The sequence below is a fragment of the Nicotiana sylvestris genome, chromosome 7, assembly GCF_000393655.2.
Source record: "Nicotiana sylvestris chromosome 7, ASM39365v2, whole genome shotgun sequence".
NCBI lineage: Eukaryota > Viridiplantae > Streptophyta > Magnoliopsida > Solanales > Solanaceae > Nicotiana > Nicotiana sylvestris.
The window spans coordinates 18652764-18724852 of NC_091063.1; the positions used below are offsets into that span (position 1 = coordinate 18652764).

At 40.2% G+C, this 72089-nt stretch overlaps 1 protein-coding gene across 1 annotated transcript; it reads right to left on the bottom strand.

Annotated features, from left to right (window-relative positions):
• Positions 1–20000: 20000 nt before the first annotated feature.
• On the bottom strand, positions 20001–22710 carry LOC138872801 (uncharacterized). The gene is made up of 5 exons (XM_070151218.1): positions 22594–22710; positions 22081–22434; positions 21884–21985; positions 20207–20310; positions 20001–20025 (listed from the first exon to the last, which is right to left on the bottom strand). The coding sequence occupies exons 1-5, from the start codon at positions 22708–22710 to the stop codon at positions 20001–20003; spliced, it is 702 nt and encodes a 233-aa protein (XP_070007319.1).
• Positions 22711–72089: the final 49379 nt, after the last annotated feature.

Below are 72089 nucleotides of genomic sequence, written 5' to 3' on the forward strand. Positions count from 1 at the left end.
AAGAAGGACAGTATAACGACCCGACTGGTAATTTTGCCTTTTAGAACCCCGTTCCCTTAAATAAAACTTTTCACACTTGCTTTAACTAATTTACGACTTGCGGGGATGGTTGGTTCAAGATTTGGAAGAGTTTGGAGTGAAATACGCCCATTTGATTCCTTAGGAATTTCTTAAAGGGCTAAGTTTGACTTTGGTCAATATTTTGAGCAAACGGATCCGGATTCGTGATTTGACGGTCCCGGTGGGTCCGTAGGAAAATATGGGACCTGGGCGTATGCCCGGAATCGAATTCCAAGGTCCCTAGCCCGAGTAATGAATTTTTATTAGAAATTGTTAATATGTAGTTTTAGGGATTTAAAGAAACTAAGAAATGATTGATCCCATGGGTATCGGGCTCGCATATTGGTCCCGGAGCCCGGTGCAGGTCCGATATAACATTTAAGACTGGCCCACAAACTTTGATGTCAATCCAAGTAGTTTAAGGGCGTTTCGGCTCGTTAGAGGAAAATTAAGAACTTGAAGTTCATAAGTTTGATTCATTTGGTTTTAGGGGGTGATTCTTGGATTTAGTGTTGTATCGGGCGTTCCGAAGGTTCGAGTAGGTCCATCTCGTGATTTCAGACTTGTCAGTATGTTCAGGCAGGGCCTAAGGGCCCCAAGCATCAATCAGATGAGGCTCGAGTGAAGTTGGAATTTTTGAGAAGTGCTAAAGCATCTGCTTCTGTCATAACCGCACCTGCGGTTGGTTGACCGCAGGTGTAAGACCACAGAAGCGCTCCTCCTATTGTAGAAGCGGCCAACGCAGGCCAGGCCAGGAACCACAGAAGCGGCTCCCAAGCCGCAGAAGCGGTCCCAGATCGCTTGGCCCATTTTCGCAGATGCGGTCTCTTCCTCGCAGAAGCGGGACCACAGATGGGGTCCCCTGACCGCAGATGCAGAAATCACTGAAGCACTGAACTTCATTTAATACGGGTTCTAAGTCATTTTTTACCACTTTTCACTCCTCCATTGGCGATTTTGGGAGCTTTTGAGAGAAGACTTCCACCTAGTATCTTGAGGTAAGTTTATCCCACTTATTCTTAGTTTAATACGTGTGTCTTAGGTAGATTAAACACTAGAATTTAGGTAAAATTAAGGGGTTAGAGCAAAACCTAGGGTTTTAACAAAAGTTAGATTTAACCACGAAATTTGTTATGAAATGAATTAGAAATCATATATTATTGATCCTTAGGTTATAGAGAACAACTTCCTTCGAAAAATTTCGGAATCCGGGCACGTGGGCCCGGGGTCGGATTTTAGGAAACTTGGGTTGAGAATGGGGAATTGCTTAAATAGCTAGAGTATGATCTTGTGAACTTATATTGACTAGTTCCTACCTCATTTAACTAGTTTTGGATCGTTCGGCTCCAAATTGAGAGTTTGGGCTCTTTCTTGGAATTTGGAAGTATACTTGGAGCGAGGTGAGTCTCCTTTCTAACCTTGTAAAAGGGAATTGTCCCCATGGGTGTAATAATCGAATTAATTGCTACTATATGCTGGGGCTACGTACGCACTAGGTAACGAGAGTCCATGCGTAGCTATTATTATGCTAAGTCCGGGTAGTCTAGGACCCAGAAGCATGCTCTATGTGATATTCTTGTAATTTCATGTTAAATTCAGATTCGTATAAATTATGTTGATTAAGGTAAATGAGACTAGTAAGAGGATCCTTATCTTCCTTGGTCTTTTAAAAGAGAATTTGAATATTCCTGTGAATAACTACTTCTCAGATATATATTATTGTCTGCTTGTTGTTGAGTTTATTTATATTTGACCGCGTCACACGTGTGATTCGCGAGCGGGATAATAGTTGCATCTATGGTTCATGCTGTTCGACCCTCGGCAGTGCACAATTTACTTTTACGTTGGATTGGGACGTACGTCCCTCAGGGTTACTTGCACATGTTTTACTTAGTACTTTTCTGTAGACTGAACTTCGTATATGCCTTGAAACGTAAATGGATACCCATGATATTATCTGGGAAAAGAACTGTTATTCTTTGCCATAAGATGTTAATTAATTGTGCTATCCATGCTTAGTATAAGTTCTTTCTCATATTATTTGACCCTAGTAAATATCAAGTCGACCTCTCGTCTCTACGTCTTCGAGATTAGACGGGATACTTACTAGGTACATATTATTTATGTACTCATACTACACTTCTATACTTAATTGTACAGGATCTGAGGTAGGTGTCTCTGGCTATCAGTCTGGTGCGCATCCCTGAGCAGATTTTGAGACTTCTACAGTGAGCTGCTTCCCTTCCCATGCCGTTCAGCAGCCTGAAGGAGTCTCACTTATGTATTTTTGTTGTCTATTCTATTTCGGACAGTAGGATAGTGTGATTCTTTTGTATATTCTACTAGTTGACCACAACTTGTGACACCAGGACTTGGCACACACATTAGTAGTCTATTATTTTGAGGATTGTATAATTATTTTTAATACATTATTGGTTATTGCCTGTTCTAATCTTAACTTAAGGAATTATTGAAAATATTTGGTAAAAGTAAAATGAGAACTTATTTGGTAGTTTCCGCATTGGCTTGCCCGACAATGGTGTTAGGTGCCATCATGACCAATTATGGAAATGGGTCGTGACATACAGCTAATAATGCAAGTTGACAACCAACACACAATCCAAGAAAGTTTTTTGTTACCTTCTTCAACGATATGCAATAACGAAGATGAAGTAAACATGGAGCTTATACCGGTAACATCAGATAGAATTGAAGAAATTGCTGAAACTTCTAGTGCTTCTCAGAAATCAAGAACAAGAGTAAGGAGAAAGCTGAAAGAATCTCCACCATGTAAAATACTTAGGCACGATGCATTGCCTGAGGAAGTAAGAGTCGGATCAATTTTTGAGAACAAACAAAACATGACTAAATTTTTCTGCAGCTTGGAGATAAACCAGAAAGTTGAATTCACTGCTGTTAGATCATGTTCAAAAAGATACGAGCTGAAATGCATCGTGAAAAAATGTGCTTGGAATGTACGTGCTACCAGAATAAAAAACTTCACACTATTCAGGGTGATAAAATATGATAACAACCATGAATGCTCGGTTGATGCAAGAAAATTAGATCAGAAGCATGCTATATCAAATTTTATAAGTGAACAGATAATAGAACATGTTCGAGACAAAAAGATAGATGTTACACCAGCCTTTGTAGAAATCGAAATGAAAAAGAAATTTGGGATTGACATTGGTTATCACAAAGCATGGCGCGCTATTCAAAAAGCTGTTGCTTGCATAAGGGGAACACCTGAAGAGAACTACCAGATTCTTCCTTCATACCTACACATGATGGTGCACAAAAACTTAGGAATGTACACAAGCATAAAAAGAAATGGGCAGAATAGGTAAGCAAAACAATACTAACCATCAGCCAGAAGTTTCAAATGTTCCTATTTGAAAAACTTAACACCTTATGATTTATTTTTTTGTGTTTCACTGTACAGATTTGCTTACATGTTCTTTGCTCCTGCGGCATCAGTAGCTGGTTGGTCCTACTGTAGACCCGTTATTACAGTAGATGCAACGTTTTAAAGTCAAAATATCGTGGTGTTCTATTTGTTTCTATATCAAAGGATGCAAACAATAAAATCTTTCCTCTATGTTTTGGTGTAGCAGATTCAGAAAACAATGAGGCATACATTTGGTTCTTTGGGGAAATGAGAAAAGAAATTCAAGTCTGTCGTGAACTAGTTTTCTTATCAGATTGAAACCAATCGATCACAAATGGGATTAGAAAAGTTTTTTCTGAAGCTCACCATGGTATCTGCCTCTATCACTTTGAGAAAAATTTAAAGAAAAGACATGCAAAAGCCACGATAATAAATCTTTTTCAAAGTGCTGCAAGGTCATACAAATGTGAAGATTTTAATTAGTTAATGTCCCAACTCAAAAGTGTTGACAAGAAAACATACAATTACATAATGGAAGAGCCTCCATAGAGATGGGCTCGATCGTGGTTCCCACGGCGACGTTATGATATGCTAACAACATACATGCTAGAATCATGAATTCCGTTTTACTAGAAGGGAGAGTAATGCCTATTTTAAGAACGTTTCCAAGAAAAGTTGGGAGAGTGGTTTTACGAACGGAGAAAAAAGGCAAATGAAACTTTTCACAGAGTATCAATATGGGCAGAAGAAGATATGACTAAGAAGATGGACTTGGCTTGCAAAATGTTTGTGAGTATATTTATTAACTTTAGCTTTTTATATCTGTTGCAGTGATTTACTGCTTATATTTAAAAAACTTCATACCTTTTCTTTTTGAAGCAACAATACACTAATATAGTTTATCTTAATTTTTTATTCCTTGTTAGGTATTCAACCTTGATTCAATGTTGTTTAGAATAAATAGCGAAGGAATTGAATTCATTGTGGACTTAAAGAAGAGAACTTATGACTGCCTGGAATTCCAACTTGATTAATTGCCCTGTCCACATGCAATTGCTGCTATTAATAAGAGATATTTGCAGAAATCTGACTACTGCTCAAATTGGTATTCAAAGGAAACATGGTTGAAAACATATGAAGGACATGTGATTACCGTGGGAGATCAAAAATCATGGGATATACCACAAAATGTACAATCTGAGATCACAAAACTTCCCGATGTAGAGATTTTACAAGTAAGAAGACAAAAAAAGAGGCATATTCCTACGACTGAATCAGTACCATTGAAGTCTACCAAATGCGGTTGGTGTAAAAAAGTTGGGCATAACAGAACAACTTGCTTGTCTTCTCCAGCACCTCATCCGTATTCCAAAAAATACACTAAAAAATACTCCAACCTTCAATAATCCTTGGTTTGAATTTAAACTTTCATTATTGTATGACATATTTGAAATGTGATTTTTTTCATAGGAATAAAAAAACTCTTGGACTATTTTATATACTGCTAAAGTACAAGTCACTCATTTTTGTTGCGTAGGCTTACATGTTTGGTTGCATTTTAAAAAAGTACGCAATGACTTCAGCGATAAAAAACTTCAGGTTACAGTATGTGAAATACATATCCTTAACAAACACACACACAGACATACATACACACACACACACATACATACGCGTACAACACATAAAAGAAACGCATGTACAAACAAAAGCTTCAGCATCTATATGCTGAAGTTATTCAAAATGAACCTAATAACTTCAGCATATTCTCTAATGAATATGCTTAAGTAAACAAAAAAGCACAGCAATAAAAACATAAAAAAAAGATTACAAACACTAAGCATCATCACCATCATCATCATCACAGTACTCCTCAATTTCTCTAAATATCTCATCATCATCAGTATCGGAGATAACTATACGGTACTCAAGCAAAAGACCACAGAGTCCAACGAGATCATTCTTCAACTTGTTGAATTCATCACACAATTGACTTTGTTCAACTATTACTCTATCCATAAGAGAAAGAAGAGTCTTCAGGTTGTTTTGTAGCTCGGAATAATCGTCCCCGATGGGAAACTTAAAACTATCAAACTGCTGCACAACCTTGTCAAACGAGGTTGAATAACCTCCACAACTACGTTCTTGGTTAAGCCTGTTCTGGAATGATTCATTGGCAAAACACTGTGGTCTGATTCTCTCCCAATCAGCCTTTATTCGATCCCGCAAAAGCATAAGAGTAGACATCGATTTGTTATTGTACCACTCACACTTCAAAGTCTCCCACTTCTGCATAATTTCATCCATATTAGGCTTCCTACTTCCTCTTGCACCAGACATTCTTTCTTTAACAAAAGCTAAAACACTAAGGATGAATATAAATTTAAAGAAATATGATGGAAGTCTATGAATGACTATGAAATTTGCAAGTGAAGAGATTGTTAATATAGACAAAGAGTTCACCTAATCAATTTAATATCTATAAATATATAAGTAACTTTTAAGGCGTTTTTATTGTTTTATGTTCAGAGAAATTGAATGAAACAAGATAAGTAGGTGGTAAAACAAGTATGTGGTAAATGCAAAAAGAAATGTAACTTCAGCCCTAATAAGCCCACAGTTTTTCTATAGTAAAAAAATATCTTCAGCCTGAAAAGTAACTTTTTGGATCATTTACTATATGGTCAAACAAATTTAAATGAAAGATGAAGTAGGTGACAAAAGACAAAAAGTGGCTAGTAAATGCAAAAAAGAAAAGTATCAAGTTGAAAAAATACCAAAACATACTGAAGTTTTTGCCGTAAAGCTTTTTTAAAAACTTCAGCCCAATGTGCTGAAGTTATTTAGTTCATTTATAAAAACTTTAGCATAACATAAGCTGAAGTTTTTCGTCGTAAATTCAAAAGTTTTGTCATAAAGCTTTTTCAAAAACTTCAGCCCAATATGCTGAAGTTATTTAGTTTATTTCTAAAAACTTTAGCACTTGGTAAGCTGAAGTTTTTGTCCCAGATTCAATAGTTTTTGTCGTAAAGCCTTTTCAAAAACTTCAGCCCAATGTGCTGAAGTTTTTTAGTACATTTCTAAAAACTTCAGCACTTTATAAGCTGAAGTTTTTGTCCTGGATTCAATAGTTTTTCTCGTAAAACTTTTTCAAATAACTTACGCAGAAACTATTGAAGTTATTTAGTGTATTTCTAAAAACTTCAGCACATTATGAGCTAAAGTTTTTGTCCTACAATCGACACTTTTGTTATGACTTTTAACCAAAACTTCAGCTTAAAAAGCAGAAGTTATTTACTTAAAATATACTTAAAATTCATGAAGAAAGACACAAACATATTTGAATCAATCCAAGTCAACTAAAAACTAATTAATGCGAATAGAACAAAAATTTAAAAGACATCACATAATTCACACAAAAAATTCACAGATTATCTTCATATTCTCCATAGTCATGTCCTAGTTGCTCTTCTTGGGTTTCTTAACCATATTCCATAAGTCCAAAGATTTGTAGCCAATTCCCTGTTGAATACCAATGCATGCCTTTGGTTATAGAACTCTCTATGATTTTTTTAGGAACTCCCGTCTTCTTTCATAACAACTTTACTACTATGATTTCATGCTTACAGATGAGACCTAGACACTAGCAAATCTCAGTGTCAAACTTAAGAGATATGCCCATGCTGTAGAGCTCCTAACATAATAACTTTGCACCATATACACATCAACCTTCACTATGTCTTCAACTGATTCATAGAAGCGGCAATACGAGCCCATTACTTTACCACCTTGTACGGACCTCTGAATTACATTTGCCATATTCTTGCACTTCCCACATATGTGCATCTGGAAGGACTCACTAAGTGTGAAAAGGCGTTCATGCAAATTCGTTGTAGCATCATGAGCTATAAGACAGTCACGCTCCATTTCACCAAATTTAATTCCACCAAAACGTTTTCTGTCAGATACAGGTTGACGAAGTTTACTACTATGATTTTTTTAACGACTCCCATCTTCTTTCATAAGAAAAAAACAAGAAAATATTGGCAAAGACATGCTTACTGGTGTGCAATTGGGAATTCGTGGGAAGCAAAGATAATGAAGGAGAAATCAAAAATACTTCATATGTGACGGAGAGTGACCACATAAAAAACTCGAGCTCCAGAAAATTTGCTCTTTTTCCTAAATGTTAGATTTATCAACTAGTATAAAGAGAAAATTGTCCTGGAGCTCGAATTTTTGATCTGTCCACTCGCCTTCACATATGAAGTATTTCGACTTTTCCTTCATTATCTTTGCTTCCCATGAACTCCCTTATACACCCAATAAGCATGTCTTTGCCAACATTTTCATGTTTTTCTTTGAATATAAATTTAAGGAAATATGATAGAAGTCTATGGATGACTATGAAATTTTCAAGTGAAGAGATTGTTAATATAGCCAAAGAGTGCACCTTATCAATTTAATATCTATAAATGTAAAAGATATTAAATTTAATATCTATAAATGTTGAAGAGATTGTTAAATGCTTTTTTGTTCAGAGAAATTGAATATAACAAGATAAGTAGGTGGTAAAACAAGTAAGTGGTAAATGCTAGTAGTTGATAAATGCAATAAATAAATAGTAAAAAATAAGGCCACAGTTTTTCTATAGTAAAAAAATAACTACATTTACTATATGTCCAGAGAAATTTAAATGAAAGATGAAGTAGGTGATATAGGTGATAAATGACAAAAAACTTCAGCCCAATGTGCTGAAGTTTTTTAGTGTATTTCTAAAAATTTCAGCACTTGATAAGCTGAAGTTTTTGTCCTGGATTCAATAGTGTTTTTCGTAGAGCTTTTTCAAAAAGCTTCAGTTCAAACTGCTGAAGGTTTTTAGTATATTTCTAAAAACTTCAGCACTTGATAAAGCTGATGTTTTTGTCCTACAATCGAGACTTTTGTTATGACTTTTAACCAAAACTTCAGCTTAAAAAGCAGAAGTCATTTACTTCATGTTTAAGTTTTTTCAACAAAAATGTACTTAAAATTCATGATAAAAGACACAAACATATTTGTCTGAACAAAAATCAACTAAAAAATAACTAATGTATATTCACAAAGTCCAAATTTTTGTGCACCCAATCCTCTAATAAAAAAATTCATACACAGTCTCTTCAAAATCTCCATAATTATGCCCTTGTTGTTCTTCTGGAGTTTCATAGTCGCTATCTTGTTTCCACTTTCCATGAACCCAAAAATTGGCAGCCAATTCTCTCATGTATGTCAATGTCTGATTTTGATCGAACTTAAAGACATCTTCTTTCTTCAACCTCATATCCATGAACTTAAGAGCAAATACGCCACAATCAACACTACAAAAAGAACATGAAAAAGAAATTGAAGAATAGTTAATACAAGGGCAAAAAATAATAAACATAAGATGCATGGTAAAACATATGTGAAACACGTACTTGTTATCCTGCAGAGGTGTCTGCATCCACTTAATTAGAAAATTTTTCCATAGGACTTTTCCCATAAAATTTATTGTGTGCCCCAAATTCCAAGCATTTGAGATAGTATGGGATCAACTGGGCATAATTTCTGAAATGTTCAAGCGCACGATCATATGTTACACTGCCCATGGAATCATACACATATAGTTTTATCATTAAAGTCCAGAATTCCAAAAAAGCAGTGCGTAGATCTCTGGCCCAACCTTGGCTTAAGTCGAAATGGAAAGAATACTTTTCTGGAAGATGCCCATGAGATAACATAGGAAAGGTCGACGCCTATTACGTAGTTGGCAACCTTTTCATTCGTTGATTCTTCCTCAAACCAACTAAAGTCCGTAAGTGGCTGAATAATCGCTTCTTCTTCTTCTGCCTGTTGTTTGGATATCGTCTTTCTCTTTGATTTGCTCTTTTTTTGATCCCCTATTCTCTTTTCCTTCCTTTTTCTAATTTTCTCCATATGTTCTTCTGAAGTATGAATATCAGCCAGCTTAGTCATATACTAATCAAAAATTAAATCTGTTACTGCACATCTTGATTTTGAATAACCTGGAAGGTGATAGCAATATTTTTTGTGCAAGTAATATATGCCCACACCCATATGCTGCAAATGAACAATAACAAAAGATAACATGTGAAATAAAAACTTCAGCATGCATAACTATGAAGTTTAGAAAAAGCGCATTACAAAACTACAAACAGCATTACAAAAACTTAAGTATATTCAGTTTGAAGTGTTAGAAAATAATCAAAAAAAAAAACTTCTGCATGTTTGATTTAAAAGTTTTGAAAAAAACTAGAGAATGCATGTCAAAAACTTCAGCACGGTTAGGCTGAAGTTTTAGCATATAAGCTAAAAAACTTCAGTAGTTTACTATGAATAAAGCTGAAGTTTTCCAAATTATAGTACAAAAACTTTACTATAAAAAATAAGATGAAGTTTTGGGAAATACAGTTGAAAACAATTCAAAAAATAAACTTAATAACTTACTTCATCCGCATGATCATAGTTAGGATCCATAAGCTCGGTAAAGAATGATTTTGCAATATCAACTCCAACTAATCTGAATGGATTGGAATCATATTCAATGGCATCCATCTCTAACCACTCTGTAAATCTTTGCATCAATCCACTGTCTGGATTAACATAATGGAAGGGTCACTTTCGTATATTCTTTCCTACTTTCCAATCTTGCCCCCTTTGCTTTTGTTTAGGAATAACGTAAGCAGATCTCAACCAAATACTCTCAATACGAATCATTTTCCCTTTTTTATCTGGTTTTCCTTTTGCTTGCTCTTCCTGCTGTTCCGTCACAATTAACTGTTGTTGTTCAGCAGCAGGAGAAAAACCACAGCCATCGCGGTAGATACTTGACAAACTCCCTGCTGTTCACGACGTTCTTGTCTCTTTTCACGAACAACAATAGCAGCAGAATTACTTTCTGAATCAGTCCCTTGTATACTACCAAGTGAAAATGAACATAAATTGAAGTTGGGGATATCACTGGTGTCACACATAGGAGAACTGGAAATCTTCCTTCTCTTAGGATTTGGAAGAAGTTGCGATGCATCAGATGAGATCTGCAAAAGCAAGGAAAATATAAACATAAATAAAACTGATACAAAAACACATTAGGCAAAAAACCAGCTTGTAATCGAATTGCAGAAAATAACTACCTGGTCTAAATTTTGAGACACATATGGTGTTTGCATTCCAACAGATCCACTTCCTTTAACTTCAGATATGCATGTATCTTCATGCAAAAAAAACTAAATAATACTGACTAAATTTATAAAATAATACCAACACACTTCACACCTGTCTGTGAGCCAACAAGTGTGAATAAATGTATTTCTCCTTTTTGATATAGCTGCATAAGCTCATCAAATTCTTTTTGAGTTGCCTCGAGTCTTTCTGAAAAATCATTCAAAAACATAACAAAGAAAATAAAGTATGTAAATTTTCAAACTGTAAAAAATATACTTCGATCAAATGTAATAAATTCATGATCTATAGAATACCTTGACGTTTGTCTTCCACTATGGTTTCCCTAGGCTGCATGCCTTTGTCGATATCAGCAGTTCCAACTTCATTCAATTGTGCACCAACGTCGAGGAGCATTGGAGTATTCTCTGGAAGGTTTTCTCAACTCTACCTTCATTCAATTCAGCATCATCAGAGAGTTTTTGTCATGACCCAAAATCCACTAAGGGTCGTGATGGAGCTGGACACCACTGTCAGGCAAGTCAACCATAAATACTTAATTAAATTCTCATTTAAACAATTATGAAAACTCTGATTTTTCTTCAATTTTTACGAGTAAGAGACACTCAGTTCAAATTAAATATACATGTCAAGAAGTCAATACAAAATACCTCATAACTATCCCAGAACCCGGTGTCACAAGTGCATGAGATATTTCTAGGAAGTAATACAATACAACAACCGTCCGGAATACAAATTGGACAGAAAATAAATAAAATAATCTAGAAGAGACTCTGCTGGCCGCGGGTCATCTCGGGCAGTGTAGTTCGCCTAAGTCTTCGTGTCAACCATGCTGCTACGCCCACTAGGCCACTAGAGATACATGTGCATGTGCAACAAAAATGCACAGAAGTGTAGTATGAGTACGAAAACAACGTGTACCCAATGAGTATCCCGTCTAATCTCGAAGAAGTAGAGACGAGAGGTCGACTTTGACACTTACTAGTGGTCCAATAATGTTATCTCAATAATATAGTAAATCGGGGATTTTTATAAACATGATTGTAATTCGATGGAACGAAGCAAGTAAGCAATTCTTTCTTTTATAGAAAATTTCCAAATACCTTTTCAACATTTATGCAAATATTCTCAAACCGGGAAGAGGCAATAACAACTTCAATAAGTTTCAAGGCAAGCAATACAAGCATGCGCAAATCATGCCGAGGTCGTATGGCCCAATCCAACAATATTTAAATCGTGCACTGCTAGAGGGTCGAATGGCGCGAACCATAGATGCATCTATTTAATCTACCGAGGCGTTTGGCCCGTTCCGAAATTAAACACATACAGACAGTCAATCAAGAAGTCAACAGGGAACAATTATCCGAAGAAAATCCAATTCTCTTTTAACAATTTTAGAAAAATGAAGTTTAATCTTTTTAGAAATTCATTTACCAATTCGATAGGATTTAAGCAATTCATCTGTCAATAAGGTTACAAATATTCCAAGTATAGCATGCTTTTGGATCCTAGACTACCCGAACTTTCACATGATAGTAGCTACGTACGGACTCTCGTCACCTCGTGAGTACGTAGCCCCCACAATTAGGAGCACATAACCAATTATTTCACATATGGGGACAATTCCCTCTTACAAGGTTAGAAAGGAGACTCACTTCGCTCTGAAGATCCATAATCGACATTCCTCGTCCTTTCAAAGACTCGAATCAATGTACAAAGCTCCAAAGCTAGCCAATAATAATATAAATCCATTAATATATGCTCAATTACCCCTAATGATCCAATTTATAACAATTACTAACCCTGATCGAAAAGTTGACAAAATTGCTCTCAGGCCCACGTGCCCGGATTCCTAAATTTTTCGAAGATAAGGTTTACCCGCAACCTCACGAACTCAAATATATAATTTACTCTCAATTTCCTACCCAAAATCATGGCCAAAATCCAAAAATACCATTTCTAGGTCTTTCCACCAAAACCCCAAATTTCTACCAATTTCATGCTCAAATCCATACATAATCAATGTATTTAACTCAAGATAGGTGGGGATAACTTGCCTTGTCGTTGATGATGAAAACCCCCCTCTTGAAACCCTCCAAGAATCTCCCAAGCCAAGAGAAATATGAAAGAACATGGCCAAATCCCGACTTTAAAACAACCCACTGCCTCCAGCCCTTTCCACACATGCGGTCTCGCAGGGGCGAACCAAACGTCGCTTCTGTTGTCCAGGGCTCCCAGCCCATTCCGCTTCTGCGTCCTCTCCTCCGCAGATGCGGTCCCATTTCTATGGCAAAACAACTGCATTTGTGGTCCCAGCCTAGCCGTCCATTTCCGCTTCTGCGGCATGAAGGCCGTTTTTGCGGCTCCGCACCTGCGACCTTATTCTCGCAGGTGCGGTTACACCAGCAACTTTAGCCCTTTCCAAAATTCCATTTTAGATCCGTTAACCACCCGAAATCCACCCGAGGCCCCCGGGACCCTGACCAATCATACGAACCAGTCCCAAAACACATTACGGACCTGCTTGAGGCCTCAAATCATATCAAACAACGCTAAAATCATGAATCGACCTCCAATCCAAGCTTAATGAACGTTAGAAATTCAAACTTCTACCTTCGATGATGAAACCTATCAAATCACGTCCGATTGACCTCAAATTTTGCACATAAGTCATATTTGACATTACAAACCTGCTCCAACTTTCGAAATTGAATTCCGACCCCGATATCAAAAAGTCCACTTCCGGTCAAACTTCTCAAAAACCTTCAAATTTCTATCTTTAGCCAAATGACTCCAAAATGACCTACGGACCTCCAAATTCACTTTTGATCACTTTCCCAACACCAGAATCACCATACGGAGATATTCTCAGATTCGGAATCCCACACGGACATTGATAACACTAAAATGCACTTCAACCCAAACTTATGAAATTCTTCCAAAAATTCTAACTTACACAATAGGTGCTGAAACGTTCCCGGGTCTTCCAAAACCTAATCCGAGCATACGTCCAAGTCTGAAATCATCATACGAACCTGTTGGAACCTTCGAATCCCGATCCTGATGTCATTTACTCAAAAATCCAATCCTAGTTAATTCTTTCAACTTAAAGCTTCCGAAATGAGAATTCTCTTTCCAAATCAACTCCAAACTCCCCGAAATTCAATTCCGACCACGCGTACAAGTCATAATACCTAAAATGAAACTGCTCATGGCCTCAAACTGCTGAACGGCACGCTAGAGCTCAAAATAACCGGTCAGATCGTTACATTCTCTCCCACTTAAACATACGTTCGTCCTCGAACGTGCTAAGAATTGTGATGGGGTTATCTGAAATCACTGTTTAACACCTCGAGCACCTACCCGTGCTAGCAAAACTCAGTTGAGCACCCTAGCTTGATCAATCTGAAAATATCCTTTTTCATTTAAGCAAATAAGCCTTAGAGCCCAATTCCAATATCCAGAATTCTTGTCAGGCATGTTCCAACATACGCTCACCGTATCAATAACTACCTGCAGCACCAAAACATGACTGCATACCTTAGCTGAATTCACACCATGCACCACGATAACAGGACCACGATAACATCCTCTGATCAAATTAGTCAAAATTCCACGAATCTGATGCTCCCATTGCACCTAATGACCTACATAGGTCTTGTTCTAACACTTACAATACCGCCAAGACAAAAGAGAAGTGTAGAAATTCATAACCAACTGCCAAATCAACAATTCATTGGGTCTATACTCCTGACAAGAGCTATCACCTCATTTTGAACCAAATAATGGTCTTTGCTTTTTAATATACTTCATATAATCCGACTGCACTATTCCTAGATCCAATAACATCGTCTGACCCAGTACGAATTTCTCAGGCAATAAGCCACCCCGGACATGATCAAAAGCCTCATATAATGCCACAATGTGCCAATAGGCTACCAATTCAAAGGTGATACAAGAGGAAAACAAACTCTAGAAGGAACTACTCAACTCACGCACTAATATGGACTTTCCTTAGAAAATGGGAAACAAAGCATACAAAAATAGCATATAGAAAACTGTACTCAACATCACACTGTTGCGGCGTGCAATCCGATCCAAATAACATACGCATGGCGGCGTGCCACTCGATCCACACATAGAATTCACATAAGGAGATATATATCGAGCTAAATTGCTCATCACAATAAAATACTGAATATCGGTCACAAGCACACTAAGTGCATAATACCGTCCCTAGGGAGACATATAGCGCCATAGGCTACAAAACTCAAGCACAACTAAGGTGCGATATACGATCTGAATCTCGAGAGCCAACCTGCTCATATAAATCATCTCTATGCGGAACCTCAACACATAAGAAATTCACCAAGCTATCTCAGAACTCATACGGCGCAATATATCATTACATGAAATAGCTGACGACGAAATAGTACCCCGACTACTTGTCCAAAGGAGCGCATTGCTGAAATGAAAACATCTGGCCTGATATAGAGCCAATATTCACACTTAGATCCATCCACAGACCTCAAGCTGATTCTTATCACACTGAACTAGGATAATAACCTTTCGAAGGTCTATAATAACCCCCCTTTTCTCATAACACTCGAGAACTACCATCATAATCGGCGCAATCCTCCACGGTCCACAACCCAATAAGTCGAGTGTCCTCCAAGCATAAATTCTCAAATTAATAATATCACCACCGTCTTCATATTTGGTTGAAATCTTCAATCAATCAAGTGACTACATGCCACACTTATACAATATTCACGTGGGGCACTCTCCCACGACCTTCCGTAACAGACAACAAGTATGCGTATCCATACTATCACACCCCTTTTTAACCAACTCACTAACCCTCTTAAAAATAAATAAAAAGATTTATAAAGCTCAAAAAGGGTTTTTAATTAAAAGTGACAAAATTGTATTCAAAAGGAAACAACTCAGAGTCGTCACCTGACTTTGATTTCGGTGTGCCATGTCACCGTTTTTTAAGAATGATTTTTTTCCTTTAAAACACTTTGGACTCCAAAACTAAGTCTACACCAGAGATTTGGGTAAGGGGGTTCATTTGACTGGGGGAGAAGGTGTTAGTCATTCTCCGAGTCTCGTAACTAGTACGGTTGCACACTTGATCAAGTAGGCTTTAAAATATTTGAATTGAGGTAACAAACACAGAAACGAGAAAATAAACACACAAGAGGCTCGAGGTCGTTCCCACCTAAAATAATAAAAATAAAAATGAAAATAAAATACTACGAGTTCTACTTTAGGCCTCCAAATACAAGCACTTCGGGGCATACCCCAGAAAATATATACAAATTATGCAGGGGCATTCCCCGGATAATAAACTAAAAGAAACTACCTCTTGCCTCAAAAAAAAAAAAAAGGAAACCTAAGATTTTCCTACTCAAGTGATAACGACCCAAAACATGCTGCTAGCGGACGAAGAAATGAAATGAATAAAAAGAAGCTAAATAAAATAAATCATGGCATGCTCTTTTAGTCTTTTTAGACCAAGCCCAATCCTAAAGCATGTAGTTTAACTGAATACTAGTGGGCTCGATCTTTTCCCAATTCCCACGACCCGACAATCAAACAAATATCCACCAGACAATAGAGAATGAAATTCCGGACCATACAAAGAGAGAAAAGTATAAAGCAACAAATAAATATATGGTCAATCAAAATATGATAAGAGCCATCTAAAGTCCCATTAAACACATTTATGCGCCTCACTTCTCAATTCCCGAACTTCCATCTATCAGAAACACACATGTTTACATGCTCAAAATCATGAATTCCAAGTTATGAACTTCAAAAAAAGAAACTTCTCACATAGAAAAGCATTTGTGCCAAACTCAATTAACATGGTGACTTGAGAAAATGAATTAGTCCTTAACAGGTCATTAGATCAACAAAACACAAAGATATCCTTCAACAGAATGCAAACTCTCCAACCATTGGGAAAAGAAAGCCAAAATTTAAACCAAGTTCACCTACATTCCAATTTAGTGAGTTAAATTTCTGGGCAACATTAACACAACCCAAGGATACCAAGCAATCTGACGACAAGGATTATTCGGGAACCAAATTTCCCTTTTTTTTCTTTTTCTAGGTAAAAGGGTGACTCAACTCAATTAGCAGAAAAACAAAAGAAGAATTCGGTCTTTTATTTTAATGCTGAGGCGCATATGTAAGCACATAAATGTTTGGACGACAGTAACTGCTATATTCATGACAAAATTCATCGTTACCAGCTTAGCTCAACCAGAGAGATGGCTTAAAAAATCCGTATAGACTCATTTATTGGAGAGATAACAAGACTGTAAGAAAGAGTTGAACTATATCTAGCCCCAACGACCAAACCTGTACATCACGACAAGGGAGAAACAAGCCTCGCAATAGGGTACGAACTGAATTGATTAATAATACGATCTGACTAAAGTGTACCAAGGAGTTGTAGCAGTTCTAACTGCCGAGTAAAACTGACTGTGCTGACAACAATCAGTGAACGCCAAAGAACAATTTCAGAACTCAGTTGGCACTTAGATTCAATCAAACAGTTTAAAAGATCAAATAGGTAGCAAGTATATGGTTGCTTGAAATTGTCTTTCACTTGCAGTCAAAGAACTGATGTGAATCGATGCAAAACACAGCAGGGATCATCAAAGGACGATTTCAGAATTCATATTTTTAGTTCCAATTCAACCAAATGAGCAGAAACATTCATAGAAATTACAGCAATCACAAGACGGCTTCACACTCTTGTTAACAATCACAAAAAATTCAAGCTTCATATGCTAATCTCAGAAATCGGTACTTAATCTTAAACAAACAAAAATCAAACAACCTCTAACCCCACTAAACCTCTGGCTCTCATCATATTTGGATCGAACCTTTAAACATAAACGAAGAAAAGAGGAGAAAATGAACATGAGAATCAAAATGTCTTCTAAATAACAGAAGGTAAGAGGTTCGACTACAAAGCTTTGAACCCGAAATCCAAGTGAGGAAACAGGAACAACTTCAAACAAGGAACCACGATCGAAATTTTTCAGCGGACAGTAATTTGAAGCCTCAAACTTGAACACCTCAGGCAATCTCCATGTTTGCAACCGAAATCCAGATTCAAAGAAGAAATAGAACAAGTAAAGAGATATATATCTATATTTTTTTGGTTTTTCTGAAGTTTTTAAGAACTGAAAAAAAATTAGAGAGCAAGATTGATGATTGTTTTGAAACCCTCATTTTTTCTCCCAATCCCCGTCTATCTGAAAACCCTCATAATGGGGAGTATTTATATGAACTCTCAAAGGTTATCTTCCTCTCCTCCAAGAAAACCTCGAAACCGTGTAGACCCCTCCAAAAACAAAAAATCTGAAAATTCTTGTTGTAAACAAAAAATCAAAAAATGGAGGTCTTGGATCAAAACCTTGATCCAACGACTTCCATTGTCCAATCTTTTATCCAAAGGCTTCGAATTTGCTTCAAAAAAATGAAAAAGAAAGGAAAATATGTGTAATAATGATGAGACTCGGTACGGAATGTGTGACGTGGAGGAAGGAGAGAAGAGAAGAGGGGACCATGAGTGAGATTAGGTTGGAGTTATGGTGGTTTGGGAGCGGCAGAGATGGGGTGAAGAGGTGGGCGCCGATTTTGGGATGGATCTTTAGGTTTAGGGTTTGGCTAAAATAAGGTTTTATATGGTAGGGTTGGAGGATAGGGGTCATTGGATTAGATGATATAAATGGCAAGGATTTAAGGAGGGAGTGGGGTGGGTAGGCAGGCGGGTCACAGGTCAAGGGTATTGGGTGCGGGGTCAATTAATGGGTTAAATGACATTGGGCTGATAAGGGCTGTTGGGCTCAGAATTGGCTAAGAAAAGTTGAAAATTCATTAAACCCAATTTTCTTCTAATGTAGTATAAAATACTTACAAAAAGATAAAGTCACTACTACTTAATTAGAATAAACAATTAAAACAAAATTAAAAGTTAAAAGTGAAACTATTTTTGATATTTTTCAAGATTATATTAAAATAAAGTTAAAGGAAAATAAATAAAAATTCTAGTAAAATAAAATCGTATGACTACAAAACATTAATGAAATTATTTTATATAATTTTTTAATTAATTTGTTTTTAAAAAAAATTGTAATTGAAGTCAAAATAGACTAAAACTCTAGTTAACTCAAATAAACATTTAAAATATGCAATAAATATAGCTTGAAGACATGTCGGGTCAAAAATTACGTTTTTACATCTGCCCCTCTTTGCTTGTAAATACGAAGAGTTTTCGGAGCAAAGAACAATAAGCAACGTAATTGATTTATGACCCAACGCTTATTCAAAACGAAACAAAGACGGACGAAAGATTGTGACCGAGCCCTGGTATCTGAGCTGCCTACATATCCTTCGCTATAAAGGAATCAAGCCACGTGTAGTTCAGAAGTGAGAAGAACAACGGATTATACCGAGGTGGAGAGCCGAGTGAAGTGCTGTCGCGGTTCCGGTCCGTGGTTCCTACCTTTACATCAAAAATAAAAGGAAAAATTACACCAAAAGTAAATGTAAAATGCAAGATCCTATCTACTTCTTATCTTGAATCTTCCTTGAATCTCTTCTTGATCTTCAACATGAAACTGAAAAATGGACCATGTTCTTCAGGAGGGCTCCTGATACTTCTTGAGTTTGCGAATTGAAAGTAACTCACAAAAGAATTCCCTTGTTCTCCAGGTGGGCGCCTGATTTCCAAAACTTGAATTGTATTTCCTTGTTCTCCAAGTGGGTGCCTGATTGCCAAAACTTGAACTGTATTCCCTTGTTCTCTAGGTGGGCACCTGACTGCCAAAAACTTGTATTGTATTCCCTTGTTCTCCAGGTGGATGTCTGATTACCAAAAACTTGAACTGTATTCCCTTGTTCTCCAGGTGGGTGCCTGATTGCCAAAACTTGAACTGTATTCCCTTGTTCTCCAGGTGGACGCCTGCCATTACAACAAAACAGACAAAACAAAAGAAATTTTTCTGCCCCAGTTTGGTATCTAGGCACATCTGTGAGTGTTAATCGAATCATGTTACCTAAAAGAGCTTTAAGAATTTAAAATCTAAATCCCATTATCCAGGAGGGCCCTGAAAACTTCAAATTAAATCTCATCTTAAGAGTAACAACTTTAAAGCTAAATTATATTTCCTAAAGGTAAAACTTACGCTAAATCTTGTTATCTATGAAGGTCTTGAAATTTAACTAGGTCCCATTATCCATGAGGGCCCTTAAAATTTTAAATTAAATCTCATTATCTAGAAAGGTCCTGAAAATATGAAAACTAAATCCCATTATCCAGGAGGGTCCTGAAAATTTAAATTAAATCCCATTATCCAGGAGGGTCCTGAAAACTTAAAAACCTAAATCCCATTATCCATGAGGGTCCTAAAGAATTAAAATTAAATCCCATTATCTAGGAGGGTCCTGAAAATTTAAAACTAAATCCCATTATCCAGGAGGGTCCTAAAAAATCGAGAATGAACTTACCTGAACCATGCTCTCTTCTTGGAGGATTCTGAACAGAATTTCTTGCCCCCGAACCATGCCTTCTTCATGGGAGAGTCCCTGTGGATTAACAAATTTTCCTTCCCCTGTTTCAGACAAATAAAATTTTGTTAGTTTGAAAAAGTGGTGGTTAGTTTGTGGCATCATTGCTGAGTGTCTACTTCTGCAACTGCCATGTTTCATTCTGATTAGCTGCTTCGGGCCAGCAAGGAGTTGTTTGACCTTTTGATTGGAACTGGACCACAAAACCTCTGAATGACCTGAATCTCTTACACTCACTTGTTGCATTGTGTTTTCATTCTGAAAGTTGCTGCATCCTTGTATTTTCTCAAAATTCAGGATTCACTTGATTGCCTGAACCTCAGTTATCACCATACCGCTTATTCTAAATCATGTCAATTGTGATGTGCCTGGCCGAACTTTACTTTGCGTAGTTTAGAAGCTGGTAGTAGGATTTGGAATCCTTTCCTGCTTGTTCAACAAGGGCTAACTCGAAAGAAACTCGTAAAGGCAGACTCAAAGAGCAAAGTGAAATGATTTTTGGCAAAAGGAACAAAGGAAAATTTTGAACACAGATGACTATGTGAAGAAGAAGACTTATCTGAGTGAAGCGGCTGTCTCCAACGATCATGACATGCATTTAGGATTGATCAGCCTAATCCGTCCGAACAATCATATTTTCAGTTCAGGTCGTGTCTTCATACTTCAAAAAACCGGGCTTTTACTAATCCAAATTCTCTATCAAGTCACGAGCCTCATTCGACTTATAGTGCCCCGAAGGATTTTCACCAACAAGCCTCTCTCATTTGTTCATCCCTCAACTCATCATCGCCTTACGGTGCCCGCGGGGGTTTTCACCAATAATACTCTCTCATTTTAAATTTTCTCTCAACTTATCATTGCCTTACGGTGCCCGTGAGGGTTTTCACCAATAAGACTCTCTCATTTTAAATTTTCTCTCAGCTCATTATCGCCTTACGGTGCCCGTGAGGGTTTTCACCAATAAGACTCTCTCATTTTAAATTTTCTCTCTTGTGCCCAAGAATAAAGTGCTACCCATGATATAAATCATACCTCTATCTCGCTTGACTTGGCATCTTCAAAGATTGATCGGAAGGTCTTTCTTTGGACCGTAATGTAGGCTTTTGGATATGGTTAGAAAGACAGGGTGACATGAAGGCTCAAAATAATTTAAGGTGAAAGGGATTCAAAATTACAACTTTTGGAATCAGATCTTTTGCAAAACCAAAACTTCTGCCCCAGTTTCTTTGGGTCTGGGAAATTTTGGATTTTGATGGGATTGAACCGTGTAATGCCGCCTACATATCCTTAAAGGGAATTAGGTCGAACGTAGTTCAAACAAAAGTTGTTTGTTCTTGTTTCTTTTCTTTTCTTTTTTTTCTTTCTTTCTTTCTTTTCTTTTTTTTTCTTTTCTTTTTCCTTTTTTTTCATTTTTCTTATTTTTCATTCATTTTTTTATTCTCTAATTCTGCTACTAATTCCAAAAGAGGGGTATGAAAGAAAGTAAATAAGGCTCAAAAAGGGTAGCAAAGGATGAAAGTGTTTGGGTAGCAGAACAAAATATATTTGTCATTTCAACTTTGAACATGCCAAGTACAAAATGTAATTGAAAATAAGAAAAGAAATCATACATAGTACCTCAACTGCATCAGAATTGATAGTCTTATCTACACATTTGCCTTCTATATCTATTAAATACAAAGCACTATTGGGAAACACTGTTGTCACAACGAATGGCCCCTGCCAGTTTGGGGCGAACTTGCCTTTAGCTTCCACTTGATGAGGAAGGATGCGTTTCAATACCATCTGGCCCACTTCAAATTTTGAGGACTCACCTTTTTGTTGTATGCTTTTGTCATTCTCTTCTGATACAATTGACCATGACATACTGCAGCCAATCTTTTCTCATCAATCAAACTCAACTCCTCTAGCCGGGTTTTGACCCACTCATCATCATCAATTTTAGCTTCTGCAACGATCCGAAGGGATGGAATCTCAACTTCTGTAGGTATAACCGCCTCAGTTCCATAGACCAGCAAATAAGGAGTTGCACCCACTAAACTGCGAACAGTAGTGCGATATCCCAGTAAGGCAAAAGGAAACTTTTCATGCCATTGCCTAGAACCTTGCACCATCTTACGAAGTATCTTCTTTATGTTCTTGTTAGCAGCCTCAACAGCTCCATTCGCCTAAGGACGGTACAGAGTGGAGTTTCAATGCATAATCTTGAATTGTTGGCATACCACTTTCATCAAATGACTGTTGAGGTTGGCAGCATTGTCTATGATGATCACCTTGGGAATTCTGTACCGACAAATGATGTTTGAATGAAAAAAATCCACCACTACCTTCTTGGTCACGGACTTGAAAGTTACAGCTTCGACCCACTTGGTAAAGTCAATGGCCGCCAGAATAAAACTATGCACGTTCGATGCTGCCGGCTTAATTGGTCCATTGACATCCATGCCCCAAGCAACAAATAGCCAAGGTGCGAACATTGTATGCAACTCAGATGGCGAGGAATAAATCAAATCACTGTGCACCTGGCATTGATGACATTTGCGAACAAAGCTGATGTAATCTCGTTCCATGGTGAGCCAATAATAACTTGCTCGAAGTATCTTCTTTTCCAACACATACCCATTCATATGGAGCCCGCAAACTCCAGAATACACTTCGGCCATGATAGTTGAAGCTTCTTTAGCATCTATGTGTAAGCACGTGATTTTTGCTTTGCGAGCAATCGCTCCAAAAGAAAATAAAAATAGTGACAAATGGTTTCGCTGTACAATTGTTCGAGTTTTCGTGACATGTGTTGTTAGTCATTTGTGGATCTGTCCATTTTTGCATTTAATCATTAACAAACAAAATACAAAATATGTATGTTAGGATGATTAAACCATAATTCGGTCAGTAAAAGAAAATTCAAAAAAATATATATATGTGTGCATCGTTCGTTCTAGGCTTTTAGTTAACTTACTTAAATATTTTTTGTGATAATTGTGTTAAAATGTTGCATTGTTGTTTAGTTTTAATTTCGTTATTTTTATTATTTGTTATTTTTATTTTTTGTTAAAAAGAAAAAAAAATGAAATTAGAAAACAAAGAGTGAAGGAAACCGGTTTGGGCCAAAAGGAATGAAACAAAAAAACAGGCCCAACCAGCACTCAGATCCAGTCCAAATCCGGCTGCCCAGGCACCTCCTGAAACGATGCCGTTTCAGGCAAATCAATCTGAGCCGTCCGTCCAGGCCAATCCAACGGCTCAGGACCCCTTTCAGCAACCCGTGTTCAAACCCGACCCAATAACCAATCCGACCCAACCCCTCACTTAAACCAAACGACCCCGTTTAATTACCAAACGACCCCGTCTCATTTCTCACCCTCAGATCCAAGCCGTTGAGATCATCTGATCTAACGGCTCAGATCCAATCAGCCTCCCCATATATAAACTCGACCCTTACACCCCACGCCCCCTATACCAGCACCCCATCCCTTCGTCCCCAAGATCAAACCTGAAACCCCAAACCCTAGCAAGCCGCCCTAGTCTCCCTCGCCATTAAAGCCGGCGGCACGAACGCCGGTGGCCACCTCCTGAACACCCTAGGACCACCGCACTCTCCTGAACATGGATCTACTATCCATTTGCCTCGAATCACTTTCGTTCGTCTCGAATCTTCATTTGAAGATTTGAGTCGAACCCGGACCTATGCCAAGTTACCCCATCTTCATACCAGACACTCCCCTGACCTTCCTCGTGACCAAACCAAGCTTGGTTTGGTCCGAATCTACCCACAACTCCCTAAAAATCAGATCTGGAGATCCAAAACCTAGAACACTAATAGCCTTGGAATCCGGCCGGTCTTAACAAGGGTTTGAGGTCTAATAGACCTTAATCAAGGTGTTCTCATGTGAGAACACCCTGATTAAAGTTTGTTCGGCCTCAAGAGTTCGAAGTTGAGTCAGATTTGGGTCATTTTGATTTCAAACTCTTTTGGTAAGTTTTCCTTTCTTTTGTTTTAGTTCTAATTAAGTTGTCAGCATGTTTCGTTGTGTTTGTTTGTTATTTTGTTATTTTTCATTCGGATTTCTTCCATCTCTGTTAAAGGCCTTTTTATTTGGTCAATTGTCTTCTGTTTGTGTTCTGAATATACCCTGTGATATACATGCTCATCAATTAGATTAGTCGTCAAACGAGTTTAATTCATATAAGTTCCCAGTGTTTGAACAAATTTGTCTGAAGTCATTCGGGACTCTATACGTGTTGTTTGTATGAACGATTGATTGTTATGTGTTACGATTAATATAGTCGAGTCGATATATGTCGTCAATTAGTTTCAATCGTTAATGGTAACAACTTGATTCGTATTGCTTATTTCTGCTGTGATCGTATTTGAGTCCCATTAGGAACTGAATTGTATTGCCTATTGATTTTGTTCAAATCGAATTAAAGAACATCTAGGGGAAAGGTTATAATGGCAGATTCAGACTTTGATTTTAAAACACGATGCCATTTGGTTTAGACCGTGGGCAGCATGTGTATGGTTAGCTTTAAGGAATTAAAATAATTGGACAGCATGTGCTGTCAGATTATATTCCTACTGCCCATACTTTGGTTAAATAAACAAGTGATTAGTACATTTTAACAACAAAAGAGAGAGGGGCTGTCAGGGATTTGATGGGAATTTTGTTATTTAAAATAAGTGAGTGGAAAAACAACGGGGAGGGGGGGAATTTTGAGTTGTCAAAACAGACTGTTAAAGTATTAAGGTTAGGCTATAAAAGAGGCAGACCTTCGATTAGAAAGGGGGGCTTTTCTGGAGTCTGGAGGCTGGAATTTTTAGTCTTGAGAAAGGTTTTTGTGAGTTTAAAGAAAAAGATTGAAAACAGAAGAGAGTTTCAGTAAAACATTGTAACCAAACACTGTCTGAGAGCTATCTAAGAGTTCATATTGGTCAAGCTGTCTTGGCCAAGTTCTGTTTCTTTAGCACTGACTGAGCTGTTTCTGGTTGTTGAATTGGTAGTGTTGCTGCATTGAATACTCTGTTATTGCTGTTTATTTCATCACTCTTTCCTGGGATTTGCTCGTTTGGTACACAACTATCTGTTGGTTCTTTTGTTCTGGGAAATACTGCTGGTTGTCTGTGGACTGTAGAAAACACTCGTGGTTGTTGGTTGTTGTTGTGTTGTTGCTGTGTGTCTGCTGCTGCTGTTGTTTGTGGCACACTACTCAACTGATTACTCCCTTTCTTCCTTTCCTTTCTATACCAGGTACACACCCAATACACTGTCAGATGTAGCTGGAAATTTGAGCATGAATGTAAATGAAAGACCTGAAGAATGTTTTTTTTATAGATATAGATTGTTACATTAAATATTCATGCAATGTGTAATATTTTTATATTTTTGTTCTGGGTACTAGAGGTAGTCTTCATGCCTATAAATGTCAATGCATGGTAGTTGAATGCTAGAATATGCATATAGGTTGGTGATGAGAGTATGCCCAAGGCAGTAGTTTGTATCTCATATTTAGTTCAAAGGTGTAGTATAAGCCTGTAATGTATGCCAAGCATGAAATTCGTACACTGTAAATAAGTTCTTTCCTTTCCAATAAATTGCTATATATAAATCTTAAAACCATGTTTTAAGATCAGGAACACAAATTCAGGGCCTCAACCTCATAAAGGTCGAGTTCAGGCCAAAACAGGGCAAGCAAATCTCACAACCTTCCTAAAATGACAACACGTTAGTCTCTTTAGGATACGCTTTAATAAACTTTACCTTCTTAAACTCGGGTGCACATTTATGTGACCCAAATCCAAATCTCGACGGATTCGAAATGCCTCTCTAATCACGGGTACATTGACTGTGACGTGGTTCGAGATGCATGTCCATGACGTTGCAAATTCATTAGAAATAAAGAACGAGGTGAGCCTCGCCAAATAAAAATACAAATTGCGGGGCCCTCAATAAATATTGCTTTAAAAATTGTTTAGGCTTCGGGATGGACCGTTTAGTAAAATTCCACGGTCCTACCCAAAATAAATACGCTAGTCGCTTTAGGCGCGCCTTTAATAATTTAATTTCCTTAAACTCGGGTGCACATTGATGTGACCCAAATCCAAATCTCAACGGAGTCAAAGTGTGTCGACGACCACGGGTACATTGATTGTAACGCGGTTCGAGATACATTTTCACAACGTTGCAATTCTTGATAAAAACAGTAAATGATAAAAGCGGTTAAAAGTTAAATTTTGCACATAAGTTCACACTTGTATAAAATCAGATAATCAAGCCGAATATAACAGTTGAGCGACCGTGCTAGAACCACGGAACTCGGGAATGCCTAACACCTTCTCCCGGGTTAACAGAATTCCTTATCCGGATTTCTGGTACGCAGACTGTAATATAGAGTCATTCTTTTCCTCGATTCGGGATTAAAATTGGTGACTTGGGACACCCTAAATCTCCCAAGTGGCGACTCTGAAATAAATAAACCAATCCCGTTTCGATTGTCCTTTAATTGGAAAAAAACTCCCCCTGCCCCCTCGGGCGCGGAAAAGGGAGGTGTGACAGCTCTGGCGACTCTGCTGGGGATTGGCTTTCAGAACCACTGGTTCAGGGTTAAGAATTCGAGCTTAGAATAATTTTTGTTACTTGGCTTTATTTATTATCTGATTTTTACATGATATATGCTTAATGTGCTAAATGATGCTTTTACCGCTTTAATATTATCTGAATTGTGTATATAAAACTGCTACGAAACCCTTCTCTCTGAGTCTTCTGAATTTATGGGGTACACGTGTGCGTGACCCACCTTTCTGTTAAAGTCATACCAAATAAGACGGAGTTGGGACAAGTAACTAGGCCGGGCAGACTTTCGTGCTCCCGGTACGTTGCCCTCGCTTCGGCTCAAACTGTCCGTTTGGGTAAGCCAGGTCTAGAACAATCAACCTCAGGTCTTACACTTAGAATAACTCAGCCATGTACCGGATCCCTAGTAGGAACGTTTATTTGCATCACGTGCATTTGACTTAGGGGACTCAACACAGGGGTTGGGTCTGTCTAGGACAGGTGAACCCAAAATAAAAAGACCATCCTGATGCATCCTACTTGCTATATGTGCATTCATTTGCTTCGAACATGCTTGCTGACCGGTTTAAATAAAATTATGGTAAGAGCTGAGGAATAAAATAGGTCTTCATAAATAAAAAGAAAATTAAAAAAAAAATAGAATATATATATATACATAAAAAATAAAATATAGTTTTCAAATCTTGAAATAAAGGTATCAAATCTTGGAAATAATTTGAAAAATTCCCAAAAAATAGTTTTAAGTCTTGAAATAGTTTTGACTAAAAATGATGGGAGTATGTTTTCGAAATAAGTCTTAATAGTTTTGACTAAAAATGATGGGAGTATGTTTTCGAAATAAGTCTTAACTTTATTAAATTAAAATTTCAGATACAAAATGAGCAACACACAAAACCCTTTCTCCGCAAATACAGAAGAGTTTCTATTCCAGCTTCAAATGTGGTGGTGTGAATTAGGCGAAGATGGTCAAAAGTGGGTCATCAAGCATTTGGGAAATCTCCCGGACATTATGAAAGTTAAACCCCGTGAGGATCTGATTGCGGCATTAGTGACCTTTTGGGACCCTGTTCACAATGTTTTTCGTTTCTCTGACTTCGAGCTCACTCCTACATTAGAAGAGGTAGCTGGATATGTTGGTTCTGACGGAAGTTTAAGGAATCAAAGCTTGATATTCACGAAGGCTCCCTCGGTACATCGATTCTTTGGTCTTCTGAACATCAGCAGTCAAATCAGGAAAAGCAATGTCATCAACGGATGTTGTTCTTTCAACTTTTTGTATTCAAGGTTCGGAAAGTCAGATGGGTTCGAAATCCATGAGAAAGGCCTTACTAACAAACAAGACAAAGACAACTAGGAATCATGGTTTTCCCGAACAAAGAACGAACAATCGATATTCGCACCGCAAAAGTTGTGCAAATCCTCACCTCCAAGGAAAACCACACCCTTGTCCCCATCATTCTCTCGGACATTTATCGGGCTTTGACTTTATGTAAAGCGGGAGCGAAAGTCTTCGAGGGATGCAAAGTTTTGTTGCAAATGTGGCTGATTGAACATCTCCAACAACAGCCCAAGATCATACAGTACAGACCAAACAACGATAATTACATCGAGGGTTATGAGGAAAGAGTGAAAAATTATCAGGTTCCAGAAGGGACAGAAGCATGGGTATCTCGGCTAAGGGCTCTAACGGCAAATCAAATTGAATGGACTCTGGGGTGGCTATCAATGAGGGAAGTAATACATATGTCAAACTCAAATAGTTATCTGCTACTATTGGGATTGAGAAGCATCCAGCCATACGTGCCATTGAGAGTCCTAAGACAACTAGGAAGATATCAAGTAGTTCCTGATGATGAAGATTTGAGTGCGCAAGAAATCGAACTACACCCAGAGGCCACTATTCCTGAGGCGTTACTTCAGCAGATGTGGAATGGATGTCGATACTTAAAAAGCGATACTCAAGTCCCAGACACTACAAAGGGTGAGATAAATCCTGGATATGCAAGGTGGTTCGAGAAACGGTTTCGCGTGGATGAGGAACCAGAACCTGAGCTGAGAAGGCCAACTAAAAGACCCCATATTCAAAACTTTAATGATAAAATCCAAGAGCGGTTGATCTGGGGAGAAAAAGAGAAGGGGTACAAAGCAACTATCCACGCCCTAAAGGAAAATCTAAGGAACCTCAGTCTGGAGAAGGATTTGCAAGCACAAGAAGCTGAAGGCGAGAAGAAGAGTCTAGCCTGTGAGAATGAAAGTCTTCATGCTCGATTTCTGAAAATGAAAAAGGCTTCTGAAACGCCAATGAGGAATTGGAAGGATCAAAAAACCATCGCCAATCTTTTTGAAAGAATGCAGGATTATGATTCCATTCTTGCTGCAAAAGAAAGGGCGTTGAGCAAAGCAAAAGAAAGGATCCAACAATTAAACGAAGAAGCCAGATCTGATAAGGAACGCCAAAATAGGCAATCCGAGAAAGACAAGGGCACAATTCAAGAAGGAAAAAGACCATTGGATACGATCAGAAGACCAACTTCGTGCACAACTAGAAGAGGCAAGAAGGTACAGAGAGCATCAACAAGCGGACACTGATAGAGAAAGAGCGCAGATGAGATTAGAGCAGGCCAGACTCCGAGCTCTATTAGAGTCAGCCCTAGATCGTGAAGGCCGTATCCGAGATATAGCCACCACTCGCCAGCAGCAATTGCAGGATCAAGGCCAACATCTCCAAAATTTCAGGGCACAGATCCACGACCTGGCGGTCTACACCTCTCAAAGTTATGTAAACTGCCAAGGAATGGATTATGAAAGGTTTACCGAGCATGCACCCACCTTTGCCCGTCATCTAGCAGTGGAGTTGGAAAGGATGTATCGAACATTGGGAGGACATCCAGGTCAAGCCCCGCCTTGAGCAAATGATCTAATAATTTACAACACAAGTGGAAAGTGGGGCACGTTATGAGATGTTAAGAATTGTATCTTTTATTTCAATTTGAATGTGTGTATTTCAAGACATTGTTTTTCAAAGTTTTCAAAGGTAATGTTGTTCATTTTCTTTTGTGTGTATTTCAAGACATTGTTTTTACAAAGTTTTCAAATGTAATGTTTGTTCATTTTCTTTTTATAAATGATAGCCTCAAGGCAGAACTACGCCGGGTCTGATTCACGCGGGGACGTGATACGTAGGCAATCCCCATAAGATTCAACCGCTTTTAATAAAGAAAGAAAATAAAGTACATAATAAAATAAACACAGAGTTTCCAAAATACTTTAAAAGGACGAATGAGCAAACCGGGATGACGCATGTTGTTTGAAGCAAAGCATGTAGGAACGGTTAACTGCATAGGTGCATTGCATCCTCTATGTGTTATGGTCAAATTTGTTAAACTCTAACGCTAACGAAGTTTGTTATTGTCTGATCCAGACAAGTTAGTTGTTAAAGAACTCTGGCAACACACTCCTACCAAACCAGATCCAAAGGACCGGTAGCAACAAGCATGACTACTTCAGAGAATAGTAATGAGGAAGAAAGGCCAATGAGCCAGTTGCTAAAAGAAGCGATGGAAAAGATTGAAAGGATGGGACTAGAGATGAATGCAATGCAGCTAGCCCTAGCCAAAACACAAAAGAGCCCTGAGACACTGGGACACATGCCGGAATACCCTCACTCTGGCCCTTCCACAAGTCGTCCAAATCCCCTTTATCATCAAGAAAGAAGCCCTCATGATTCCCAAGCTCCACCACCCCATCAACCTCTCCCAACACCCAATATTCCCATTTTTGTGGGACCAACATCGGCCCCTTTGCAAAGGACGACCAGTGAGCCATTGTTTCAGGCTCACGATACACAATACTATCCCCCTGAGCCTACATTTCATGCACCCGAGCCTCAAGCTTACAATCCACATGTGGAAGTGCCGGCAGAGATTGAAAAGCCGGCTAAGGCCCCTGAACAGGATGAAGTGCTGAGAAAGTTCAAAAGCCTGGAGCAGTCCTTCAGGAACTTGCACGGGCTAGGCAATCAAGTCAGCGTAGCATACAAAGATCTGTGCCCTTTCCCAGACGTCCAACTCTCGGCTGGGTTCAAAATTCCTAAGTTTGATTTATATGAAGGACACGGTGATCTCATGGCGCATTTGCGGGGATTCTGTAGCAAGATGAGAGGGGCAGGCGGCAAGGATGAGCTGTTGATAGCTTATTTCGGCCAAAGTTTGAGCGGATCTGCACTAGAATGGTATACCAGGCAGGATTCCAGCAAGTGGTACACGTGGGATGATCTGGCGCAGGCTTTTGCAGGTCATTTCCAGTACAATCTCGAGATAGTCCCTGACCGTCTCACATTATTGAGAACTAGGAAGAAACCCGGGGAAAGTTTTCGCGAGTTCGGGTTCCGCTGGAGAGAACAAGCAGCTAGAGTCGATCCTCCCATGAGAGAGGGAGAGATGGTGGACTATTTTTTGCAGACACTAGATCCAACCTACTTTGGTCACTTGGTGACAACAGTTGGAAAATCGTTCAACGAGGTGGTCAAGATAGGGGTCATGATAGAAGAGGGTCTGAGGTCTGACAAGATTTTGAACTATTCGGCACTCAAGGCCACAACCCAGGCTATTCAAAACGGCACGGGAGGTGCGTTGAGAAGAAAGAAAGAAGAGGTTGCCACGATCGAGGCAGGCAGTTGGTCCAGGGCTGGCAGGCCACACTACAACCAACCCAGACCTCACAGGTCAGAATACCCATACAGCCCACCACAAAATTTCTATCCACCTCGAGAACCACATTGTTCCGTACACCAAGCCCAGGCATACACTCAGCCTCCGGTTCGCCCACAATGGCGCGCACCGGCCCCCCACAACACATACCCAGCTCCACATAATAACTACCCACCGCAAAACACCTACCCTCCACCAAGGGCATATAGAAACCCTTCAGGGATAGGCTTTCGGGGAAATCCAGATGCTAGGAATGACAGGTTGCGGAAGCAGAGAACCTTCACGGAGCTGGGAGAAACCTACACCGCTTTGTTCCACAAGCTGCGGCAATTGGGTCTGGTTAGTCCTGTCCAGACTCGAGAACCAAATCCTCCACCTCAGAATTTGGATCGATCAATCAGTTGTGAATACTGTTCAGGGATGCTCGGGCATGATACCGAGAAGTGCTGGAAATTAAGGCATGCCATACAAGATCTTATTGACACCAATAAGATCGAGGTCCAGACACCAGAAGCTCCTAACATCAACCAAAACCCACTGCCAGCGCACCACGAAACTCACATGATTGAGTTGGTGTGTGAAGGAGGAGAATTGAAAAAACCTTCACAAACAGTGATGATGATCCAAGCCGCCCCGAAAGAAGTCTCAACCAGTGGAGGAACGAGTGTACAGTCGCAGGGAGAAGGCTTCAAGCCAGTAGTGATATTAGGAAAGAACCCGTCCGCCATAACAAGCAAACCCGAGCCAAGCAAGTTGGTAGTACCAGGGATCCCACCCACACCGGCGGTCGTGTTGAAAGGGGTATGTAGAGAACGGGTGACCATAAAGCCTGTGGTCCAGCTGCCGATGATGGACAGCAGGGTTGTGCCTTGGAAATATGAGAAGGCGGTGGTGTTGTACAAAGGAAAACAGGTGGAAGAAGTCAGTTGTGAAGCGCAAGGGCTGACTCGATCAGGTCGATGTTTTGCTCCGGTGGAGCTAAAAAGGACCAACCCAGTTGCAACCAAGAAACCTGTGTCCGAAGAAGAGGCTGAAGAGTTCCTGAGGAAGATGAAAGTACATGACTATTCTGTGGTCGAACAGCTGAGAAAAACACCGGCCCAGATCTCATTGTTGTCGTTACTGATCCATTCTGAGGAGCATCGTCGGGCCCTGCTAAAGATATTGAACGAAGCTCATGTACCCAGTGAGATTGCTGTAAACCACCTGGAAACCATTGCCAGCAAGATTTTCGAGGTAAACAGGGTAACATTCTCAGATGATGACCTACCGGTGGAGGGTACGGAGCATAATAAGGCTCTATACCTAGCTGTCAAATGTGAAGACTCGGTGGTAACGCGAGTATTGGTGGATAATGGCTCAAGCGCCAATATTTGTCCATTATCCACTCTGGACCAGTTAAAGATCGACCGCGGAAGAATCCGAAAGAATAGCATCTGTGTCCGGGGGTTTGACGGTAACGGAACAGCCACTGTAGGGGATGTTGTACTTGAATTGACCATTGGTCCAGTCCTGTTTACCATGGAATTCCAGGTGTTAGATGCCATAGTTTCTTATAACCTGCTGTTAGGACGACCCTGGATTCATGCAGCCAAAGCGGTGCCTTCCACTCTACATCAGACGGTGAAGTTCGAGTGGGAAAGACAAGAGGTCGTGTTACACGGCGAGGATACAACGTGCACCATGGGCGGAACCATTGTACCTTTCATAGAGACTGCTGATGACAAAGGTCCTTGGGTCTACCAGATTTTCGATACAGGGTCGGCCAGCAAAATTTCTGAAGGAGAAATCATCCCACACCCTAGGGTAGCTGCCGCGACAGTCATGATGGTCTCGGAAATGCTGGGTAACGGGTTTGTGCCAGGAAAAGGCCTGGGAGTCGAGCTTCAAGGGATTGTCCAACCTGTCTCCCTTCCTAAAAATTTGGAAACTTTCGGATTGGGGTTCAAACCGACCGCAGCAGATAGGAAGCAAGCGGGAAAAATGAAGAAAAGGGTTTGGTCTCTGCCTAAACCAGTGCCACGCCTCGCAAAGTCTTTTGTCAGAGCAAGTGCCAAGGGGTCGCCGGTCCCAAAGATTCGAGTGCCTTTGATCGGTATAAATGAAGACCTGAATCAGAGTTTTGAGAGACTATTCGCGGATGTCAGTATGGTGGAAGCTGGAGAAAGTTCTAGCAGAGCAGAGATACAGTTTGTGGGGCCTGAGGCCAAGACCAACAATTGGACGGTTACTCCTCTTCCTATCCGAGGGGAGTCTTGGTAGTAGGCTTTGATTTATGTTTTGTTGTTTTGTCCGGATTATTCAAGGGTGTAATCCAAATTTTACTTTCGTTTTGTAAAAGTGTGAACCCTTTTATCCCGCAAGCTTAATAAAGTTCTTTCCTTCTGTTCCATTTTAATTTTGTTTTGTTCTTTTTCTTTCTGAACAGTTCTCTTTTGACTGGTTCTAATGACATGGCATGCACAACGGATCTTCGACCTAGTCTAATAAATCAATCTGAATCCCACTCAATGATGCAAGAGGTCGTTTGTGATGATGAATCTGAATGTGATGAAGGTGAAGCCTTCGAAGAAATAAACCGAGAATTATGCCAATTTGAAGAGAAACCCAAGCCTAACCTAAATGACACTGAGGCTGTGAATCTAGGAGACGCTGATAACGTCCAAGAGACCAAAATTAGCATCCACATTGAGCCGAATGTCAGAGAAGAATTGATCAAAACCCTCATGGAATTCAAAGATGTTTTTGCATGGTCATATGACGATATGCCTGGATTAAGCACCAATTTAGTGGTTCACAAATTGCCCACTGACCCGGCATACCCTCCGGTCAAGCAAAAACTAAGGAAATTTAAAACAGAAATGAGTGTAAAGATCAAAGAAGAAGTGATTAAGCAGTTGCAATCGAAGGTCATTCGGGTCACTCGATATCCCGAGTGGTTGGCCAATGTGGTACCAGTCCCAAAGAAGGATGGAAAAATCAGGGTGTGCGTTGACTACCGCAACCTCAACAAAGCAAGTCCCAAGGACAATTTTCCGCTACCCAACATTCATATCCTGATCGATAATTGCGCTGGGCGCGAGATCAGATCCTTTGTAGATTGCTATGCGGGTTATCATCAGATCCTAATGGACGAAGAGGATGCTGAGAAGACAGCGTTTATTACGCCATGGGGAACCTACTGCTATCGGGTAATGTCGTTCGGGTTAAAGAACGCCGGGGCAACGTACATGCGAGCAATGACTGCTGTGTTTCATGACATGATACACAAGGAAATCGAGGTGTACGTCGATGATGTGATCATCAAATCTTGGCGTCAGGAGGACCATGTAGCAGACCTAAGGAGATTTTTCCAAAGACTCCGGAGGTATGATATCAAGCTTAACCCGGCCAAATGCGCATTCGGGGTTCCATCAGGAAAGTTGCTAGGATTCATCGTCAGTCGACGGGGGATTGAGTTAGACCCATCCAAAATTGAATCCATCCGAGATTTGCCACCGCCAAGGAACAAAACAGAGGTAATGAGTTTGCTGGGTAGACTCAATTACATCAGCAGGTTCATCGCTCAACTCACAGCAACTTGCGAGCCCATATTTCGGTTGCTGAGAAAGGATGCTGCGGTAGGTTGGACGGCAGAGTGTCAGGAGGCTTTCGACCAAATCAAAGGGTATCTGTCTAATCCACCCGTATTGGTCCCGCCTAAGCCCGGGAAGCCCCTAATTCTTTACCTGACGGTCTTGGAAAATTCATTTGGTTGTGTGTTGGGGCAACATGACGACACAGGAAGGAAGGAGCAAGCCATCTACTATCTTAGCAAGAAATTCACAGTGCATGAGGTCAAGTACACTCAACTCGAGAAAACATGTTGCGCCCTAACTTGGGTAGCTCAGAAGTTGAAGCACTACCTGTCTTCATATACTACTTATCTCATATCCCGCTTGGACCCATTGAAGTATATCTTTCAGAAACCTATGCCCACGGGAAGGTTGGCAAAGTGGCAAATTCTGCTCACAGAGTTTGATATCATCTACGTAACGAGGACGGCCATGAAAGCCCAGGCACTGGCAGACCATTTGGCAGAGAATCCCGTTGATGAAAAATACGAGCCCTTAAGAACGTATTTTCCTGACGAAGAGGTGATGCATACGAATGAGTTGGAATTACCCGAGGAACCAGGTTGGAAGCTTTTCTTCGATGGAGCTGCAAACGCAAAAGGGGTTGGAATAGGAGCAGTACTCATTTCTGAAACAGGACGGCATTATCCTGTTACGGCTCAACTACGCTTCTATTGCACCAACAATATGGCCGAGTATGAGGCTTGCATTCTGGGTCTGCGCCTGGCTGCTGACATGGATGTCCAAGACGTCTTGGTCTTGGGAGACTCGGACCTCTTGATACATTCAAATTCAGGGAGAATGGGAAACACGAGATCTAAAACTCGTACCATACCGACAATGCTTGCATGATCTGAGCAAGCAATTTCGATCGGTGAAGTTCAAACACATCCCTAGAGTTCACAACGAGGTTGCGGATGCTTTGGCCACCTTAGCATCAATGTTGCACCATCCTGACAAAATGTATGTTGATCCTCTACACATCCAGGTCCGTGATCAGCACGCCTACTGCAATGCCGTAGAAGAAGAAGCAGATGGCAAACCCTGGTTTCATGATATCAAGGAATACCTCAGAACGGGGATATATCCAGAACATGCCTCTGGAGACCAAAAAAGAGCCCTTCGGCGTTTATCGAACGGCTTCTTCCTCAGTGGAGGAATATTGTACAAAAGAACCCCGGATTTGGGGTTGTTGAGATGCATAGATGCCGGGCAGGCAACGACGGTTATGGCGGAAGTACATGCCGGAGTTTGTGGGCCACACATGAGCGGATATGTATTGGCAAGAAAGATCCTTCGAACAGGGTGTTATTGGCTAACCATGGAACACGACTGTATCACTTTCGTAAGGAAATGCCATCAGTGCCAGATACATGGAGATTTGATTCATTCTCCGCCAACAGAGTTACATACGATGTCAGCACCCTGGCCGTTTGTAGCATGGGGCATGGATGTCATTGGGCCCATCGAGCCAGCAGCGTCCAACGGTCATAGGTTCATTCTAGTGACCATTGATTACTTCACCAAATGGGTTGAGGCTAAAACCTTCAAATCAGTAACCAAGAAGGCAGTGGTGGACTTTGTTCACTCCCATATCATCTGCAGATTTGGGATCCCAAAAGTGATCATCACGGATAACGGTGCGAATCTTAATAGCAGCTTGATGAGAGAGGTATGCCAACAATTCAAGATTACACACCGCAATTCCACCCCATATCGTCCTAAGGCAAATGGAGCAGTCGAAGCAGCCAATAAGAATATCAAGAAGATACTGCGAAAAATGGTGGAAGGGTCCAGACAATGGCACGAGAGATTACCCTTTGCTTTGTTGGGTTACCGCACCACCGTCCGAACTTCCATAGGCACAACTCCTTATTTGTTGGTGTATGGAACTGAGGCCGTGATACCAGCGGAGGTCGAAATTCCGTCCCTCTGAATTGTCGCTGAAGCCGGGATTGATGATGATGAATGGGTCCAAGCTCGATTGGAACAGTTGAGCCTGATAGATGAGAAAAGATTGGCAGCAGTGTGCCATGGTCAGCTGTACCAGAAGAGAATGGCAAAAGCGTATAATAAGAAGGTGCGCCCCAGGAAGTTTGAAGTAGGGCAGCTGGTATTGAAAGAAGATCCTCCCACATCAGGTCGAGGCAAAAGGCAAATTCGCCCCAAATTGGCAAGGGCCTTATATCGTGACCAGAGTATTGTCCAACGGTGCTTTGTGTTTGACAGATGTCGAAGGTAGATGTGTCGACATGGCTATCAATTCAGATGCAGTCAAGAGATATTATGCGTAATTTCTTTAATTATGGCAATTTTTGGTTTATTTGTTTGTATTTGGCATTTGTTGAATAATGAGATGACGGAGGCAATTCTTTCTTCTATCCAAACACTTTTAACCCTTGCTTCCCCCTTTGAGCCTTAAGCAATTCTTTCAATACCCCTCTTGTGGAATCACTAATGGAAAAGACATGAAAAAAAAAATGAAAAGAAGGAAAAGACATGAAAAAATGAAAGAAGGAAAAGAAAAAAGAAGAAGATAAAAGAAATACAAAACCGTGGGAACTACGTTTGACCTGATTCCTCAAAGAGGATACGTAGGCGCCTCACGGCTCGGTCATAGTATGCATCATAGTGAATATAGGATGCATAATGTACATAGTGTGCATAATAGGCACAGTGTGCGTAACGCACATAGCGCAACATAAGTGTAAAAAATAAATTCCCCAAGCAAGAAAACTGGGGCAGAGGTTATGTTTTAAGTTCCAACAAAGGTTTGATTCCAAAAGTTGTAGCACATCACCCATCAAATTATTTTCATTTTTATAGCCTTTCTTTAACTCCACACCAAAACCAACATCAATGTCCAAAAGACCTCCCGATCAATGTTCAAGAGATGTCGAGTCAAGCAATGAGGCCGAGAATAACAAACCGATCCCCAGCAAAGAAGAGGATCGTAAGAATGGGAATGAATTGATGGTCAAAGGAATCTCCAGAAGAGAGGGCCGTATCTACAACGCCCCGATTCCCCGAAAGAAATAAAATGAGAGAGTCTTATCGGTGAAAACTTTCACAGGCACCGAGAGGCGATGTAAGACGAGGGATATGAAATGAGAGAGTCTTATCGGTGAAAACCTTCACAGGCACCGAGAGGCGATGTAAGATGAGGGATATGAAATGAGAGAGTCTTATTGGTGAAAACCTTCACAGGCACCATAAGGCGCCGGGAGATGAGAGAAAAGAGAGAGTCTCATTAGTGAAAACCCCTCGAAAGGGCACTATGAGGCGACAAGACAAATCAGCAAAAGCTACCACATTTGCAACAAAATGGACAGTCATTTATCATCCCCAGCAAGTCAGACCATCGGGCAAATCGATTGATACAAATAGACTGGGTCGGGAATCTATGGTGCACGTCATGATCATGGGGACCAGTCATGTCCTCCAGATAAGTTCTTTTGAGTTTCTCCTCCCCACCAAATATGGGTTCAGAAAGATTTTTTCCCTCTAGCTTTTATTTTCTCTTCCTAAAATTTGTCTTGAAAAGAATTTTTCAAAGCTTACTACCAGAAACCGGAGGGGAATTCACCCAATGCAAGGATCGCGCCCGGCAATTTTGGAAGAAGTGAGCTCCTAAAGGGAGTGGTTTCGGGAGTTAAAAGCAGACTCCCACAGAATATGCTTCAAGAGAAAGCGGAAAGGGAGATTAATTGAAAGCCAATCCCCAGCAGGCTAGAAGCCCCCAGCAGGCAACTCTGCCCATTAATCAATTATGGGGACATAGAGCAAGAAAAGGGGAAGAGAGAAAAATCGTTCGCCGGAAAAGGCACCCTCTACCACCACGATTAAAACTGACTAAATCCTTTTGTCTGCTGCAGGAGAACGAAAGAATTAATAATGGCAGCAAGACGCAACGCCAGGGAAACCACCAAAAACCGGGGCAGAAAATTTTCTGCCGATTGTCGAAAATTTTCTCGGAAGAACGGGGAAGCAATTGGAATACTTTTAAGTTCTAGGTAGCCCACCAGTATAATGCGGGAATACATTTAAGTTCTAGGTCGCCCACCAGTATAATGCGGGAATACATTTAAGTTCTAGGTCGCCCACCAGTATAATGCGGGAATACATTTAAGTTCTAGGTCGCCCACCAGTATAATGCGGGAATACATTTAAGTTCTAGGTCGCCCACCAGTATAATGCGGGAATACATTTAAGTTCTAGGTCGCCCACCAGTATAATGCGGGAATACATTTAAGTTCTAGGTCGCCCACCAGTATAATGCGGGAATACATTTAAGTTCTAGGTTGCCCACCAGTATAATGCGGGAATACATTTAAGTTCTAGGTCGCCCACCAGTATAATGCGGGAATGCATTTAAGTTCTAGGTCGCCCACCAGTATAATGCGGGAATACATTTAAGTTCTAGGTCGCCCACCAGTATAATGCGGGAATACATTTAAGTTCTAGGTCGCCCACCAGTATAATGCGGGAATACATTTAAGTTCTAGGTCGCCCACCAGTATAATGCGGGAATACATTTAAGTTCTAGGTCGCCCACCAGTATAATGCGGGAATACATTTAAGTTCTAGGTCGCCCACCAGTATAATGCGGGAATACATTTAAGTTCTGGGTCGCCCACTAGTATAATGCGGGAATACATTTAAGTTCTAGGTCGCCCACCAGTATAATGCGGGAATACATTTAAGTTCTAGGTCGCCCACCAGTATAATGCGGGAATACATTTAAGTTCTAGGTCGCCCACCAGTATAATGCGGGAATACATTTAAGTTCTAGGTCGCCCACCAGTATAATGCGGGAATACTTTTAAGTTCTAGGTCGCCCACCAGTATAATGCGAGAATACTTTTAAGTTCTAGGTCGCCCACCAGTATAATGCGGGAATACTTTTAAGTTCTAGGTCGCCCACCAGTATAATGCGGGAATACCTTAAGTTCTAGGTCGCCCACCAGTATAATGCGGGAATACATTTCAGCTCTAGATTTTGGAACCAGTAACCTCACCTGAAGACGGAAGGTTACAACAGAGAGCCCCAAGCAGGAAAACAATAAAATCCCCAGCGCCAAGAAGCAGTTTGAGAACGCTATGGCATGCCCAACATAACAATTCTGATGAAAAGCCATGCCACTGAAGAAGCCATTGAAAGATTTAAGGAGGAAAGCCATGTTCCCAGCAAATCAAGCAAAGTGATGAGAACTGACATTCAGAAAAGGTGAAGGACCAGCATCATCTCCAAGTTCACAAAATAAAGGCGTCAGAAGAAAGCGTTAGCCGACAAGAAAGCAAGACAACAAGAACAAGTTGGAGATGGATGAGATCTCATACTCTAGCTTAACTTCTTGTTTTTCCTTTTAGAGCAATGTAACAGGGAGATCGGTTGAGCAGTAGCATCCTACAGCAGCATGCGACAGCGCACAACAGCAGCAAGCAATACAGTCACACGGTAGTCCCAGCTACCAAAATTTCCCGAACTACATTGACCTGATTCCTGTTTCAGCCCAGGATATGTAGGAAACCTCTGAAGCAAAGGTTCGGTCAAATCTTTTTCAAAAAATGCTTCACACGGAGTATTCGGACGGGCAAAAATCGCTCGCTTTATCTTTGCGCGAAAACCCTTCGTGTCTTCGTGCAAAGAGGGGCAGCTGTAAGCACGTGATTTTTGCTTTGCGAGCAATCGCTCCAAAAGAAAATAAAAATAGTGACAAATGGTTTCGCTGTACAATTGTTCGAGTTTTCGTGAAATGTGTTGTTAGTCATTTGTGGATCTGTCCATTTTTGCATTTAATCATTAACAAACAAAAATACAAAATATGTATGTTAGGATGATTAAACCATAATTCGGTCAGTAAAAGAAAATTCAAAAAAATATATATATGTGTGCATCGTTCGTTCTAGGCTTTTAGTTAACTTACTTAAATATTTTTTGTGATAATTGTGTTAAAATGTTGCATTGTTGTTTAGTTTTAATTTCGTTATTTTTATTATTTGTTATTTTTATTTTTTATTTAAAAGAAAAAAAATGAAATTAGAAAACAAAGAGTGAAGGAAATCGGTTTGGGCCAAAAGGAATGAAACAAAAAAACAGGCCCAACCAGCACTCAGATCCAGTCCAAATCCGGCTGCCCAGGCACCTCCTGAAACGACGCCGTTTCAGGCAAATCAATCTGAGCCGTCCGTCCAGGCCAATCCAACGGCTCAGGACCCCTTCCAGCAACCCGTGTTCAAACCCGACCCAATAACCAATCCGACCCAACCCCTCACTTAAACCAAACGACCCCGTTTAACTACCAAACGACCCCGTCTCATTTCTCACCCTCAGATCCAAGTCGTTGAGATCATCTGATCTAACGGCTCAGATCCAATCAGCCTCCCCATATATAAACTCGACCCTTACACCCTACGCCCCCTATACCAGCACCCCATCCCTTCGTCCCCAAGATCAAACCTGAAACCCCAAACCCTAGCAAGCCGCCCTAGTCTCCCTCGCCATTAAAGCCGGCGGCACGAACGCCGGTGGCCACCTCCTGAACACCTAGGACCACCGCACTCTCCTGAACATGGATCTACTATCCATTTGCCTCGAATCACTTTCGTTCGTCTCGAATCTTCATTTGAAGATTTGAGTCGAACCCGGACCTATGCCAAGTTACCCCATCTTCATACCAGACACTCCCCTGACCTTCCTCGTGACCAAACCAAGCTTGGTTTGGTCCGAATCTACCCACAACTCCCTAAAAATCAGATCTGGAGATCCAAAACCTAGAACACTAATAGCCTTGGAATCCGGCCGGTCTTAACAAGGGTTTGAGGTCTAATAGACCTTAATCAAGGTGTTCTCATGTGAGAACACCCTGATTAAAGTTTGTTCGGCCTCAAGAGTTCGAAGTTGAGTCAGATTTGGGTCATTTTGATTTCAAACTCTTTTGGTAAGTTTTCCTTTCTTTTGTTTTAGTTCTAATTAAGTTGTCAGCATGTTTCGTTGTGTTTGTTTGTTATTTTGTTATTTTTCATTCGGATTTCTTCCATCTCTGTTAAAGGCCTTTTTATTTGGTCAATTGTCTTCTGTTTGTGTTCTGAATATACCCTGTGATATACATGCTCATCAATTAGATTAGTCGTCAAACGAGTTTAATTCATATAAGTTCCCAGTGTTTGAACAAATTTGTCTGAAGTCATTCGGGACTCTATACGTGTTGTTTATATGAACGATTGATTGTTATGTGTTACGATTAATATAGTCGAGTCGATATATGTCGTCAATTAGTTTCAATCGTTAATGGTAACAACTTGATTCGTATTGCTTATTTCTGCTGTGATCGTATTTGAGTCCCATTAGGAACTGAATTGTATTGCCTATTGATTTTGTTCAAATCGAATTAAAGAACATCTAGGGGAAAGGTTATAATGGCAGATTCAGACTTTGATTTTAAAACACGATGCCATTTGGTTTAGACCGTGGGCAGCATGTGTATGGTTAGCTTTAAGGAATTAAAATAATTGGACAGCATGTGCTGTCAGATTATATTCCTACTGCCCATACTTTGGTTAAATAAACAAGTGATTAGTACATTTTAACAACAAAAGAGAGAGGGGCTGTCAGGGATTTCATGGGAATTTTGTTATTTAAAATAAGTGAGTGGAAAAACAACGGGGAGGGGGGGAATTTTGAGTTGTCAAAACAGACTGTTAAAGTATTAAGGTTAGGCTATAAAAGAGGCAGACCTTCGATTAGAAAGGGGGGCTTTTCTGGAGTCTGGAGGCTGGAATTTTTAGTCTTGAGAAAGGTTTTTGTGAGTTTAAAGAAAAAGATTGAAAACAGAAGAGAGTTTCAGTAAAACATTGTAACCAAACACTGTCTGAGAGCTATCTAAGAGTTCATATTGGTCAAGCTGTCTTGGCCAAGTTCTGTTTCTTTAGCACTGACTGAGCTGTTTCTGGTTGTTGAATTGGTAGTGTTGCTGCATTGAATACTCTGTTATTGCTGTTTATTTCATCACTCTTTCCTGGGATTTGCTCGTTTGGTACACAACTATCTGTTGGTTCTTTTGTTCTGGGAAATACTGCTGGTTGTCTGTGGACTGTAGAAAACACTCGTGGTTGTTGGTTGTTGTTGTGTTGTTGCTGTGTGTCTGCTGCTGCTGTTGTTTGTGGCACACTACTCAACTGATTACTCCCTTTCTTCCTTTCCTTTCTATACCAGGTACACACCCAATACACTGTCAGATGTAGCTGGAAATTTGAGCATGAATGTAAATGAAAGACCTGAAGAATGTTTTTTTTATAGATATAGATTGTTAGATTAAATATTCATGCAATGTGTAATATTTTTATATTTTTGTTCTGGGTACTAGAGGTAGTCTTCATGCCTATAAATGTCAATGCATGGTAGTTGAATGCTAGAATATGCATATAGGTTGGATATGAGAGTATGCCCAAGGCAGTAGTTTGTATCTCATATTTAGTTCAAAGGTGTAGTATAAGCCTGTAATGTATGCCAAGCATGAAATTCGTACACTGTAAATAAGTTCTTTCCTTTCCAATAAATTGCTATATATAAATCTTAAAACCATGTTTTAAGATCAGGAACACAAATTCAGGGCCTCAACCTCATAAAGGTCGAGTTCAGGCCAAAACAGGCCAAACCTTCCTAAAATGACAACACGTTAGTCTCTTTAGGATACGCTTTAATAAACTTTACCTTCTTAAACTCGGGTGCACATTTATGTGACCCAAATCCAAATCTCGACGGATTCGAAATGCCTCTCTAATCACGGGTACATTGACTGTGACGTGGTTCGAGATGCATGTCCATGACGTTGCAAATTCATTAGAAATAAAGAACGAGGTGAGCCTCGCCAAATAAAAATACAAATTGCGGGGCCCTCAATAAATATTGCTTTAAAAATTGTTTAGGCTTCGGGATGGACCGTTTAGTAAAATTCCACGGTCCTACCCAAAATAAATACGCTAGTCGCTTTAGGCGCGCCTTTAATAATTTAATTTCCTTAAACTCGGGTGCACATTGATGTGACCCAAATCCAAATCTCAACGGAGTCAAAGTGTGTCGACGACCACGGGTACATTGATTGTAACGCGGTTCGAGATACATTTTCACAACGTTGCAATTCTTGATAAAAACAGTAAATGATAAAAGCGGTTAAAAGTTAAATTTTGCACATAAGTTCACACTTGTATAAAATCAGATAATCAAGCCGAATATAACAGTTGAGCGACCGTGCTAGAACCACGGAACTCGGGAATGCCTAACACCTTCTCCCGGGTTAACAGAATTCCTTATCCGGATTTCTGGTACGCAGACTGTAATATAGAGTCATTCTTTTCCTCGATTCGGGATTAAAATTGGTGACTTGGGACACCCTAAATCTCCCAAGTGGCGACTCTGAAATAAATAAACCAATCCCGTTTCGATTGTCCTTTAATTGGAAAAAAACTCCCCCTGCCCCCTCGGGCGCGGAAAAGGGAGGTGTGACAGCTCTGGCGACTCAACAGTCCCAAATCTGGAGTCCTCTTGTACAAGATTCCCCCACTCAAGAAAAATCTACTAGCCAGACGTTGGATGGTCCTCTTTTGATCACCTGTAGCATGTACTAGATATACCCCCGACTTGATGTATTCCTTGATATCATGGAACCAAGGTTCGCCATCAATTTCCTCTTCAACCAAATTACAATAAGCATGTTAAACACGAACTTGGATATGCACGAGGTCGACATAAGCCTTGTTCGGATGATGTAACATTGACGCCAGCGTAGCCAAGGCATCGACAATCTCATTATGAATCCTAGGAATATGTCTAAGTTCTACAGACCTAAATCGTTGACAAAGATCATGCATACATTGTCGGTACGGTACGAGTTTCAAGTCCCGAGTCTCCCATTCTCCTTGAATCTGGTGAACCAACAAATCTGAATCTCCCAGAACCAGTATTTCTTGGACTCCCGTGTCTATAGCTAACCTCAAACCTAGAATGCATGCTTCGTACTCAGCCATGTTGTTGGTGCAATAAATCGAAGCTGGGCTGTTACAGGGTAGTGTTGCCCTGTTTCAGTGATGAGTACAACCCTTATTCTAACACCTTTCATATTAGCAACTCCATCAAAGAAGAGTTTCTTACCTGGCTTTTCATTATGGTCGACCTCATCAACATACATCACTTCTTCATCAGGAAAATAAGTTTTTAGTGGCTCATATTCTTCATCCACCGGGTTCTCGGTCAAATGATCGGCCAAGGCTTGGGCTTTCATCGCGGTCTGAATCACATAGATGATGTCAAACTTTGTGAGTAAAATCTGCCACTTTGCAAGTCTTCCTGTGGGCATAGGCTTCTGAAAGATATACTTTAGAGGATCCATACGAGAAATGAGGTAAGTAGTGTACGTTGTGTCACCCAAGTCAGAGCGCAACATGTCCTCTCAAGAAGAGTGTACTTAACCTAATAGGGAGTGATCTTCTTACTGAGATAATAGATTGTTTGCTCCTTCTTTCCCGTGATGTCATGTTGACCCAATACACAGCCAAAAGAATTATCCAGAACTGTCAAATAGAGAATTAAAGGTCTCCCGGGCTTTGGTGGGACCAACACAGGTGGGTTTGATTTCTCTTAATCTTATCAAATGCTTCTTGACACTCGTCAATCCACTTGACTGCAGCATTCTTCTTCAGCAGCTTAAAGATGGGCTCACAGGTTGTCATGAGCTGAGCAATAAACCTGCTGATGTAATTTAGCCTTCCAAGCAGGCTCATCACCTCTGTTTTGTTCTTGGGCGGTGGTAGCTCTTTAATGGATTTGATATTCGATGGATCCAACTCAATACCGTGTCGACTAACCACGAATCCCAGTAGTTTCCCAGACGGGACACCAAATGCACATTTTGCTGGATTGAGCTTGAGGTTATACCTATGGAGCCTTTGGAAAAACTTTCTTAAATCCTTGACATGGTGTCACGACCCTAACCCCGAACCCGGTCGTGATGGCGCCTCTCGTGAAGACAAGGCTAGCCAATTAAACCCAATTCACTTTTTAAATAGTTAAACAACATAAAAATAGTCTAAAACAAGATTTAATGATACTAAGTAGCGAATAATAGCAAATACGTGCGGAAGTACAACCCGACAAAATCCTAACCGGAGTGTCACAAGTCACGAGCATCTAACAACACTAAGTCCTCAAATATAACTACATAGTTTAAATACTGAACTAAGGACATAAAGGAAAGAGATAGGGAGGAGCTCCAGGTTGCGAACGCCAACAACTACCTAAAGACTCCACGAAGATCCGTCTGAAGCTGGAATGAATCAGCACTCAGGAGCGGGACCAGCAACACCTGAATCTGCACATAGGGTGCAGGGAGTAAAGTGAGTACTCCAACTTAGTGAGTAACAAATGTAAATAACGACTGAAAGTAAGAAAACATGTAAGGCACAAGGCATTCTATAATGAAGCAGTAAAATCATTTAAAAACAGTAAACTAGTGAAATGTCAAGTAAAATCCTCTCTCAACAAGTAAACCAAGTAATTGACAGGTAGTTAAGGTAAAGTAAACAAATAGAAGTTCGCCCCTCGGGCACAATATCAACGGATCCGCCCCTCGGGCAACATCTCAAAACAATACCAGCCCCTCGGGCTTCATCTCACATCACAATGGGTACCCGCGCTCACTGGGGCGTGCAGACTCCTGGAGGGGCCTCTTACGGCCCAAGTTCAATAACAAGCCATCTCGTGGCATCAAAACTAGGCCCTCGGCCTCATATCAATCAAGCCACCTCATGGCGTACATATCTCAGGCCCTCAGCCTCATAATCAGTATCAAATGTCTCCTCACAACATAGGCTCTCAGCCTTACTCAGTTAAAAATCATCACAAGCCACTCGGGCTATAGTAAAACAGTGTTTCTCTGCCCAAAACATCATTTAAAATATTATTTAAGTATTAAAACTGAGTAAACATGGCTGAGTACAAAAACAATGCAAAAAAACATGACTGAGTTCAAGTATATAGTCAAAACACTGAGGAAATATTAATAAAAATCTTCGAAGGGTTCAAATAGTTGGCACGAAGCCCAAATATGGCATTCAGCCCAAATCATGATGATAGCAAATAGATTTCAGTCAAATACACGGTAAAATACTCATTCGGGGATGACTAAGTCACAATCCCCAACAGTGCATGACCCCACGCTCGTCATCCAGCATGTGTCTCACCTCAATGTAACACAACAATGTGCAAATCCGGGGTTTCAATCCCTCAGAACGCCATTTACAATCATTACTCACCTCGAACCGGTCAAATCTCTAGCTCGCGATGTCTTTTCCCCTCGAACCGGCCTCCACTCGGGTCGAATCTATCCAAAATTAGAACTAGGATGTCAAAATATGCTAAGGGAACGAAGCCTAAGCGAAAACAATCAATAAAGGGCACAAATCCCGAAATTACTAAAACCCGACCCCTGGGCCCACGTCTCAAAATTCTGAAATTTTTACACCAATAGATTCCTTATCTTCCCATGAGTTCATCAAAAGTTCTCAAATCCGACCCCAAATGGTCCTCCAAATCCCCAATCAAAGGTCCAAATTTCCAAGCCCTAGTTCTTCAATTTTTAGCTTAATTTCCATGATCTTCTAGGCGGAATTCACATAATAATCGAGTTTTAAGTCCGAGAATCTTACCTCCCAACGATTCCCCTTGAATCCCTCTTCAATCTCCTTCAAATATCTCCCAAAATGACAAAATATGGAGGAAATAAGCCCCAAAATTGCGGACAAGACGAGCTTAAAAATATTCTGCCCAGGCATATTTTCCTTCATCGCGATCATGCAACATCCCTCGCGATCGCGAAGAACAAACCTTCAGCTCCCAAAATTTCCTCTATGTGAATGCGATCAAGCCTTCGCGAATGCGAAGGGCAAAATTTTGCAACAGCTGAACCTGCAACTTCTGCAATTTTCTCAAGTTCAAAATGATCCAATTGACCACCCGAAGCTCCCCCGAGGCCCCCGAGACATCAACCCAAGGCACCAACATATCCTAAAACCTTATTCGAACTTGTTCCAATCTTCAAAACACCTCAAACGACATCAAATAAACCAAAACACATCGGATTCAAGCCTAAGTTTCTAAAATCTTCCGAATTCCGCTTTTGATCAAAAACCTAACCAAACCACGTCTGAATGACCTAAATATTTGCACACACATCCCAAATGACCCAAGGAAGCTACTGCAACTCTCAGAATTCCATTCTGACCTCTATATCAAAATCTCATCTATCAACCGGAAATCGCCAAAATCTCAACTTCGCCAATTCAAGCCTAAATCAACTCCGAACCTCCAAAACTCATTCCGATCGCACTCCTAGGTCATAAATCACTCTCGAATCTAACTGAACCATCGAAACTCACGTCTGATCCCTCTAACATATAAGTCAACATCCGGTTGACTTTTCCAACTTAAACTTCCTTAAAAGAGACTAAGTGTTTCAAACCTTACCAAAATCATTTCGGATTCGATACGACCAACCCAATACCACAAAACACGGATAACAAAGCATAAATAAATAAAAATGGGGAAAACAGAGCGGTAACTCATGAGACAACTGGCCGGGTCGTCACACATGGTCAGGCTGCTTCTTTGACTTTATGATCACATTATGTACATAAACCTCAATCTCCTTGTATATCATGTTGTAACGACCCGACCGGTTGTTTTGAGCTCTAGCACGCCATTCAATAGTTTGAGGCCATGAATAGCTTTACTACAGGTATTATGACTTGTGCGCATGATCGAAATTGAATTCCGGGAAGTTCGGAGTTGATTTGGAAAGAGAATTCTCATTTCGGAAGCTTTAAGTTGAAAGAATTGACTAAGGTTGGATTTTTGAGTAAACGACCTTGGAATCGGGATTCGAAAGTTCTAGCAGGTTCGTATGACAATTTCAAACTTGGGCGTATGTCCGAACTGGGTTTTGGAAGACCCGGGAATGTTTCGGCGCCTATTCTGGAAGTTAGCATTTTGAAGGAATTTCATAAGTTTGGGTTTAAGTACATTTCAGTGTTATCAATGTCTGTTTGGGATTCCGAGTCTCGGAATAGCTTTGTATGGTGATTTTGGTGTTGGGAGCGCGATCGGAAGTGAATTCGGAGGTCCGTGGGATCATTTTGGAGTCATTTGATTAAAGATAGAAATTTGAAAGTTTTTGAGGAGTTTGACCGGAAGTGGACTTTTTGATATTGAGGTCAGAATCCAATTCTGGAAGTTGGAGTAGGTCCGTAATGTCGAATGTGACTTGTGTGCAAAATTTGAGGTCAATCGGAGGTGATTTGATAGGTTTCGACATCGAATGTAGAAGTTTGAAATTCTAAAGTTCATTAAGCTTGAATTGGAGTGCGAATCATAATTTCAATGTTGTTTGATGTGATTTGAGGCCTAGAGCAGGTACGTGTTATGTTATGGGACTGGTTGGTGTGATTGGATGGGTCCCGGGGGCCTCGGGTGTGTTTCGGGGTGGTTTCAGATCATTTCGGGCTGTTTTGCTATAGCTGGTGCTGGTGTCTGGTGTTGTTCTTCGCGTTCGTGAGGATATTCTCGTGTTCGCGAAGAAGTATTGGGCTTCAGGGATTTTGTTCTTCACGTTCGCGAAGAAGAAAATCTCTGTTGCGTAGGTCTGGCTTTGGAGGCTCATATCTAGCAATCTATAAAGAATTTGGAGATAATCCAAAATGAAAGTTGTAGCTTTTTGTGTCTCGTTTTCAGAAATGTAAACCATTTATCATGTGGATTTGTGTACAAAACATTATGGCTGGTACACTATAGGTTGTCTGGGAAGATAAAGAAGAAATTTGTGTTGCACATGGCTGAATTTGGTGGCTTATATTTCGAAATTTATAAGGAATTGGTAGATGCCCAAAACATAAAAGTTGTAGATCTTGGTGTCTCGTCTTCGAAAAGTTAAACCATTTGTCATTTGGAGTTTTGTACAAAAGGTTATGGCTATTATACTAGAGGTTATTTGAGAAGAGTTTGGAAAATGGTTTCTGGGAATTTTCTTCTTCGCGTACGCGATGGGGGTCTCGCGAACGCGAAGAAGAGTCATTTGGGCAGTGTATAAGTGTAAAGAAATGGGTTTGGCTCATTTCATCGTATTTCCTCCATGGGAGCGTCCTAGGAGCGATTTTGGAGCTCCATTTTCATCATCCATGTCAAGGTAAGTGATTCCCACCTATTACAATTTAATTACTTGGATTATATCTAGATTTTAACATATAAAATCATGTAAACTAGTAGAAATTTTGGGATTTTGAAGAAAACCTAGGAAATTTGTATTGTTCGATTTTGACCACGATTTTGGACATGAAATTGATAGCCAATTATATATTTGAGTTCGTGAGGTTGTGGATAAACTTTATCTTCGAAAAATTTCGGAATCCGGGCACGTGGGCCCGAGGGCGATTTTGTTAACTTTTCGAGCGGAATTGGGATTTTATATAAATTGAATTGTTAAGAGTATTAGGGTGTATTTTCATTGGTTTTCCCGTTATTTTGCTAGATTTGGAGCGTTGGGGCATCGGTTTGAGTCGTCGGAAGGGGGTTGGAAGCTGGTTATTGGACTTCGGAGCGAAGTGAGTCTCCTTTCTAACCTTGTAAGAGGGAATTGTCCCCATATGTGAAATAATTGGTTATGTGCTCCTACTTATGGGGGCTACGTACGCATGAGGTGACGAGAGTCCGTGCGTAGCTACTATTATGTTTAAGTCCGGGTAGTCTAGGACCCAAAAGCATGCTATACTTGGAATATTTGTAATCTTATTGACATTTTAATTGCTTAAATCCTATCAAATTGGTAAATGAATTTCTAAAAGGATTAAACTTCATTTTTCTTAAATCATTAAAAGAGAATTAGCTTTTGTTGGAATAAACATTCCCTAATAAACTCTTAATTGGCTATTTGACTGTGTGTATCTATGTGTGCCCGCATCGCATGTATGATTCGTGAGCAGGGTATTTGTTTATTTATGTTGATCGCGTCGCATGTATGATTCGCGAGCAGGGTAATAGATGCATCTATGGTTCGGGTCATTCGACCCTCGGTAGTGCACATTTTACATTTCTGTTGGATCGGGTCGTACGACCTCGGCATGAATTGTGCATGCTTGTATTGCTTGCCTTGAAACTTATTGAAGTTGTTATTGCCCCTTCCCGGCTTGAGAATATGTGTATAAATGATGAAAAAGTAAATTTAAAAATTTCACATAAAAGAAAGAATTGTTTACATGTTTCACCCTATTGAATTACAAATCCTGTTTATATAAATCCTCGATTCATTATATTATATTATGGACGTATCATTATTGGACCACTAGTAAGTGTCGAAGTCGACCTCTCGTCTCTACTTCTTCGAGATTAGACGGGATACTCATTGGGTACACGTTGTTTTCATACTCATACTACACTTGCTGTGCATTTTTGTTGCACAAGCACATGCATCACTAGTTTCCTGGCGGGCGTAGCAGCATGGTTGATGCGGAGACTTAGGTGAGCTGCACTTCTCGAGACAATCCGCAACCAGCAGAGTCTCTTCCAGATTATTGTATTTATTTTCTATCCAATTTGTGTTCCGGACGGTTGTTGTATTGTATTGCTTCCTAGAAATAGCTCATACACTTGTGACATCGGGTTCTAGGATAGTTATGGGGTATTTTGTATTGACTTCTTGACATGTATATTTAATTTGAACTAAGTATCTTTTACTAGTAAAAATTGAAGAAAAAATTAGAGTTTTTCACAATTGTTTAAATAAAAATTTAATTAAGTATTTATGGTTGGCTTGCCTGACAGCGGTGCCTGGCGCCATCACGGGCCTTAGTGGATTTTGGGTCATGACACATGTCATGAAATATGGTAGTCATTGCCCTCATGTAAGTTGTCCCAGCATTCTTCAAACCAAATGGCATTACCCGGTAGCAATATGTTCCCCATGGCGTGATGAATGTTGTCTTTTCTGCATCTTCCCCATCCACCAAGATCTGGTGATATCCCGTGTAGCAATCCACAAAAGACCCAATCTCATGCTTGGCACAATTATCGATCAGAATGTGAATGTTCAGCAATGGAAAATCATCCTTTGGGCTCGCTTTGTTAAGATCATGGTAATCAACACATACCCTGGTCTTACCATCTTTCTTTGGTACTCGCACAACATTAGCTAACCAAGTGGGATATCGAGTGACCCGAATGACCTTTGCATTAAGCTGCTTTGTGATTTTTTCTTTGATCTTCACACTCATGTTAGTCTTGAACTTTCATAACTTTTGCTTGACAGGAGGGAATGTTGGATCAGTTGGGAATTTATGAACTACTAGATTAGTGCTCAGGCCCGGCATATCGTCATATGACCATGCAAAGACATCTTTGTACTCAAAAAATATTTTGATTATTTCCTTCTTAATTTGCGGTTCTAGATGCACACTTATCTTAGTTTTCCTAACATTATCCTGGTCCCCTAAATTGATTGCTTCAGTTTTGCTCAAATTTGGCTTTGGTTTTTCTTCAAATTGTTTTAGCTCTTTACTGATTTCCTCAATTGCTGCTTCTTCATCATATTCTGTTTCATCATCATATTCTACTTCTTGGATTATTATTTCAGAATTAGATTGGCTTTTAAGACTTGGCTATAAATTCCTCATGCATGTCATGTCATTGCAACTAGCATAAAAAGAACTGTACAAAAGAAAAACAAAATGAAACACTATTAGAAATACTGGAAAACGGGAAATTGCATTTCATTGAAAATAAAAGGATAGAAGGGTTTGAACATCAAAACAAGCAAAAACTAAAAATCTAGATTACAACCCTGAAATAACCCAGATAACAGAAAGGAAAACAAATCAGACTACCAAAACTCCTTCGTGGTGGGGAGAAGAGTAGCTTCCCAATTGCTAAGCTTCACGTTTGGCCCAACGAGCTGCACATCTGCTTTACTAGAACCTTTACCAACTTCTACCATATTGACCTCATCGAACAGACTCTGGAAACTCTTGATCAGCTCTTCATCAACATCGACCGCAGGTTTTGGGATTGATGAGGTTGGAGGTTTTTCGGCCCCAGACTTGATAAAAGACTTAGCGATGTGTGGGACAGGCTTGGGGAGTGACCATACCTTCTGTTTCGGGTTTTTAACCCTTTTCACATCCTTCTCTGTGGGCATGAATCCCAAACCAAATGTACCAGGATTCCCACTGGGGTGCACTGGATGTATAATACCCTACAGAGATTAGCCCAGACCCTTGCCCGGTACAAAACCATTCTTTAACATTTCATTCGCTACCATGACAGACGCAAAGGATAGCTTAGGACCCGAAATACAATTTCCTTCAGGAATCTTCTCAACAGGCGTTGTTTCGAACGTTTGATAGACTTAAGGTCCCTTATCATCTTCAACTTCAATAAACGGAACAATTGTGTCATTACAAAATGACAAGTCCTCATCACCGTGCAACACTATTTCCTGCCTGTCCCATTCGAACTTCACCATTTGGTGCAGAGAAGATGGGACTGCCTTAGCAGCATGTATCCAGGGCCTTCCCAATAACAGATTGTAGGAGACAGCCACATCTAACACTTGGAATTCCATGGTGAACTCAATTGGCCCTATCGACAATTCGAGCATTATATCTCCAACAAAATCTTTACCTACCCCATCAAAGCCTAGAACACACACATTGTTCATGTGGATTCTTTCGGTGCCAATCTTCAATTTTGCAGAGAAAAGACGGGGGTAAATATTCGCACTAGAGCCATTGTCAACCAAAACCCTTGAGGCGATGGAATCTTTACACTTCACCGTGATATAAAGAGCTCGGTTGTGTTCTGTACCCTCCATAGGAAGTTCATCATCTGAGAAAGTGATCTTGTTTACTGCGAAGATCATGCTGGCTATCTTTTCCAAGTGATTCACTGTGATCTTATCAGGGACATATGCCTCATTCAAAATCTTCATCAGGACCCTGCGATATTCATCTGAATGTATTAGCAAAGACAAAAGAGAAATCTGAGCTGGTGTTTTCCTTAACTGCTCCACAATGGAATAATCCTGCACTTTCATCTTTTTCAGGAACTCCTCAGCCTCTTCTTCGGTGACCGATTTCTTCACTAGAACTGGATTATCTCTGAGTGTTTTAGCTTTCCTTTACTCTTCCGAGGCAAAGCATCTCCCCGAACGAGTTAATCCCTGGGCCTCATTAACTTCCTCTTTCACTTCCTTCCCCTTATAGGTCACTATCACCCGCTCATAGTTCCATGGGATAGCCTTGGTGTTGACCATCGGCAGTTGGGTCACTGGTTTAATGATGATAGGGGTAATAGGAGACCCCTTCACAACTATGATAGGCTTACTTGGAATCCCTGGAACTACCACTTTTGAACTTTTCGGACTTGCCCCAATATCTTTCGAAGGCCCTTTCATGACCAACACCGGTGGATTCAAATTAAGCGAGCTCAGCTTTTCTGTAGCCCCTTTAACTGTCAAGGGCTTTGCTTTGGTAGAGTCTGAAGCTTTAACCAAATTACTTTCATTGGCCCGAATCATCATGATGGACTTAGAATACTTCTTGGGCCCCCATCCTTGTGAACTATTTCAATCATATGCATTTCATCATGGGCCGGCAATGGGTTCTGATTGATGTTGGGTGCTTTCGGAGTTTGGACCACAATTTTATTTGTGTCGATAAGCTCTTAGATGGCGTTTTTCAAATGCCAACACTTTTCTGTATCGTGCCCCGGAGAAGCAGAACAATATGCACAACTGAGGGAGTAATCTAGATTCTTTGGAGGAGGGTTTCGCAATTTTTACTCGATTGGCCTCAACACGTCCATCTGCCTCAATCTCCGGAATAGACTGGTATAAGATTCCCCAAGCGAGGTGAAAGTTTTCTTCCACTGCAAACTTTCATTTTTGAATACTGGCTTGGGTTAGAAGCCTGGACCGGCAGGGTTTCGGTATGTTTGTGGAGGTGGGTAGGCATTTTGTGGAACTGGGTAGGTATTTTGTGGGGTTGGGCGCCGTTGTGGGTAAGAAGGAGGTTGAGTGTATGATTGGGTGTGGTGGACATGGTATTGAGGTGGCTTGACAAAATACTGAGGTTCTAGTGATGGACAGTAATGTTGAGGTGGATTATATGGAGTTTGGGTGTAGGTTCGGGAATAGGGTCGAGGTTGGGTGTAATGATGTTGTGTACCCCTCGGACCGCCGTTGCAACATCTTCTTTCTTCTTCTTTCCTATTACTCCTCCAGTACCTTTCTGAATTGCTTGGGTAGTTGCTTTGATAGCTGAGTAGCTCATGATCTTTCGATTTAAGCCCTTTCTTCTATCATACCTCACATCTTCACTACCTCGTTGAAAGACTTACCTATGGCCAATATCAGATGACCAAAGTAAGTAGGCTCCAAAGCCTAAATAAAGTACTCTACCATTTCACTTTCCTCCATCGGAGGGTTGACTCGTGCTGCCTAATCCCTCCAACAAAAACCATATTCCCTAAAACTCTCACTAGGCTTCTTCTCTATCTTGGTCAAAGACGACCGATCTGGAACAATTTCTATGTTGTATTGGAAATGTCGGGCGAATGCTTGGGCCAAATCATCCTAGGTATACCATCGGTTGTGATCCTAACGAGTATACCACTCTAATGCCGCGCCACTCAGACTCTGGCAAAAGTATGTCATTAACAGCTCATCTTTCCCACCGGCTCCTCTCATTTTGCTGCAAAATCCCCTTAAGTGGGCCACGGGGTCTCCGTGCCCGTCATACAAGTTGAATTTGGGCATTTTGAACACAACAGGTAACTGGACATCAAGGAACAGACATAGATCTTTGTAGGCTACACTCACTTGGCCTCCTAATCCCTGCATATTTCTGAGCGATTGTTCCATGCTTCTCACCTTCCTGAACATCTCCTCCTTTTCCGCGTTCTTGGGTGGTTTCTCAGTTTCAACATGAGGCTCAAATCGAGGAGTGTAGGAGTAAGGATTTGGGACTTTGAAAGTGGGTTTCGGGGCATAGTATTGGGTATCTCAAGCTTGGAATGCGGGCTCACTAAAGGATCGGTGGAGGGTAGCTTGTGGAGGGGGTACAAAAATAGGAGCAGATGTCGGAGCAAGGTACGAGGTTGTTTGGCTGGTGGAGCATGAAAAATTTGGGCCGAAGTGTCGGGGCAGTTGTGGTAAGGGGTAAAACCTGGTGCGTGTTATGGGGAAAGATCAACGGTATTAGGCATCTGGGATTGGGAGAGTGGTGGAATGAAAGCAGGGTTTTCTGTGTAGTTAGTAGGGAGTGAGGGTGGAGGGTATCCCTTAATCTAGGCCTGATATATTTTCGTCATCTGATGCTTCAACCTTCGGACCTCCTCTTGCAGATCCGATTCCTACTGTTTGGAACTTTGACCTGGTGTTGTATGGATGACTTGCCAGGATGCCAACAAACTAACCACCTTCATGTTGTTGAAAAAAGTAACAGAGTAAAACAACACAAAACCACAATATTAGCGTTAGGGCATTTATATTATAATAATATCACGTTACGTGCAATGCACCTAGCAATAATTAGTGGTTCTAAAATGGTTTGAGGGTCGCAGGGTCATATGGAATCATCCCAATTTTCTCATTTCAATCCTTGCTTCTCTTTCTTTTCTAGCACCTCTTATCATTTTCTTCTCACTCTTTCTCTCTTGTTTTTTTTCTCTTTTCTTTTATTTTCTCTTAGTTTTTAAAAAAAAATTATTCGATCGAACCCGATGTAGGTTGTCTACGTATCATGTCCCTTATGAATCAGACCAAGCGTAGTTCTGGAAAAGTGAGAGAAAATAAAATAAAATCTTTTTTTCATTTAAAAATTTTGGTTTACAAAATGGGAGGTACGAGAATGAAAGACTGACTGACTCAACTACACTACGACAAACTCTAACACTAACTTCAGTACTACTAGACAAGGCTAGAAAATAAAAGACGACATAAATAGACTCAAACCATGTGAATAATAACAGAAATCCTCCTCAATCAACTCCTCGATGTGATTCCCCCGATTGGGATGGTCCCGAGCTATCCGTCATGCTCAAACTCTGTAGCATGCCTCGTAAAGAAACACTGATGCTGGGAATAAAGACCCTGGCGTGTTCCCCTGCATCCTGAAGGCCGACCCTAATAAAATATTGGCCATGTTGCTCCACGTTTGCTGCCAATCCCGCAAACTGAGACTTTATCAACTCATGCTTATCCCAAGGATCTTAGTCCGATGCCTCCTCAAAATCATTTGTCTGAACTACCCGACCCCTAAGCTGTGCTGTCAATGGGATGCTAACCCCTAGTGGGAAGGACTGTAACCAGATCAAGTACTCCTGAGTACACTCGGGCCTGCCAACGTCCTTTACTAATGTATTTTTCTTCATCCTCTTTGCATTGTTCCAGTATTGCACGTACTTGATTTCATCAGCCGACTTTTTGCTAAAATTCATGACGTGCCTCCGAAGATTCAAAGTTGGAGGCTTCTCTTGTCTCCTACCCAACTATCGCATCACCCTAATGGGAGTGTACGGCTTGACACATTTAAGTCCTATCAATACCAAGAAAGGCTGCATGCGGCATCCTGCCAAGATCTTATCTAAAGGTAGCCAAAGGTAAGCCCACAAAACATTCCTATTTGTCCTCAACCCAAGGAACTCAATCCAAGCTGTGACGCCTACTGGGTATGTAAATTTAGGAGATTTCATCCTACGCTCGATGCATACCACCCGATCCCTCAAGGCACGATCGATGGGACAAAGTAAGGAAGTGGTGTGCAAATGCTCCATCATCCACAATTGTAGCAAAAGGTTACTTCTCTCAAAATACCTGACACATCCCCTAACCTCACTCAGGGCTCGATACAACTCTGCTAAAATCATCGGCACAACGGCAACGAATTTGCGTTGCTTCTCATGAAATAGTGCCATCACCACTGACTGTAGACGGGTGCTAATGTGCCTCTCATCTAATGGAAAAACCAATAATCCCAACAAAGCAAGGCTGAAAGCTTTGAGGCGACGTCTTTGCCACTTTGCCTTGGTTGTGCAAAACTCATCCCAAAAGACGTCAAAATATCATGTGGTCCAAATCTAGCAAACAAATAATCTAAGGATATCCGGGACTGCTCGAGGCATCTTAAATGCTTGTTGTCTTTCAGGCCCAGGTCGCTGAGGAATCTTGTCCTAGAATGGTCTCGGGGAAGTATCATGTCCTTGCCTATATAGCTTAAACGAGTGAGACCAGATATTTCCGCCAAGGTAGGAGTCATCTCACACTCTCCAAATCTGAAAGTCAAATTTTGCGGATCCCAATAGGTCAGCATCACCTCCACTAAGTCTGGGCGAGGAGTGGTATCAAGAAGGGAAGAGAGGGTGAACAATTTCTGCATTAACTCAGGCTGCTCTAACAGCGAAAATAATTTCCACCACTTGATCAACTTCCTAGGAATCTTTACTACCATCAGCACTTTGGATCTAGTCAGCGGGTCCATACCTGAATGAAGAGAACATAGTTAGCGACTCGGGACACTACGTGACACCACAACATTTCCTAGAGGACAGATGCACGACATGATTTGGCTATATTTTACAAAATGGCCTAAGTGGCCGAGGGTGGCTATTAGTGCAAACTTAACAAAGTTGACCCCTAATACATGAAAAATACTCAATTTAAAGCTTACACGGCTCCAACCTTCCAATAATCATGGCCTTAAAAATTTACTTTGCGGAAATAGCTCATTTTGCAAAACGGCCGATATGGCCAAATGTGGCTAGGGATGCAAATACGATAAGGACGGACCTTAAAGTGATATGACACTGAGTTGTGGTCTCAAGATCCTAAGACATGAGTAATTGAACCACTTTTACAAAAATGATCCCATTTCTCAAGAATGGCCGATGTGGCCAAAAGTGGCTGGACACGCAAATTTTGCAAAATAGCCCCATTTTGCAACAAAGCCGATGTGGCCAAAAGTGGCTAGATATGAAAATTCAACAGGAATGGGCCTTGAAGTAAGGAGACACCTAATTGTGGATTCTAGACTCTCCAAACACGGTTCAACAAGCCACTTCGCAAAATAGCCCCATTTTGCAACAAAGCCGATGTGGCCAAAAGTGGCTAGATATGCAAGATTTGGCTAAGACCCCGCGAAGCCAAGAACCTAAGTCTTACTAAAAAAAACCGAACCCTGTGTGGGTTGCCTACGTATTCCACCCCGAAAGACGAGAATCAGGTTCACGTAGTTCGTGAAGATTGGACATCGGAGAAAGCTTTTAAAAAAATGCAACTAATTTGGAGAAACTATATTTTTTTTGTCTTTTCGAAAGATTATAAAGAATTTAAAACCTTTTTGTATTTTCTTTTTTTCTCCTTTTTTTTGATTTTTGAAAAATGATGGAAAAGTGCAAAATCTTTTTGGATATTTCATTTTCAAAAAATTTTTTTGGTCTTTTCTTGAAAAAGTTGTGAAAGAAAAATATAACTAGGCCCTACTTGCTTCATTTTTCACCCTTCTTCCCAAAACATCGGTCCGCCAAATGACCTTTCCACCCTCGTAGATGCAACATTTAGCACATAGGATGATTAAATGTCATTTTGGGCCACGGGTTCTTTTTGGCATAATTTGGATAGGCCTCTTACGACGGGACACGGTGGCTGGGACCGAGCCCTGCTAGGTTTAAATGACATGATGCAAATAAGAATGACCTAAAGGCTGATCTAAGTTTGGGGTTCACTAAAAAGGCAATTCGGGGGGAGCGTATGGTCGATGGTGGCTGCTCAAGCTTTCCACCCACTCCATACGTCCGACGGCCCCCCTCCTAAAATAAGGGTGACTCAACAAAGAGTTTGTGTACGCGACGCGTACTCCGAGACTTGTTGCAGAAAGAATTGATGGGGTAATGCATATGATGACAGTTATAAAGTAGTTACATATAAAGGAAAAACTGTAAACACATAAAACAACTAGCAAATAAAGCGACATAAACAAAAATAAATCAAATAAAGAAAACCTCAACCGAATATTCTAAAAAGCCAACAAAATCAAGTAGCAGCTCGAACCTGCAACTCCCCAGCAGAGTCGCCAGAGCCGTCACACCCCTTTTTAACCAACTCACTAACCCTCTTAAATATACATAAAAAGATTTGTAAAGCTCAAAAAGGGTTTTAATTAAAAGTGACAAAATTGTGTTCAAAAGGAAATAACTCAGAGTCTCCACCTGACTTTAATTTTGGTGTGCCAGGTCACCGTTTTTTCAGAATATTTTTTTTCCTTTAAAACACTTTTTACTCCAAAACTAAGTCTACACCAGAGATTTGGGTAAGGGGGTTCATTTGACTCGGGGAGAAGGTGTTAGGCATTCCCCGAGTCCCGTAACTAGTACGGTTGCACACTTGATCAAGTTGGCTTTAAAATATTCGAATTGAGGTAACAAACATAGAAACGAGAAAATAAACACACAAGAGGCTCGAGGTCGTTCTCACCTAAAAAATAAAAATAAAAATGAAAATAAAATACTACGAGTTCTACTTTAGGCCTCCAAATACAAGCACTTCGGGGCATACCCCGGAAAATATATACAAATTGTGCAGGGGCATTCCCCGGATAATAAACTAAAAGAAACGACCTCTTGCCTCAACATAAAAATAAAATAAAGGAAACCTAAGATTTGCCTACCCGAGTGATAACGGCCCAAAACATGCTGCTAGCGAACAAAGAAATGAAATGAATAAAAAGAAGCTAAATAAAATAACTCATTGCATGCTCTTTTAGTCTTTTTAGTTTATTTTTAGACCAAGCCCAATCCTAAAGCATGTAGTTTAACTGAATACTAGTGGGCTCGATCTTTTCCCAATTCCCACGACCCGACAATCAAACAAATATCCACTAGACAATAGAGAATGAAATTCCGGACCATACAAAGAGAGAAAAGTATAAAGCAACAAATAAATATATGGTCAATCAAAATATGATAAGAGCCATCTAAAGTCCCATTAAACACATTTATGCGCCTCACTTCTCAATTCCCGAACTTCCATCTATCAGAAACACACATGTTTACATGCTCAAAATCATGAATTCCAAGTTATGAACTTCAAAAAAAGAAACTTCTCACATAGAAAAGCATTTGTGCCAAACTCAATTAACATGGTGACTTGAGAAAATGAATTAGTCCTTAACAATTCATTAGATCAACAAAACACAAAGATATCCTTCAACAGAATGCAAACTCTCCGGCCATTGGAAAAAGAAAGCCAAAATTTAAACCAAGTTCACCTACGTTCCAATTTAGTGAGTCAAATTTCTGGGCAACATTAACACTACCCAAGGATACCAAGCAATCTTACAACAAGGACTATCCGGGAACCAAATTTCTCCTTTTTTTTCTTTTTCTAGGTAAAAGGGTGACTCAACTGAATCAGCAGAAAAACGAAAGAAGAATTCGGTCTTTTTTTTTATGTTGAGGCGCATGTGTAAGCACATAAATGTTTGGACAACAGTAACTGCTATATTCATGACAAAATTCATCGTTATCAGCTTAGCTCAACCAGAGAGATGGCTTAAAAAATCCGTATAGAATCATTTATTAGAGAGATAACAAGATTGTAAGAAAGAGTTGAACTATATCTAGCCCCAACGACCAAACCTATACATCACGACAAGGGAGAAACAAGCCTCGCTATAGGGTACGAACTGAATTGATTTATAATACGATCTGACTAAACCGTAGCAAGGAGTTGTAACAGTTCTAACTGCCGAGTAAAACTGACCATGACGACAACAATCAATGAACGCCAAAGAACAATTTCAGAACTCAGTTGGCACTTAGATTCAATCAAACAGTTTAAAAGATCACATAGGTAGCAAGTATATGGTTGCTTGAAATTGTCTTTCATTTGCAGTCAAAGAACTGATGTGAATCGATGCAAAACACGGCAGGGAACATCAAAGGACGATTTCAGAATTCATATTTTTAGTTCCAATTCAACCAAACGAGCAGAAACATTCATAGAAACTGCAGCGATCACAAGACGACTTCACACTCTTGTTAACAATCACAACAAATTCAAGCTTCATATTCTAATCTCAGAAATCAGTACTTAATCTTAAACAAACAAAAATCAAACAACTTCTAACCCCACTAAACCCCTGGCTCTCATCATATTTGGATCGAACCTTTAAACATAAACGAAGAAAAGAGGAGAAGATGAACCTGAGAATCGAAAATTTCTTCTAAATAGCAGAAGGTAAGAGATTCGACAACAAAGCTTTGAACCCGAAATCCAAGTGAGGAAACAGGAACAACTTCAAACAAGGAATCATGATCGAAATTTTCCAGCGGACAGTAATTTGAAGCCTCAAACTTGAACACCTCAGGCAATCTCCATGTTTGCAACTGAAATCCAGATTCAAAAGAAGAAATAGAACAAGTAAAAAGATATATATCTATATTTTTTTGGTTTTTCTGAAGTTTTTAAGACCTAAAAAAAATTAGAGAGCAAGATGATCGATTGTTTAAAAGCCCTCTTTTTTTCTCCCAATTGTCGTCTATCCGAAAACCCTCAAAATGGGAGTATTTATATGAACTCTCGAAGGTTCTCTTCCTCTCCTCCAAGAAAACCTCAAAACCGTGTAGACCCCTCCAAAAACCAAAAATTTGAAAATTTTTTTGGTAAATAAAAAATCAAAAAATGGAGGTCTTGGATCAAATCCTTGATCCAATGGATCCCATTTTCCAATTTTTTATCCAAAGGCTTTGGATTTGCTTCAAAAAATGAAAAAGAAAGGAAAAAATGCGTAATAATGATGAGACTCGGTACAGAATGTGTGACGTGGAGGAAGGAGAGAAGAGAAGGGGGACCATGAGTGAGATTAGGTTGGAGTTATGGTGGTTTGGGCGCGGCAGAGATGGGGTGAAGAGGTGGGCGCCGATTTGGGGATGGATCTTTAGGTTTAGGGTTTGTCTAAAATAAGATTTTATATGGTGGGGTTGGAGGATAGGGGTCATTGGATTAGATGGGATAAACGGTTAGGATTTAAGGAGGGAGTGGGGCGGGTAGGCAGGCGGGTCGCGGGTCAAGGGTATTGGGTGAGGGGTCAATTAATCGGTTAAATGACATTGGGCTGATAAGGGCTGTTGGGCTCAGAATTGGCTAAGAAAAGTTGAAAATTTATTAAACCCAATTTTCTTCTAATGCAGTATAAAATACTTACAAAAAGATAAAGTCCTCCTAATTAATTAGAATAAACAATTAAAACAAAATTAAAAGTTAAAAGTGAAACTATTTTTGATATTTTTCAAGATTATATTAAAATAAAGTTAGAGGAAAATAAATAAAATTTCTAGTAAAATAAAATCGTATGACTACAAAACATTAATTAAATTATTTTATATAATTTTTTAATTACTTTTTTAAAAAAAAAATTGTAATTGAAGTCAAAATAGACTAAAACTCTAGTTAACCCAAACTAATATTTAAAATATGCAATTAGTATAGCTTGAAGACATATCGGGTCAAAAATTAAGTGCTTACATATACCACCAGCCGCACTAATGCTGAGAAAGCGTTCAAGAATCCATAACCAGGATGCAAGGCTTTTTTCACAAAACACCGATCTCAGGTGACGCTGAAGACGATACCCAATTAATTTAAACATCGAAACTCCTTTACTGCTCATCCGAGCTCGTGGCATCATTGTCAACACCGAACTGCAATCTTGATCCTCACTTCAAATTCTATACCACTCACTGCACCCAACATGCCAATATACGATAGAACACGATTTTTATCATAACTCCGTAACCACTAATAGATTAAAACTTTATCATATAAAAATTTTCACTTAACTCACTTCAGGAGAACCATAGCAACACACAGGTGAATTCTCATAACCGTAGAATATGTAAATCTTCAAGTAGTGGTCTAAGCCACCATAGCCCTTCCGGGATCCGCCTACACATAACAGACCATAACAGTGGAATACTTCTGAATAACATCAATTAAGGCGGCTGACAGGCCTCACCCGTACCGTCACAAATCACTTGCATAACTTAATCACACTAAGGGAACTAGTCATTTCCATCATCATGTCAATTCAATCATAGTTAACCAATCTACTTCTTCTAACTCAACCTCAATTGCCTTAGGAATAATAATAATCTCATTCAACACATAGCGAACTCAATCTGCACTCATCCCGAGTGACCTTGAATCACGGGACCATGCTGTCTCAAATCCCATGAACCATTTCATACCTCCCTTGTGCGCACATTCACATCCTCAACTGGTATGTCCATTTTGATAATCCCACTACGGATCTGAAGTTTTTTCTCATTTTCCTCCCAAATGCTACACTGCAAGTCAAAACATCATAGAACATCCTGGGCCTCTTCTCATGAGCTGCTACAAAATCTTGATTCTTAATTGTACCTATAGGCTCGAAATCATTAGGCACCACACTTTACCCCTTTGAATCCACTAGAACCGTTGTTGAGAGCCACCCGCTCTGACTTGGCCCCGAATATAATCACTCCATGAATCTTCTAGTACATGAATACCTTCTTGGCGAAGCACCCGGCAGAATCACTTCCATTGAAACTCGCATCTATACAAGGCATAAATCATGAATCCTTCCCTAAGTCTGAACATGAGCCAATAAGGCCAACTATAGCACACCATTAACAATTTCTTTGCTCAAATTACCACTTATGTTCCTTTCCCATAGCTGAAATAGCCCATCAATATGCTAATAACCATAAACCTCGCAAGTAGTTAACCATGCAACCCAATCATAGGCGGTGCGACTCTCCCACTTAGCTTGGAGCTACTACTACACAACTCTAGAACCCACCAAGATTCTTTACTTTTTACTGACATAGCCTTGCGAAATCAACTGCCAAATTCCTAGAAATCCTTCTGTTAGCATTCCATGAACACCCTGAATCTCTCGCAACATTCCTATGTTCGATTTCTTACTGGGTAGCCAGTAGGACTCTTCGCAGAAGCTTCGCCAACCACGCGACCGCTGATCCGCTCACAAAAGATAACCCACCTGATTCCGAGCTCACTCTCTAGTTGCACAAGTCCCTTCACCCCTCGTGGACATCAATTAATTGTGCAGTAACATCTTTCCAATTTAAAGTTATGTTTTATCCTTCTTCATTTCAAGTAGCTCTTTTCCGTTATATCAAATCTCCTACCGCATAATAGCCCATACTTCAGATTAAATCTGTAGACCCCAATCACCAATCACTAAAATTCCAAATCATTTCAAACTCTCCTTAAGGTGTGTAGTCATCCTACCACAAAGCTCATATACAACTTCGTCACTCTCCTACTTTGGCGTAACTCACCCCTTTAATCAACTACTCGACCCTTGCTTCTTATACCTGGACTTCTATAAATTTTAACCACCGCCTGACAATTCCCACATGTCCTTCCTCATCCTTTGCTGCTCAATTGTTGTCTTAAATAAAATCTATCTTCGTAGCACTTGAACCCTGAAATCCCTACTAACCTTAAACTTTTCCAAAGAAAATTTTTCTCGAGCCATCAACATTAGAAACACCGATTCAATCCTGAACCACTGTACCCCGTGATATCTGGCAGTTGTTTCTCCCATATTATTTCATAATATCTTACCCCAAAGGTGAATTGCACAAGATCATAACACCGGCGAACTTAACACATGCAATCGAGGACGACGACATTACATAGCAGATGAAAATTCCACCATGCTTGAAAATACCAAGTCTCATTACTCCGTCACCCCAAATCTGGACATTCATATGCCAATTACTTTTCCTCCGCCGGAAATGAAATATCAGATCTCTGAATCGTTTACTGAGTGGACTTCCTTTCAAATCATTCACCGTCCTAACACATAGGCAAGTATCCTATCATCAAGTCAATACTGTGCGATAACCAATCGTGAGCATCATAGCAACCTGTATATAGCCTCCAAGCTCTTAGAAGCACAAGTATCGAGCCAAAACAATAGAAAAATCCTTCCGCAAGGTGACGACAATAGCCCAACCAAATATACCAGGAGAAACATCCCGTACCACATCTGTAGTACCATTACAATTCTTCAATTCTCAATTTATAACAAGCGGTTCGTGCCACGTAAGATTGAGTAGGAAGGAAACAAAGGCATAAGACTCAAGAAATCAAATCGCACGATGAGGAATCAATAAGGAAACTGCTCCTAACAGCCCTGTAGCCTCTCGAAGATATGTACAGATGTCTTCGTACCGATCCGCGAGACTCTACTAGACTTGCTCATGACTCGTGATACCTAAGGGAACCTAGTGCTCTGATACCATGTTGTCACGACCCAAATCCACTAAGGGGCATGATGGCACCGGACACCGTTGTCAGGCAAGCCAACCATAAATACTTAATTAAATTCTCATTTAAACAATTGTAAAAACTCTGTTTTTTCTTAAATTTTTACTAGTAAGAGATACTCAGTTCAGATTAAATATACATGTCAAGAAGTCAATACAAAATACCCCATAACTATCCCAGAACCTGGTGTCATAAGTGCATGAGCTATTTCTAGGAAGTAATACAATGCAACAACCGTCCAGAATACAAATTGGACAAAAAATAAATACAATAATCTGGAAGAGACTCTACTGGCCGTGGGTTGTCTTGGGCAGTGCATCTCACCTAAGTCTATGTGTCAACCATGCTGCTACGCCCACTAGGCCACTAGAGATTCATGTGCTTGTGCAATAAAAATGCACAGAAGTGTAGTATGAGTACGAAAATAACGTGTACCTAATGAGTATCCCGTCTAATCTCGAAGAAGTAGAGAGGAGAGGTCGACTTCGACACTTACTAGTGGTCCAATAATGTTATCTCAATAATATAGTAAATCAGGGATTTTTATAAACATGATTGTAATTCGATGGAACAAAGAAAGTAAGCAATTCTTTCTTTTATAGAAAATTTCCAAATTCCTTTTCATCATTTATGCAAATATTCTCAAACCGGGAAGAGGAAATAACAACTTCAATAAGTTTCAAGGCAAGCAATACAAGCATGCACAAATCATGTCGAGGTCATACGGCCCGATCCAATAATATTTGAACTATGCACTGCTAGAGGGTCGAATGGTGCGAACCATAGATTCATCTATTTAATCTACCGAGGCATTCGGCCCATTCCGAAATTAAACACATACAGACAATTAACCAAGAAGTCAACAGGAAACAATTATCCAAAGAAAAACCAATTCTCTTTTAACAATTTTACAAAAATGAAGTTTAATCTTTTTAGAAATTCATTTACCAATTCGATAGGATTTAAGCAATTCATCTGTCAATAAGGTTACAAATATTCCAAGTTTAGCATGTTTTTGGATCCTAGACTACACAAACGTTCACATAATAGTAGCTACGCACGGACTCTCGTCACCTTGTGCATATGTAGCCCCCACAATTAGGAGCACATAACTAATTATTTCACCTATGGGGACAATTCCCTCATACAAGGTTAGAAAGGAGACTCACCTCGCTCCGAAGATCCATAATCGGCATTCCTCGTCCTTGATCGCAACCTTCTCCACACTACTAATTATGTAGCGAGAGAGGGTCGGAGCAGCTTTTACCCGATTTTGGGTCGGGATCGATTTCCACGGAGAGCTAGAATTGGAGTGGTGTATCTATTTAGCTTAGGATTGCGTAGAATTCCAAATTATACTTCTCATCATTTTTGGGGTTTTCTTTATAATTTTACTTTTAACAAACTACAAATTGTAAATTAAGCTAAGAGTTTAATGCTACGGGTTGTTCAAATAGTTTAAAGGGCACTAGGGTAGTGACATCCGCCTAGGTGGTCAATTGATAGGTACTTGAGTCTAAGGCACAATTGACATGATTGGGGAGTATGATATAACTGTTGCACTATATTACCCACTATACACCTCTCGGTGGTTCAAGTGATTTTACCCAATTAACTTTCTCAAGACCAACTGGGTATGCAAATTTGCACAAGCAACTTAGGGTTCAAGTTGGGTATTACTCTCTCGAGGTTTAACCCTTTAATTGGGGCTATCAATCTCTTGAGTACGCCTCAATTCCTTGTTGGATCAATTTCGGAGACTTAGGCTTTCTTTCTCAAGAAGAGCCCTAGTCAACTAAACACAAACTAGTATTTGCAGCCACTAATTCAGCAATTAACCATGAAATTGACCCAAATATCAAACACTCCTAATCAATTTAGCCCTAAAATACAAAACTCATCAATTACCCACACTAGGGTTGAGCCACAACCCTAGCTATGGGGTCTAGCTACTCATATTCAAAGAAGAAAAACAAGAAATAGATGAAGATAAACACATATTAATTAATTGTTAAGCTAAATACAAAGATTCAATGATGAAATGTAGATAAAGTTGCCCAAAATGACTAAGAAAAGTCGACCCACGAGCACAACTATGTTATTACAATATCTAATGACCTAAAAATGGAAAAAGGATCTATTTATACTAAGCTAAAAAATCTGGACAAAAATGCCCCTGTGGGGTTAGTGCGGACCTTACAGAATGGACTGTGGCTGCACTAGGACTCTTGGCTCCAAAATCTAGCTCTCTGAACTCAGGCTCCGCGTACTGCACAGAATGGACTGCGGCCGCGGTGACATCTAGTGTGGTCCGCACAAAATGGACTGCGGACCGCATTGTCTTGAAAGCTCCAAACTGCAACTTCTCTGAATCTTGGGTCTGCAGACCGCACAGAATGGTAGTGCGTACCGTACTAAATCTAGTGTGGTCGCATTCCTTTTAGCCTGAATACTTGCTCTCCAAACCTCCTAGTGTGGACCGCACAAAGTGGTGTGCGGCCGCACTGGACCTATTTTGCCTGAGCTTGTCTTGTCTTTGGTACTTGTGCAAGTTTCACTCCTTTTGAGATGATCTTTGACTTCTTGTCACTTTGTTGACCAAACCTGCAATCAAGCACAAGTTATGAGCCTTTTGGGACTATTTTGTATGAGTTTCTAATCAAAACATGAGCAAGAAGGAGTATAAAATGCGTAAAAATCCCTAGTTATCAACTCCCCCAAACTTAAGCTATTATTTGTCCTCAAGCAAACAAAATAAGACTCACCCCTTAAGGAAACATCCAAGAAATTTTCAGCTGTCCTAAAGCAACCTCAACCAGCATCAATTGGGACTAACAATTGCCCTCAATACAAATGAATCATTAACAACATTTACCATTTGAAACACCATGGATTAAGTGCGACACAAGAGCATCAAGAGTTGACTTAACATATCAAAGAAATCTTTCAATTGCTTTGGTCATTGTGGAACCCAAACTCACATATCCTCAACTCTCCCTAAGCAAACCTCACCTTTAGAATAGTGGCACGTAAAACAAGGTTAATGGAAATTCACTCATCTCTCTCAAGAAAAAGTCACAAGTCCGGCTCTAAGTACCATATACTTGCCCCTTATGTGAGTATCCACTAATGTAAGCTTCATTCAACTAAAGATCATATAGGACTTTTGTGGAGACATTGTGAAGGTTTTTGGTTCAGGGTTAGGTCTAAGTAGGTTTCATCTTCCCTTAAGCACTTCTTTTGATTTACTTGGCATATATTCACTTGACTGTTTGAGTCATTTCACTTCTTTCTAAGGGGTTAGAGAAACACACGGTCACTCTTTCTTAGGCATTTCAAACCTTTTCTCCTTTTTCAACTTTCCACACCTTCCATTCTTTGCTTTTCTTGAATCCCTTTTTATTCTTTTTTTTACATTGAACATTCTTTTTGTCTTTTTGCTTTTCTTTCTTTTTCACTGCCTTTCCTTTTCTTCATTTTTGTGCCTTTTTACCACTTTATTTCAATCCTCGTCTCTCCCCCCAAACTTATACTTTTGTCATGTGCTAAAGGAAAGATTGAGTGCCAAGAGAGGGTATCTTTTAGAACGGGTGTAGGCTTATATCATGGTTCTTGAAAGAAAAAGGTCTAAGGTTCAAAAGGGTTAACTAGGGATCTTATCATTGGTAGGCTATGGAATTGTTCAAACTACCATTTGGATCAAGGAGAGCCTATAATCATGTCTCAAGTCAAAATTCACTTATGATTTCGCCTCAACAAATATTCAGGGAAAGTTCTAGACCAATGGCTCGGGACTTGGACTTGCAATTGCAATTACTCACCACACAAGCTAAAGGATTGCTAAAGACATAGAGTCGGGGATCCACAACGACCTTAGATACGATTTGAGCACACAATGGTCCCGAAAAACCACTTGATGATTATTAGTCAACACAAGAGTCTCAAGGTCACGACTTTCACCATCTTAAACACAACAATTTATTTTTGACCATGAGATCAAAGGCAAATGTGCTAGGCCCAAGTGAAGCTTTGTTTTGAGGCACCCTTAACTACTAACTATTTAAAACAAAAAGAAAAAATGGACTCAAACCCTTAAGAAGGTTGTCACACCATCCATCATTGGGAATAGCCACCCGGTTCACACAACACTCCACCTTTAGAAAGAACCGTGACATTAAGAAAACCAAAGGCTTATTGCAAACTTCAAAAACAAAAAGCTACGAATCACAAATAAGAATCTAAGAATGAAAAATTTGCGGAAAATAGAATGAATATATACAAGAGGGGATTTGAATATACAATAGATGGGATGAATATGTACAATGAAACATAACTTTATATACAGACCCAAAGTAAAATAAAAGTACGATAAATGTAATGAAATGTCAAAATTATATACATACCAAAGATGAAAAATCAAGAAAGCATAAAAATGTATCAAATTATATACAATCATCCGAATGAATAATAGGTAGGGCCTACCCCCTCAAATGAAAGCTGACATTGTCCCTAATGCCAACTAGTCTAAATAAAGCACCAAAAGGGTAAGAGGAAAAGGGATATAGAAGACCCCCTATGGCCCGTCTGTCTACATAGGCTCATGTGTGGTCCCTGGTCCTCTCTATGCTTGGGGACCTCAGACTGCTCCCCTATAGCCTGCTGCCCTACTACTGGGGCCTGGGCCTGGACCTGGACAGGCTTTGTAGGTAGTGCACCCTGTGACTGACTGGAAAAGGTCTCCTGTGGGTCAACCAGCTGGATGACTGCATCATCAGCTCGAGGGATCATCCTCTTCCTCTTGGGAGGCCTCTGTGGCTGCTCTGGCTCTGGATGAACTACTGGTGCTGGGCCCTAGAGCAGTAAATCTAAAGGCAGGTGATCCGGCTTCAATCTGTCTACATCTACTCTCAGCTCCTTCACAGACTGTCTTCCACAGCTTCTTATGCTCCCGAGCAAGCTCCTTGAGAGCCTTGCTATGTGAATCAACTGCGTTTGAGAGCATTGCCTGAGTGTTGAGGATCTTCTTTTGGTTATCAAGTATCTCCTTGAGAGCATCCTCTATCGACTGTGGAACCTGTACTGGCGGAGGTGCCGACCGAGCCTCAACCATGGTAGTGAGTGTGGACAACTTGGATGAGGCAGTCTGCATCCAGTTGTTTATACTAAGAAGCGACTAGCTTAGTCAGTGAGCATTAATAGGATGGGCCCGGGAAGATGGAATCTCTAGGCCTGTTGAGGTGGATGGGCCATCAGGAATGGTTGTGGATGTGGAAGGACCGGGAGGGATGTCTGTGGAAGTGGAGGTAGGCTCAACAGGAGCCACTACCCTGGCTCCACAACTGGCTCTTCAGACTAACCAGTTGGAGCAGTAGTTGTACCTTTGAAGTTCTTGCTCTTGGAGTTGTCATCCCCCTGCATGTTGTACGAAGAAAATGGGGCTTTTGCCTTAACTTTGATGTCGAAGGGCCTCTTGTCCACTTTCAAGTCCCCGAAGT

Bases quoted from the DNA above. Each gene is read 5' to 3' on its own strand.
- LOC138872801 (XM_070151218.1), bottom strand. From the start codon at position 22,710: ATGGATGTCAATGGACCAATTAAGCCGGCAGCATCGAACGTGCATAGT. The intron at 21,986-22,080 runs GTGAGTCCTCAA...CCAAACTGGCAG, and splicing joins CAAAAGCATACAACAAAAAG to GGGCCATTCGTTGTGACAAC. The intron at 20,311-21,883 runs GTACTATGTATG...TGTCTGAAACAG, and splicing joins TCAATTCTGATGCAGTTGAG to GGGAAGGAAAATTTGTTAAT.